The following is a 72,089-nucleotide window of genomic DNA, read 5'->3' on the forward strand; positions in this document are numbered from 1 at the left end:
TCCTGTTTTGTTAATCAGTGTGCTTTTTGTGCTGCTGTCTTGAGTTTCCTTGTTGTTTGTCTCGGTTATGGTCCTCTTCGTCCCATTGTCTCAGGGGCATCATTTTGGGGTCTCCAGAGATAGTAGCCCCTATCCCTGGCTTGTCCCTTGCAACCCCTGGCACTGTAATTGCTAGTCCAGGACTCAGTGGGCAAAGCAGTACCCTTAATAGGAAGTAAACAGTGTCCCTGTGAGATGCCCCCACTGGGAGATCACAGCTTCACTCTTCTAAACTAAATACATTCAGCACTCTAATGTGCACTCTTTAGAATACATCATTAAACGAAATAGAAAACATGCACTTTTAAATAAATTGTTGCTATGTTTCTTTATTGTGAATACAGACGTCACCTTTGTGCTGCGCGCCAGTGATAGCGCCTCTCTAGAAGACTGTAATTCAAAGTTAATGAGCAATGATAGAAAGTAAATCAAAGAAATAAGCGCGGTTTATATTCTATATCTGGTCCACATGAATTTATACGGGTGAAGGGAATCAATGTCTTTGTCAGAACCAAGAAGCCTACTTGGTGTATGTTATCCATATATATAATGGATAGGAGCCTACATTCCATGGAGGAAAATACCTTTCTAATTTCCTTTCCATAGGCGAGTTGTGACATCTCTAGGCACCAGTAGCCATGGTTAAAGGCAGGTCACAGAGCATAATTACAGCTGCAGTTTAAACAAGGAAAACAGGAATGAGCTTTTCTGTCTTCTGATGTGTTTATTGCAAATGAAAAAGTGACCAGCACAAGGGAGATATTTATAGCAATGTTTTTTTCATGGTATAGATCAGTGGTTCCCAACCTGTGGTTTGGGGGCCCCTGGGGGTCCACAAACCCTCCTCAGGGGGGCTGTGACTGATTAGAAAAGTAAATAATATTAACAGATCAGGTCGCCAACTTTCAGTAATGACTCAGTGGGGGGTCCCCAGGTTCGAGCAATGATAAAGTAGGGGTCCACAGAAGTCAAAAGTTTGGAAACCACTGGTATAGATCATTACAGGAGAATTGAAATTGAATTGGAATTGAACCCTTATTATACAAACTGTAATACAGATGGTTATTAGTACAATGCAGTTGGGTTCATACTTGAAAACAGGATTGGCATATTTTGAGGACTACCCTGAGCTGTGTGTAAGTTCAACAATAGGGGAAAAACTGGGACATAAACCTGCTAACAGAGTTGTCAGACTGTGTGGGGTACTGTTGTCATTCATATGCACATTTGAGAAGCATTTTGCAGTGTTTTTAGATAAGTGACTGTCTCCTACTGGAATTCCTTAATGTCATCCTGCAGCCCCGGGTACCCCTCATGGGCCCTGAGGCATTAAAGCAGGGGTCACCAACTTCACGTGTAATAAGAGCTACTTACGTTCAATGAAAATCATCATAAGCTACTGATATTATTAGTGATGGAATAGCGACTGTAAAAGACTAGATTACGTTAGTGTCCACATATGCTCGAATGTCAGCAGTGATCACCGCTTCCTACACCCAAGTACGAGTGCTCGACCCCAGGGAAGGCCGTGACAACAAGACAAATGTGCGATGATTGTATGGAATATATATATTCACTGAAAAAAACAGTCATGCTATAGGTAGGTGAAAATGTCATCTTACACAGAACATTTTCAACAAACAAATTCTGAAGTTCACCAGTGATACTTATTTGAAGTAAGAATAACTGGCACTCCCGTCATGCACAGTGGTGCCACCAATGATGTCATTCCAGTTGTCATCAGTGATGTCATGAATTATGTCATTTGATATGTCATCAGTGATGTCTTCAATTATATCATTTAGCATGTCAGGAATGATGTAATATGTAAGGCCATAAACAGTGCATGGGGGGGGGTGCACGTTACAGTTAGCTCAGTTAACTATAACTGGTGAATTTCAGTGTTTTTTAGTTTAAAATGTTACGTTTTAACTGATGTTTTCACCTAACTATACCATCCCTGTAACCTTTGTTGTTTTTTCAGTGAATATTCATGATGGGTGCTGTAAGGGAAGTTGGCAGGCAGCAGAGTCGGGCCTCCCCCACTTGGGCAACTGTGTTTATAGATATATATATATATTCACTTTACCACTTCTCTGCCAGGCCTTTTCCCCCTCAGGTGCCGAGCCTTTTTTTGGCTATTTGGGGTAGTTCGCGCTTATGCCCTCATAACCTTTTGTCCACATAAGCTATCCACACCAAATTTTCGTCCTTTTTTTCAAATATTCTAGGAATTCTAAAGGTACCCAGAGTTTGTGGGTTCCCTTGAAGAAGACCAAGAAATTAGCCAAAATATAGCTAAAATTTCGGTTTTTTTCCAGACAAATGAGAAAAAATGCTGCAGAAGAAAGCATGTGTTTTTTCCCCTGAAAATGGCATCAACAAAAGGTTTGCGGTGCTAAAATCATCATTTTCCCAGCTTTCGGGAACAGGCAGACATGAATCAGAAAACTACATTTTTCAACACAATTTTGGCATTTTACTGGGGCATACCCCATGTTTACTATTTTTGTGCTTTCAGCCTCCTTCCAGTTAGTGACAGAAATGGGTGTGAAACCAATGGTGGCTCTCAGACAGCTAAATATTTCTGAAAAGTAGACAAAATTCAGAATTAAGCAAGGAGTCATTTGTGTAGATCCTTCACGGTTTTTCTACAGAAAGGAACAGCTGAAATTAAAAAATATTGAAATTGAGTTGAAAAATACAGCTATTTCTGTCCACGTTTTCCAGCTATGGCAGAATTTTGAAATCCATATAGCGTTAAGTCTACTGGACTCTTCTGGTTGCGGGGATATATAGGGCTTCTAGGTCATCAAGAATTCTAGGTACCCAGAGCCAATAAATGAGCTCCACCTTGTAATGTGGTTTTCCATTGTATACCAGGTAGACAGCAATTCACCTGGTGAAATATAAAGAATGAAAAATAGGTATCAAGGAAACATTTGTATTTCTAAAATGGATATATGATAAGGTGTAGAGAAGCAGTGGTTATTTGCACCTTTCTGAAATCCGGGGTCCCCATACTATCATGTGAATTACAGGGCATTTCTCAAATAGACTTCTTTTCTACACACTGTCTTACATTTGGAAGGAACATATGTAGAGAAAGACAAGGGGCAATAACACTTGTTCATCTATTCTGTGTTCCCCCAAGTCTCCTGATAAAAATGGTATGTCACTTGTGTGGGTAGGCCAAGTGCCTGCAACAGGAAATGCCCCGAAACACAACGTGACACATCAAAACTATCTATTACAAAACTACCTGTATTTGCAAGGGGAGGGGCACCTGCGTTTTTTGGTCCTGGGCTCAGCAGCCATCTAGGGGAGCCTACCAAACCCAGACATTTCTGAAAACTAGATACCTGAGGGAGGTCCAGGGAGGTGTGACTTGTGTGGATCCCCCAGTGTTTTCTTACCCAGAATCCTCAGCAAACCTCAAATTTAGCTAAAAAATAACATTTTCCTCACCTTTCTGGGTGGGATCACTCAACCAGCACAAGTTTCCTACCACCCAACATTCCCCTTAATCTCCTAATAAAAATGATACCTCACTCGTATAGGTGGGTCAAGTGCCTGTAACAGGGAAGGGACATAAACATGTCATAATTGAGAGGGGAACCAAAGCGGGTCCAAAAGGGCAGTTTGAAAAAAAAGTTTTTTTAGGCTGACAAGTGTGGCAGAATTTTTATCGGTATAGATGTGACTATGCAGGGTGGTAGGAATTTTGTGGATTCCTGCAGATTCCGGAAGGTTCCATCACAAAAATGTAGGAAAATATGCGATTTCAAACAAAGTTGGAGGTTTGCAAGGCATTGTGGGTAAGAAAAAGGTGTAGGGTGCATGTGAAGCACACCACTCTGGAATCACCCAGATGTTTAGCTTTCAGATCTGTGTAGGTCTGGTAGATTTTTCTAGGTGGCAGCATCCCAAAGTTCAAAAAGTGCAGCTGCTCACCATTCCAAGTGGGATGATACTGAGAGTTAGCCATGCTCTCTTGGTCCAAATGTAAAATGAAAACCCAAAATAATCAGATGTCCTCTTGCCTGCCATTGGGATAAGATCCTTTAGTTTGCAGGGGGGCTGAAATACTATTACCCCCCTTCAGTTGGGTTGTGGGGACATAACCATGCCCATACTGGTTGGCATATCCCACCCCTATATATTTTTTTGAAATCCTCTGGCATTTAGTAGGCTTTCTGCCCCACCGGGTGGAAGATCAGGGGTAATTGCCCCATCTGTCCACTGGTGGGCAGAACAACTTTGTTCCCATTTATTTGGGGTGGGCGTATGGCCATACCCCCACCCTCTTTTTTAAAAACAATCTTCCCTGGTGTCAAAGGGGCTTTCTGTCCCCCTTGGGGGCAGATAGGTCTTACAAAAATAGGCCGGTCTGCCCCACAAGGGGGTCAGAAATGGCCAACAGTAATATGCACCCATGGGGAGCAACCCTTGCCCAAGTGGCTGCCCCTCAAACAAAATACACACACACAACAGTCCCTGGTGCCTAAGTGATTTCTGCCTTCCTTGGGGGCAGATGGGCCTAATAGAAATAGGCTGATCTGCCCCCAAGGGGGGCGGAAATGGCCTAGAAAAAAACTGGGCCCCCAGGGGAGCTACCCTTGCCTAAGGGGCCACTCCCCTCCTGTAAAAAAAAAATATATATATTTCCCTGGTGCCTAGAGCTTTCTGCCCCCTTGCGGGCAGATTGGCCTAATTAAAATAGGCCGATCTGCCCAAATGGCCTAGAAACAAATGTCCCCCCTTGGGGAGCGTCCAAGGGGGGGTGCTGCAGGAATGCTCGGAGAGACATGAAAAGGAAAGGAAAAGATTTATTTTCATTTTCATGCCTTTCTGACCCCTCCTTCCCCTGTCCCGAGGAGTAGCTAATCAGTTTCTCCCCGAGTTGCGCTGGAAGCTATGCTTCCAGAGCGATAGAGGCGACCTCTGATGAGGTCAGCGTGTAACTGCGCACTGACCTCATCAGATGTCACTGGGGGGTAATGGGTGGTAGGGAAAGTGCTTACCCTGCCATCCCTGCCCGGGGGCGGGGAGGGGGGGAGGCCCAAGGTGGGTGCGCTAGCGCTCCCTCAAGGGCGGGGTGCAGGTCGTAATGCTTATGCCCTTGGCAAAGCAGCGCTACAGCCAAGGACGTAACCGTTACGTCCACCCAAGGGATTAAAAAAACAAAGGTTACAGGGACTGTATTGTTAGGCTCACGTTTTAAAAGTATCAAACCAAGGAAATTCACCACTTATAGTTTAAGTTATCTCAAGTAACTATTACTCATGTCCTAAGGTAACTACACAGCCTGACATGTGCACTTTGAAGCTCTTCATAACGCGCTGTTTTAGACCACTGGGTGCGGAGCAAGCACTTGGCTTCAGGGCCTGAAAGAGCATCTAACTAACTCGCTCCATCCAATCCTGGCTCCTCTCCCATACTAGTTAATAGCATGAGAGCATTGTCTGGATTGGTTAGGGGAGCTCTACAGCAGGCTGCAGTTTCGGAACACCATGGAGGATGTGCAGCTGTTAATTTAATTTATTTTAAGTGTTAATTATTTTTATTTTTTTTCGTTTTTTGCACTTCACTCACCCCACCACTTTCAAAGGTTACTGGCCGCCCCTGGGTTTCATACAGTTAACTGCTTTCTGTAGTAGGGCATTTGTTTTGTAATTGGCATTCACTATTTCGGCTTTCTCTAAACAGTGGTATACATATTGAACACCATACCTAATCAGGGTTTCCCACATATCTAAATTGATTGTTAATGTGAACTATGCTATGTGGAAAGCCATAGAAATGTATACAGCAGTATGTGGAAAAACAAAGTTTGGACAACATCATCAGTGATGTCATCATTTACGTGATTTGAGATGTCATCAGTGATGTCATAAATGATGTCTTAGAACATGTCATGAGTGATGTCATATGTGAGATTATAACCAGTGTATGGCGAGGGCGCAATTTATAGTTAGCTCTTCTAACTACAACTGGTGCATTTCTATGTTTTTTTTGTTCAAAACATTAATGTTGACACTGACAAATTCTGTACTCTGTACTCTGTAGTTATATTTAGGATGACCAGAGATTGGGATTTTTTGGACTTGTGTCCCTTAGTAAATTTGCACCCTTTTGACGAATGTCTATGAAACTTTCCAGACCTGATGTCCATTTGTCATTGTTGAAGTACTGAAAGTTTCCCGATGTTTGTTCGAGGGTGTTACTAAACAGGCTTGAAATCAAATGCATTTTACATGGACGTCTGTATTTCAAATAGTGCTAAAATAATCAGTTGGGTTTCGCTGAAATTTGGCAGCATTAGTTATTAGGAAGCGCAGACGATTCTTTTGGGTACTGCAGGTAAGTGGTGTAAGTATTTCTTAAGTTATACGTTTTTCAACTTATTGATATCTTGTAGCACAATACTACTAAAAATAGCAAGGCAACCTAAACAATAAACTAGACTGCATATGTAAAGTTTCAGATTTATTACATGAACAACTGAAAGACCCATTTATGGTTACATGCTAATGAAAACCTATAAACATATACATAACTAATAGAATATATCTTAGTCTACATATGTTTTTGTTGCATGCTCTTTGGCTTACAAAATAAAAGTGGTCCAAAAAAAAAAAATACATGTTTCTTATGCGCACCTGTGCAACAAAATGAAAAATTGCCCTAGCAGTGAGCCACACAAACTACTATTTGGAGGACATGACAATCGGCCACTAGGAAGAAAAAAAAATGTAATTTTTATAACAATAGCAATGATTGCCTTTCATTCACTTTGGGCTATATGTATATATTTATGGTCACAAAATTATGCAAACCAATAAACACAATACATAACAAATACAATAGATAAAAAGAAAGAAATAACATTAAGGGCCTGATTACAACTTTGGAGGAGGTGTTAATCCGTCCCAAATGTGACGGATATACCACCAGCCGTACTACGAGTTCCATAGGATATAATGGACTCGTAATACGGCTGGTGGTATATCCGTCACATTTGGGACGGATTAACACCTCCTCCAAGGTTGTTATCAGGCCCCTAATCTGATTGCCACTCTGTAGTTAAAGTTAGTATTCCAAAAGATCGGAATTCCTCAGATATTAGCTCCCTAATAATTTTCCACCTGTTTGATGAATCACCACAAGGCTTTCCAGACCTTTAGCATTTTCAACATTTTGAGATTATGGGGGTCATTCCGACCCTGTCGATCAAAGACCGCCAGGGCCGCGAATGGAGGAAGCACCGGCAACAGGCTGGCGGTGCTTCCCTGCCCATTCTGACCGTGGCGGTAAAGCCACGGTCAGAAAACCGGGTCCGGATGTTTCCCGCCGGATTTCCCCCGGCTGGGCAAATTCGCCAGGGCAGCGCTGCAAGCAGCGCTGCCCAGGGGATTCTGACCCCCTTCCCGCCAGCCTGTTTCTGGCGGTTTACACCGCCAGGAAGAGGCTGGCAGGAACGGGTGTCCTGGGGCCCCCTAACAGGGCCCCCCTGCCTGCTTTTCACTGTCTGCCTAGCAGACAGTGAAAAGCGTGACGGGTGCAACTGCACCCGTCGCACACCTGCAACACTGCCGGCTCCATTCGGAGCCGGCTTCAATGTTGCAGGCCCCCTTCCCGCTGGGCCGGCGGGCGCTAACATTGTTAGCGCCCGCTGGCCCAGCGGGAAGGTCGGAATGCTGCCAGCGGTCAAATGGTGTTTCCCGCCAGGCGGGCGGCGACCGCCGCCCGCCGGGGTCAGAATGACCCCCTATGTCATTTTTCGTGGTGAATTTTTAAGGGGGTGCAAAAATTAAAGGGAGTCCCAAAACGCATTTTTCCACCAATGCATTTTCCATAGACTATTGTATAAGACGTAGCAAGAAAATAGCTGAATAGAATTACATGAAATTTGGCAGGATTATATGATATGATGCAGAGATAGTGCTTTTTGAGCACTGCAGTTAAGTACGGTAAGTATTAAGTTATAAGGCATTTAAACTTGGTGATGTCTGTCACTGCAATACTTGTGGAAAATATATTTAAAATATATAAATACATTCCCCTACCTATTACCACTTAAATAAAGTGGTAATAGGTTGGGACCTACTACTTACCTATATTTAAGGCCCTAACACTGAAAACAGCCAAAGTGTAGTAAAAACAGCATGGCTGCCTTTCCATTCTCTAAAAACAGCCATTACCCAATTATCTGCTGGCTTGTCATCACCATGTACCACAATATAGGGCAAAATGATCACAGTATACCATTGTGCAAAATATATCTAGAGCCTAACTGCATTGTTAGATCACAGTACCCTTGCGTCACTCATGGTGTTGCATGGGCAGATTTACAAGGGAAGGCAAGGCCACCATGCGTGGCCCTGTGTTGATTGCTAAATCTGGAGAAACGCAAGGCAGCGCAGTTTACTGTTTTGCATTACTCTGCATACCATAATCATCACTGCTGCTACATTTCACATACATCTGTATGACATGCCACTTTAGTCACTCCACTATATGCTATTCCATTCTATGGCATTCCACTCTACGCCTCTCCACTGTACAACACTCCACTCTACGCTATTATACTGTGCGAAACAGCACTGTACACCACTCCAGTCTATGTCACTCCACTTTACACCACTCCACTGGACGCTACTCCACTATATGCTATTTTACTCTACACCATTCTATTGTACACCACTGCACTTTTTTTCTGTATTCCACTGTATGCCACTTCACTCTACAACACTCCACTGAACACTATTCCACTGTATGTCACTCCACTGTACGCTACTCCACTATACACTATGTACATTACACAACTCCATTTTACAACATTGCGTTCTACACCACCCCACTCCCACTCTACACTATTGCACTATGCCCAACTCCACTCTACACCAGTCCACTCTACGCTATGATGCTGTATGTAACTCCACTCTATGCCTCTTCAGTGTACGCCACTCCACTGTATGCCACTCTGCTGTACGCTACTCCATTATATGCTATTGCACTCTATGCCATTCCACCGTATGATACTCCATTCTATGCTGTTCCACTCTACGCCACTCCAGTGTATGGCACGCCATTCTATGCCACTTCTTTCTATGCTATTCAATTGGACCACACTCTAATTTATACCACTCCTCTGTATGCTATTACACTTTGCCCCATGCCACTGTACGTCACTCAAGTCTACACCAATCCATTATACTCCACTCCACTGTACGCTACTCCACTACACACTAGTACACTCTACACCACTCCACTGTTCAACACTGCTCTATGCTACTCAACTCTACGCTATTACGCTTTATAAAACTCCACTCTACGTCCATCCACTCTGTGTTATTAGGTAGTGTTCTGTGTTATTACACTGTACACAACTCCACACTACGCCTCTTCAGTGTACGCCACTCCACTGTAAGCCACTCTGCTATGCACTACTCCAGTTTATGCTATTCCACTCTACCCAATTCCACTGTATGCCACTGCACTGTATGCTATTTTACTGCATGCCACTCCACTGTATGCTTCTCCACTCTGTCACTCCAGTGTATGCCACTTCACTCTACCCTACTCCATTCTACCCTACTCCATTGTATGCCACTCCCCTGTATGCTATTAGACTCTACCCCATTCCAAAGTACACCACTCCAGTCTACACTCCAGTCTATACCACTCCACTGTACACCGTTGCACTGTATGCTACTCCACTACACGCTATTTTAGTGTAAGCCACTCTACCATACATCACTCCACTCTATGCTGTTCCACTTTTTGCCACTTCACTATACGATACTCCACTCTATGCTACTCCAGTGTAAACCACTCCACTGCACTTTACGCTATTCCACTCTGTGCCACTCCATTCTGCGCTATTAAATTGTATGCAACTTCAATCTTTGCTCCTCTATTGTATGGTTTTCCACTGTACACCACTCCCTCCACTGTACCCCATACACTCCACACTCCAAATGTGCACTTAACTCTATGCCCATACACTCTATTGTACAACACTCTGTTCCGACACTGTACGACACAGCACTCCACTCTAGTGTATGAGAATCTGTTCCAATTTATAACAGTTTCCTTCACTCTAGGGTATGCCACTTCAATGTATGCCACCCCACTCTACTCTGATCCACTGTACCCTACTCCACTCTATGCCACTGTGCTTTACGCTACTCCAATCTACTCTAATCCACTCTATGCCACTCCACTCTTCTACTATGCAGTGTATGCTAGTCCACATTACAGTAAACTACTCTACGCTACTAGAGTGTACGCCACGCCACTCTATGCCGCTCTACTGTATGACACTCTCCTCCACTCTATAAAACTCCACACTAAAAAAGTCTACCACACTTCATGGCACTTTACAACATTCTGCACTTCTCTACCCCCGTACACTCCACTGTCCAAATCTATACTCCACTCTATAGCAATACACTCCAATATACAACACTTGATTCCATTATATAACACTTGTCTATACAACACAGCACTTCACTCTACTGTATGAGAGCCCACTGCAATTTATAGCAGTTTACTACCTACACTACGCCAGTACACTCCATGCCACTCTACTATACGACACATCAATACACTCTTTTGTACTTTACTCCACACTAGGCTATGCCACTCCACTCAACTCTACTCCACTGTATCAGACTTTACCTCACTCTACGCTACTTTACAACAATCCACTATATGCAGCTCCACTGTTTCATACACGACTGTGCTCTATGCAGCTCCACTCTACAATGCTCAACTACACTGTATGCCGCTCTCCAACACTTTACTTCTGTCTACACTACTGTACAACACTGTACTATACTGTATGCCAGCACTCTACTCCACTCTACTCTACAATACTCTAGTCTACTATACAACACTGTACGCAACTGTTTGTATACCACTGTACCCTACTTTACTACACTGTACTCTGGCACAGTACTCCACTATTCTCCACTATTCTCCACTGTACACCACTCCACCATATGCCACTCAATGCCATTGTACCCTATAACAATGTATGCCAGTCCACTGTACCACACTCTACAACACTGTACACCTCTCCACTCTACAAACATCAACAAGACTGTATGTCACTCTACTCTACTGTAGTTTACATCACTTTCCAATACTGTACGACACCCCACTATACTCTACTGTAGAACACAGTACTCCAGTTTATGACACTCTACTCAACAATATGCTACAGCACTCCACTCTACTGCGGTCCACACTGCTATAGTCTACAACGTGCCACTCCACTCTTACATTTTAATCCACTTTACACTACCCCACTCTAGTGCACTCCAGTCCACTATCCTCCACTTCACTACACTTTATCCCACTCTACTCCACTGTACTATACTCCGATCTGTGCCAGCCCACTGTCCGACGCTCCACTCCACTGTGTGCAACTCCACTCTATAGCACTATACTAAACTTCATGCCATTCTATGACACTCTACTCCACTCTATGCCCATCCACTCTACGTCACTGTACTACACTGTACGCCACTCGATGACACACCACTCAAATTCTGTCTATTATACACCACTACATTATATAAAACAGCACTCCACTCTGTGACCCTCTCGTTCACTGTACTCTACGACTCTCCACTTGACGACACTCCACTCTGTGACACTCTACCTTACCCTACCCCACTCTAAAACACTCTTTTCCACTCTATGACAGTCTAAGACACCCTACTCTACAGTTTGACGCGCCATTCCAGTGTACAACTCCCTGCTCTAGTCTACGATACTTGCCCCACTGTATGAGACACCATGCCACTACACTATATAACACTTTACTACACTGTACGATACGCTCTACACTCTAGTCTACTCCACTCGATTCCGATCTACAATACACCTGTTGATGACGATAGACTTTACAACATTCTTCACCTCTGTACTGTGTGACACTCCACATAACAACTCTCCACTTGTGTTACTGGACTCTACGATTTGAAACACATTTTTTTATAAAAATGTACAAAACTGTTGAAATTCAATGAAAAACACAAAGGTTAAAGCTTAGATACAGTTAGGAAAACTTATTTTAAAAATGTTATTGTTGTAGTTATAACTTTACAGTGAATGGTAGAGTGGTGAAATATAGTTAGTGTTGTCTGGTTAGTGAACTGAAAAGAGTATGTAACCAGGTCCGCTACTTATAATAATTTGAAGGTGGTGGATAAATTGTAAATGAAAGTTATAACTTAAACTTTGGAATTTTTAAAGTTTGTGTTTTCTAGCTATAAACTTTACCATTAGTTTTATATATATATATATATATATATATATATATATATATATATATATATATATATATATATATATATATATATTTATTTTTTCCACTAAAACCCAAGGTTACAGGGTTGTTATAGTTATGTTCAGACTTTACACACAAAACCATAGAAATTCAGCAGTTATAGTTATACTCATCTCAAGAAACTATAATTCATGCCTTAAGGTAACTGTAACTCATGCCCGCGCCATGCACAGTTTTTTCACCAATAATTTTACTGCAAATGTTGCAGTGATATGATCAATGATGTCATAGAAGATGTCATGACTGATGTGAGGTGTGGAGTAATTAGCAGTCTATGGTGAGGGTGTGAGTTATAGTTATCTTAGGGGACGAGTTATAGTTTCTTGACATGAGTATAAATATAACTGCAGAATTTTTGTGTAAGTAAAATCTGAACCTAACTATAACGCCCCTGTAACCTTTGGTTTTGTAGTGAATCCCTAAGGTTTTTTGTATTCTATTTCCTAACAATAACATCCCTGTAACCTTTTTTTCAGTGAATTTCTAGGTATTTTTAAAGGTGAAGTAATATTTAATTACCATATGTTAATTCAACAGACACCTGCGGCCAGGCCCTATGGCCAACTCCCTGCAAGCAGCCAACCACATTTCCTGCACAGCCTTTGGCTGTGTGTGATGGGGGTAGGACACATGGCCTGTGGCTACTCCCCCACATGTAGCCAACCCCACGCTGTGGGTCTGTGAGTGGGTGTGTGATTGGCTGTATGGGTGCCTCCATTAGTCCCATAGGGTCCGGGTTCCACTACCCTGATCTCTCCTATCGGTTTTAAGTTTTATTACCGACCCTCCCCCAGGACCGAGTGCCAATACACAAAATAGCGACTGCAACTTTCCTCTGAGATTGCGGCCAGCCAATCACAGCATTGCTTTTGGTAGGAGGATCCATGATCCGAAGTCTTTCTTCAACTTTAGCACTCTTCAGGTCACAAAATACTGCGGAGCGGTGAATATACAATGAGCTGCCTCGCTGCTTCAATAGTGAAGTGGTGAGGCAGTGACTATATTTTTTTTTATTATACTCAGCCGCAGTCCCATCTGAGGCACTGACAACCTATCTTTTAAAAAAAAAAATGCTGCTTGGGGATACCACTCTGTCACTGCCCTTCTCATTTCTTAAAATGTTTATATTTTTATTTTTAGTAGTATGTGTATATTACACAGTGGAGGGCTGTGGGGGAGATTCAAGGACCCTGCAGTCTCACTGGCTTCCCTGCCAGCGTCCATCCTTGGAGACAGCTGTACTCTTTGCTATGACCTCACATGAGCAGCTTTATTTCTACTCCTGTCGAGCACAAACAAACTTATCTTCCCTGCCCAGGAGAGCACAGGCAGAGAGTTAGGTTTGTGTTTGCTGCCCACTGTCTCAAACCCCCAGGCCCTGCCCCACCCTTGTGGGGGATGAAGATATTGAAAAGGGCTCCCTATCTTTATTTTTTATTTTTATCATGGTGCCATGGTATGGTACTATCGCAGTCCCACTGTACTGTACATCTTTCTTTTATTTTAGCCACAGCGGTGTCCCTCTGGGACCCCCCCACCCCACCCACAAGCACCAGAGGCCTTTCTATATCTTATTTTTACTCTTTTGAAGGACACAGGGACCCAGTCCTGAGTCCTAAAATGGCTGCCAATCATCTTTGTTGATGTAAGGCAGCAAATTAAATCTTATCTTGTGATCTCCCGGTTCCATGGTACTATGAAGGCCGGATATATCTGTAAATTTTGAAACTTAATGTCTCAAAAACTACTCCATGGATTTACACCAAATCACAAAATGCACTCGTTCCTGGTAAAGATCTAGCTTTCTGCCAAATTTGGTGTTATGTCCATTTCACGCCATGGACTCTACAGATCAGAAGATAAGGTGAACCATGATGTTGAGGCAGTATTTTAGGACTCAGGGACTCAGACCCCTGTCCTGTAAACAGATTAAAAAAATATATAAAGGGGTGGGGTAGGGATTTTTATTTTACCCCGGATCCACAGAATCATTTATCGGCAAAGCAAATAGATCTTGCCTATGCAAGAGCTATTGGCTTTGCCAGTGTGTGTTAACTATGTTGTACACAAGCGTGGCTGCTGTTCAGCATGGCTAAAACTTAGTGGTGTGGAGAAGAGTGGTGTGGAGTGTCATCGAGTGGAATGGCAAAGAGTGGAGTGATAGAGAGTGTTGTGCATTGGAGTGGCATATTGTGGAGTCGCATAGAGTGGCATACACTGGAGTGGCATTGAGTAGAGTGGACTGGTGTACAGCGCATTGGTGTAGAGTGTTGCAAAGTATAGTGGCGTAGAAGGCAGTGGAATTGGGTGCAGTGGCATTGAATTCAGCAGTGTACAATGCAGCATCATAGAGTGGAGTGGACAGAGTGGATTGGTGCAGAGTAGAGTGGCGCAGAGTAGAGCAGTACAGAGTAGAGCGGCACAGATTAGAGTGGCAAAGAGTGCGGTGGTGTGCAGTGTGGTGGTGTAGAGTGGAGTGGTGCAGAGGACATTGAAATAGAGTAGAGTATGGCACAGTTTAGAGTAGGTTGGCATAAAATGCGGTTGCTTAGAGTGCAGTGGCATAGAATAGGGTGGTGCAGGGTGGAGTGGCGTAGAGTTGAGTGATGCAGCGGGCAGTGGTGCAGAGTCGATTGTCATAGAGTGCAGTGGATTATAGTGCAGAGTTGAGTGGCATAGAGTGGTACAGAGTAGAGTATAATGCCATACAGTGTAGTGGCATAGAGTGCAGTTGCATAGAGTGTAGTAGCACAGAGTAGAGTGGCGTAGAGTTCAGTTGCAAAAAGTGCAATGTTGCAGAGTAGAGCGTCAGAGTGCAGTGAAGAAGAGTGGAGTAGAGTGGTGTAGACAGCAGTGGCATAGAGTACAATGATGCAAAGTAGTAGGTAGTGGCGTAGAGTGCAGTTGTGGAAAGTGCAGTGGTTAAGAGTAGAGTGGCAAAGAATGCAGGGCACAGAGTGGAATAGAAAAGAGTGGAAAAGAGTGACATAGAGTTCAGTGGCATAGAGTAGATTGTAGTGGCCTATAATGGAGTGGTGCAGAGTAGAGCATAGTTGCGTAGAGCGGCATAGAGTGCAATGGCATAGAGTAAAGTGGTGTAGAGTGCAGTGGTGCAGAGTAGATTGGAGTGGCGTACAGTGGATTGGCATAGAGTGCAGGGGCATAGAGTTGCGTGTTACAGAGTAAAGTGTATTAGCATAGAGTGTATTGGCATAGAGCGCAGTGGCATAGAGTGCAGTGTTGAAGAATATCGTACAGTGATGTAGAATGGAGTTATGCAGAGTAGACTGGTGTGGCCTTGACTGAAGTGCTGTAGAGTGCAGTGGCAAAATGTGCAGTGCTGTAGAGTGGCAAAGAGTGTACTGGCACAGAGTAGAGTGGTACAGGATAGAGTAAAGAGGCGTAGCATGTAGTGGCGTAGAGTGGAGTAGTGCAGAGTGCAGTGGCATGGAGTGGTGCAGAATAGAGTGCAGTGGTGTGGAGCGGTGCAGAGTAGAGTGGAGTGGCATAGAGTGGAGTATTCATGATGTGGTAGGACACTACCCTTAGAGACAACACATTTTCAGTTGAAATGACTGTTACATTTTCATAGACATATAGTTTTACTAATAAACCTAAACTGTGCACAGACAAAAATCTGTGGAAATTGGATCCCCTAGTTCAATAATTTGTTTTGATCATATTAAAGTATTTGTTTCCAACACACATCAGAAATAACAAAACAATGTACTTCATTTGTGCTTTCATAATTCTGACATATTCTGAAATACTTACACAGTCCGTTTAAATGTTGTCTTGTGCTAACAAGAAAGCTCTTTCTTGCCTGCGCTATCCAGCAACATTGTCACATAAGTCCTCCCACTTTGAAGTCAGAGAAAGAAAAGGAAACAAGTGCCCTCAGAAGACAGCGCCTGGCATATGACCTCGCTCACTGAATGCACAGAAAAAAAGGCCTGTTTACAGAAAGGGGGCACTCGGTAGGACAGATTCAGTAAATAAGGTTTTGGCAAGGGAAGAACCACACTCATGTTGGCCAGCCTAAACCAAATACAGCCAGCAAATGGAAAGCAACCACACGTCATTTACAAACCAGAAAGCCAATGGCAAGCAACGGGAAGAATGCATTCCTAGGTCAACTTTCTGAATGTCCCCAAGATCTCTTTAGCAAACCAGACAGCAAAACTGTCTGGTAGTCTGCAACCTAAAAAGGGTGCCCTCACACCTTCAAAACACAAGCATTGGCAAAGCCAATAGGTCTCACCCAAGGAAAACCTATTGCCTTTGCCAATATGTTTTAGCGCTGTTGTACACCAGCCTGGCTGCTGTTCAGCATGGCTAAAGGTTAGTGACATAAAGGGGAATGACGTGGAGTGGAGTGTCATAAAGTAGAGTTTTGTGGAGGAGAGTGGAGTGTTATGGAGTGGTGTAGAGTTGTGGAGGGTGCGGTGTGAAGTGGAGTAGCATGGAGTGAAGTGGAGTGGCGTACAGTGGAGTGGCATACAGTGTTGTAGAGGGAGTAGAGATGTTGTAGAGTGGAAGGTTGTAGCAGAGTGTTGAAAAGTGGAAGGGCATAGAGTGTAGTAGAGTGCCATAGAGTGGAGTGGTACAGAGTGCTGTGGAGTGGTGTAGAGCAGAGTGAAATGCCGTAGAGGGTGTTGCATAGAGTGGAGTATGTTGTAGGATTGAATGGAGTGAGTGGACTAGATTTTCATAGAGTGGAGTGGCATAGAGTGGAGTAGTGTGTTCTAGAATAGAGTGCAGTAAAGTGCACGGCATGGCATAGTGTGGGTTGCATAGAGGATCGTAGAGTGGAGCAGTGTTGTAGAGTGGCGTAGAATTTAATGGAGTAGAATGTCAGAGTGGAGTGTTGTAGAGTAGCTTAGAGTGAAGCTGCGTAAAATACAGTAGGGCAGAGTAGATTGGCATAGACTGCTGTGACGTAGAGTGCATTGGTTTTTAATTTAAGTGGTGTTGAGTGCTTTTTGTGTAGATTAGAGTGGTGCAGCATAGATTGCAGTGGTGGGGTGGCACAGGGGTGGAGTAGAGTGGCGTAGATTGCAGTGGCGTAGATTGTTTCAGAGAAGAGTGAAATGGTGCGGGGTAAGTGGTGTGGGACAGAGTGCGGAGGTGTAGAGTGGCGTAGAGTGCAGTGGCGTAGAGGATCGTAGAGTAGAGCAGTGTTGTAGAGTGACGTAGATTGCAGTGGCGTAGATTGTTTCAGAGAAGAGTGAAATGGTGCGGGGTAAGGTTAAGTGGTGCGGGATAGAGTGCGGAGGTGTGGAGTGGCGTAGAGTGCAGTGGCGTAGAGTGCAGATACGTAGAGTGCAGTGGCGTAGAGGATCGTAGAGTAGAGCAGTGTTGTAGAGTGACGTAGATTGCAGTGGCGTAGATTGTTTCAGAGAAGAGTGAAATGGTGCGAGGTAAGGTTAAGTGGTGCGGGATAGAGTGCGGAGGTGTAGAGTGGCGTAGAGTGCAGTGGCGTAGAGTGCAGATACGTAGAGTGCAGTGGCGTAGAGGATCGTAGAGTGGAGCAGTGTTGTAGAGTGGAGTTGAGTGGCGTAGATTGTTTCAGAGTAGAGTGAAATGGTGCGGGGTAAGTGGTGTGGGACAGAGTGCGGAGGTGTAGAGTGGCGTAGAGTGCAGTGGCGTAGAGGATCGTAGAGCAGAGCAGTGTTGTAGAGTGACGTAGATTGCAGTGGCGTAGATTGTTTCAGAGTAGAGTGAAATGGTGCGGGGTAAGGTTGAGTGGTGCGGGATAGAGTGCGGAGGTGTAGAGTGGCGTAGAGTGCAGTGGCGTAGAGTGCAGATACGTAGAGTGCAGTGGCGTAGAGGATCGTAGAGTGGAGCAGTGTTGTAGAGTGGAGTAGAGTGGCGTAGATTGCAGTGGCGTAGATTGTTTCAGAGTAGAGTGAAATGGTGCGGGGTAAGGTTGAGTGGTGCGGGATAGAGTGCGGAGGTGTAGAGTGGCGTAGAGTGCAGTGGCGTAGAGTGCAGATACGTAGAGTGCAGTGGCGTAGAGGATCGTAGAGTGGAGCAGTGTTGTAGAGTGGAGTTGAGTGGCGTAGATTGTTTCAGAGTAGAGTGAAATGGTGCGGGGTAAGTGGTGTGGGACAGAGTGCGGAGGTGTAGAGTGGCGTAGAGTGCAGTGGCGTAGAGGATCGTAGAGCAGAGCAGTGTTGTAGAGTGACGTAGATTGCAGTGGCGTAGATTGTTTCAGAGTAGAGTGAAATGGTGCGGGGTAAGGTTGAGTGGTGCGGGATAGAGTGCGGAGGTGTAGAGTGGCGTAGAGTGCAGTGGCGTAGAGTGCAGATACGTAGAGTGCAGTGGCGTAGAGGATCGTAGAGTGGAGCAGTGTTGTAGAGTGGAGTAGAGTGGCGTAGATTGCAGTGGCGTAGATTGTTTCAGAGTAGAGTGAAATGGTGTGGGGTAAGGTTGAGTGGTGCGGGATAGAGTGCGGAGGTGTAGAGTGGCGTAGGGTGCAGTGGCGTAGAGTGCAGATACGTAGAGTGCAGTGGCGTAGAGGATCGTAGAGTGGAGCAGTGTTGTAGAGTGGAGTAGAGTGGCGTAGATTGCAGTGGCGTAGATTGTTTCAGAGAAGAGTGAAATGGTGCGGGGTAAGGTTAAGTGGTGCGGGATAGAGTGCGGAGGTGTAGAGTGGCGTAGAGGGCAGTGGCGTAGAGTGCAGATACGTAGAGTGCAGTGGCGTAGAGGATCGTAGAGTGGAGCAGTGTTGTAGAGTGGAGTTGAGTGGCGTAGATTGTTTCAGAGTAGAGTGAAATGGTGCGGGGTAAGTGGTGTGGGACAGAGTGCGGAGGTGTAGAGTGGCGTAGAGTGCAGTGGCGTAGAGGATCGTAGAGTAGAGCAGTGTTGTAGAGTGACGTAGATTGCAGTGGCGTAGATTGTTTCAGAGTAGAGTGAAATGGTGCGGGGTAAGGTTGAGTGGTGCAGGATAGAGTGCGGAGGTGTGGAGTGGCGTAGAGTGCAGTGGCGTAGAGTGCAGATACGTAGAGTGCAGTGGCGTAGAGGATCGTAGAGTAGAGCAGTGTTGTAGAGTGACGTAGATTGCAGTGGCGTAGATTGTTTCAGAGAAGAGTGAAATGGTGCGGGGTAAGGTTAAGTGGTGCGGGATAGAGTGCGGAGGTGTAGAGTGGCGTAGAGTGCAGTGGCGTAGAGTGCAGATACGTAGAGTGCAGTGGCGTAGAGGATCGTAGAGTGGAGCAGTGTTGTAGAGTTGAGTTTAATGGGGGTAGATTGTTTCAGAGTAGAGTGAAATGGTGCGGGGTAAGTGGTGTGGGACAGAGTGCGGAGGTGTAGAGTGGCGTAGAGTGCAGTGGCGTAGAGGATCGTAGAGTAGAGCAGTGTTGTAGAGTGACGTAGATTGCTGTGGCGTAGATTGTTTCAGAGTAGAGTGAAATGGTGCGGGGTAAGGTTGAGTGGTGCGGGATAGAGTGCGGAGGTGTGGAGTGGCGTAGAGTGCAGTGGCGTAGAGTGCAGATACGTAGAGTGCAGTGGCGTAGAGGATCGTAGAGTGGAGCAGTGTTGTAGAGTGGAGTAGAGTGGCGTAGGTTGCAGTGGCGTAGATTGTTTCAGAGTAGAGTGAAATGGTGCGGGGTAAGGTTGAGTGGTGCGGGATAGAGTGCGGAGGTGTGGAGTGGCGTAGAGTGCAGTGGCGTAGAGTGCAGATACGTAGAGTGCAGTGGCGTAGAGGATCGTAGAGTGGAGCAGTGTTGTAGAGTGGAGTAGAGTGGCGTAGATTGCAGTGGCGTAGATTGTTTCAGAGTAGAGTGAAATGGTGCGGGGTAAGGTTGAGTGGTGCGGGATAGAGTGCGGAGGTGTAGAGTGGCGTAGAGTGCAGTGGCGTAGAGTGCAGATACGTAGAGTGCAGTGGCGTAGAGGATCGTAGAGTGGAGCAGTGTTGTAGAGTGGAGTAGAGTGGCGTAGATTGCAGTGGCGTAGATTGTTTCAGAGTAGAGTGAAATGGTGCGGGGTAAGGTTGAGTGGTGCGGGATAGAGTGCGGAGGTGTAGAGTGGCGTAGAGTGCAGTGGCGTAGAGTGCAGATACGTAGAGTGCAGTGGCGTAGAGGATCGTAGAGTGGAGCAGTGTTGTAGAGTGGAGTAGAGTGGCGTAGATTGCAGTGGCGTAGATTGTTTCAGAGAAGAGTGAAATGGTGCGGGGTAAGGTTAAGTGGTGCGGGATAGAGTGCGGAGGTGTAGAGTGGCGTAGAGGGCAGTGGCGTAGAGTGCAGATACGTAGAGTGCAGTGGCGTAGAGGATCGTAGAGTGGAGCAGTGTTGTAGAGTGGAGTTGAGTGGCGTAGATTGTTTCAGAGTAGAGTGAAATGGTGCGGGGTAAGTGGTGTGGGACAGAGTGCGGAGGTGTAGAGTGGCGTAGAGTGCAGTGGCGTAGAGGATCGTAGAGTAGAGCAGTGTTGTAGAGTGACGTAGATTGCAGTGGCGTAGATTGTTTCAGAGTAGAGTGAAATGGTGCGGGGTAAGGTTGAGTGGTGCGGGATAGAGTGCGGAGGTGTGGAGTGGCGTAGAGTGCAGTGGCGTAGAGTGCAGATACGTAGAGTGCAGTGGCGTAGAGGATCGTAGAGTAGAGCAGTGTTGTAGAGTGACATAGATTGCAGTGGCGTAGATTGTTTCAGAGAAGAGTGAAATGGTGCGGGGTAAGGTTAAGTGGTGCGGGATAGAGTGCGGAGGTGTAGAGTGGCGTAGAGTGCAGTGGCGTAGAGTGCAGATACGTAGAGTGCAGTGGCGTAGAGGATCGTAGAGTGGAGCAGTGTTGTAGAGTTGAGTTTAATGGGCGTAGATTGTTTCAGAGTAGAGTGAAATGGTGCGGGGTAAGTGGTGTGGGACAGAGTGCGGAGGTGTAGAGTGGCGTAGAGTGCAGTGGCGTAGAGGATCGTAGAGTAGAGCAGTGTTGTAGAGTGACGTAGATTGCAGTGGCGTAGATTGTTTCAGAGTAGAGTGAAATGGTGCGGGGTAAGGTTGAGTGGTGCGGGATAGAGTGCGGAGGTGTGGAGTGGCGTAGAGTGCAGTGGCGTAGAGTGCAGATACGTAGAGTGCAGTGGCGTAGAGGATCGTAGAGTGGAGCAGTGTTGTAGAGTGGAGTAGAGTGGCGTAGGTTGCAGTGGCGTAGATTGTTTCAGAGTAGAGTGAAATGGTGCGGGGTAAGGTTGAGTGGTGCGGGATAGAGTGCGGAGGTGTGGAGTGGCGTAGAGTGCAGTGGCGTAGAGTGCAGATACGTAGAGTGCAGTGGCGTAGAGGATCGTAGAGTGGAGCAGTGTTGTAGAGTGGAGTAGAGTGGCGTAGATTGCAGTGGCGTAGATTGTTTCAGAGTAGAGTGAAATGGTGCGGGGTAAGGTTGAGTGGTGCGGGATAGAGTGCGGAGGTGTAGAGTGGCGTAGAGTGCAGTGGCGTAGAGTGCAGATACGTAGAGTGCAGTGGCGTAGAGGATCGTAGAGTGGAGCAGTGTTGTAGAGTGGAGTAGAGTGGCGTAGATTGTTTCAGAGTAGAGTGAAATGGTGCGGGGTAAGTGGTGTGGGACAGAGTGCGGAGGTGTAGAGTGGCATAGAGTGCAGTGGCGTAGAGGATCGTAGAGCAGAGCAGTGTTGTAGAGTGACGTAGATTGCAGTGGCGTAGATTGTTTCAGAGAAGAGTGAAATGGTGCGGGGTAAGGTTGAGTGGTGTGGGATAGAGTGCGGAGGTGTAGAGTGGCGTAGAGTGCAGTGGCGTAGAGTGCAGATACGTAGAGTGCAGTGGCGTAGAGGATCGTAGAGTGGAGCAGTGTTGTAGAGTGGAGTAGAGTGGCGTAGATTGCAGTGGCGTAGATTGTTTCAGAGTAGAGTGAAATGGTGCGGGGTAAGGTTGAGTGGTGCGGGATAGAGTGCGGAGGTGTAGAGTGGCGTAGAGTGCAGTGGCGTAGAGTGCAGATACGTAGAGTGCAGTGGCGTAGAGGATCGTAGAGTGGAGCAGTGTTGTAGAGTGGAGTAGAGTGGCGTAGATTGCAGTGGCGTAGATTGTTTCAGAGTAGAGTGAAATGGTGCGGGGTAAGGTTGAGTGGTGCGGGATAGAGTGCGGAGGTGTAGAGTGGCGTAGAGTGCAGTGGCGTAGAGTGCAGATACGTAGAGTGCAGTGGCGTAGAGGATCGTAGAGTGGAGCAGTGTTGTAGAGTGGAGTAGAGTGGCGTAGATTGCAGTGGCGTAGATTGTTTCAGAGTAGAGTGAAATGGTGCGGGGTAAGGTTGAGTGGTGCGGGATAGAGTGCGGAGGTGTAGAGTGGCGTAGAGTGCAGTGGCGTAGAGTGCAGATACGTAGAGTGCAGTGGCGTAGAGGATCGTAGAGTGGAGCAGTGTTGTAGAGTGGAGTAGAGTGGCGTAGATTGCAGTGGCGTAGATTGTTTCAGAGTAGAGTGAAATGGTGCGGGGTAAGGTTGAGTGGTGCGGGATAGAGTGCGGAGGTGTAGAGTGGCGTAGAGTGCAGTGGCGTAGAGTGCAGATACGTAGAGTGCAGTGGCGTAGAGGATCGTAGAGTGGAGCAGTGTTGTAGAGTGGAGTAGAGTGGCGTTGATTGCAGTGGCGTAGATTGTTTCAGAGTAGAGTGAAATGGTGCGGGGTAAGGTTGAGTGGTGCGGGATAGAGTGCGGAGGTGTAGAGTGGCGTAGAGTGCAGTGGTGCAGAGTAGATGAGAGTAACCTATCATTTTTATAATATTCCAGACCTGGCCAGGAATGAGTTATGAAGCTTCGTGATAAACAGATGGTGCAGATTTCTGTTTTCTGTGTCATGCACCCTGGTTATGTTTTGGGTTGTGTTTTTCTAACATTTTGCAGGCACATTTTCCAGTGCATGACATTAAACACAGCAAAGCAAGCAGGTGTTTGCAATAAAGGAGCCGGCGATCTCCAGACAGACAGTATTTACATTTTTTTAAGAATACACCAAGTCAATTTACGTTAAAATCACCTGCGCTCTGCATTGGTAAAAGTAAACTACTGTTTTTTCATCGCAGTACATGTAGAGTTTCAAGGAAAGCTTTTAGTCCTTGCATGGGGTAAACCAGAAATCACTGCTGAACAAAAATATGTTTTTATTTTTTTCCCGATTATTGCCACCTCCACAATAAGCAGTGCAAATAGCTGTTCATTATTGTGTCATGTGTTAGCGTGCAGGTCGTGCTGCTGAAACCGTTGTAAAGTTGTGATACATACTTCAGCGCGTATTTACTTCCTTTCCTGGCTGGAAGGACAGACGGTTGTTGTCACCATGACTTTGCCTTCAGTGAGCGGCGGACACACAGTGTGATCTGAGACCACAGCTCGCCGGCTATACAGAGTGAGTAAAGTCAGCGCCCCTTCGGCGTGAGCGCCCACGGAGGTGGCAGGCTCCTTTTCTAGTTTGGGTGGGGTGAGGGTGGGAAGGGGGAGGATTGCCCGCTGTGGACGTAGAACAACAAAGGTTGCAGAATACATCTTTTGGAAGACGGTGTAGCCAGGGCCACTGAAATTATGCGATTGTGCGACCGCTGTGTAGTTCACATCTTTATAGATTCGCCATGTTTGCCACATAATCCATCATCTACCGCAAACCTGCAGATTTTAATAAAAAAATGCATTGTTTCTACCTCAAACTGTTCAGAAGTTACTAAACCTGCAGCGACGCGTGTTGCCGCGCGCGGAAGGCCCTTTACAGATGTTCGCTAGTTATGGATTTGTTGCTATTGCTATACTTGGGTGTTAAACTGGTTCTAATGAGGGCCAACCAATGCTCAGACACTGTTAGCGAGTTTGAATTTCGACAAAATAATGAAGTAATACTATCACAAAATGTGATGCACTATGCCGCATTTGTCGCTGTACAATATACCCAACCCTGCCGCATAGCTTGGACCGCCCCTGCCACATAATTCCAGCTGCCCTGGGTATAACTAACGAGCCAGTCACTGAGCCCGTTTCTCTTCGCTTCCTCTCATCTGAAAGTGACGACCACTCACCCGAGAACAGCCACCCTGGACCCCACCTGCCCCTCAAGGGGGCGATGGGGGTGGTAGAGGCCAGCAGCCCCAGACTGCGCCCCTTTGAAAAGATCAGTGCAGCTCATGGCTTTGTTATACTATACGCTGCATATTTAAAACACTGCCATCCCAAAGTGCTGTCTGAGGAGAGGGCACCAGACTGTGGCCCATATTTATACTTTTTTAGCGCCGCATATGCGTCATTTATTGACGCAAAAGCGGCGCAAACTTGCAGAATACAGGCCCGCATTTAGGGCCGTATTTATACTCTGGTTGCGCCGAATTTGCGTCGTTTTTTTCGACGCAAATTCGACGCTAAACTAACGCCAACTAACGCCATATTTATACTATGGCGTTAGACGCTTCGGGCGCCAAAGTGCCCGGAGTGAGCGTCATTTTTTAGCGTGAACCCCTTCCTTGCGTTAATGAGATGCAAGGGAGGCGTTCCCGTCTAAAAAAATGACTCCCAGGCCTTTACGTGGTATTTATACTCCCGGGCAAAAATGACGCCCGGGAGTGGGCGTGGCCAAAAACGGCGCATTTGCGCCGCTTTTTAACGCCTGAGTCAGGGATGGCGTTAAGGGACAAGTGGGCTCAAAATGAGCCCACAGTGCCCTCCCCTGCCCCCAGGGACCCCCCCTGCCACCCCTGCCCACCCCAGGAGGACACCCAAGGATGGAGGGACCCATCCCAGTGAAGTACAGGTAAGTTCAGGTAAGTATAATTTTTGTTATTTTTCATTTTTTTTTTGTGGCATAGGGGGGCCTTATTTGTGCCCCCCTACATGCCACTATGCCCAATGACCATGCCCAGGGGACATAAGTCCCCTGGGCATGGCCATTGGGCAAGGGGGCATGACTCCTATCTTTACAATGATAGGAGTCATGTTGATGGGGGATGGGCGTCGAAAAAAAATGGCGCAAGTCGAGTTACGACGATTTTTTCGACGTAACCTGACTTGCCCCATTTTAAGACGCCCATGCGCCATTTTCCCCCTACGCCGGCGCTGTCTGGTGTACGTGGTTTTTCTCGCGCACACCAGGCAGCGCCGGTCTGCTTGCGCCGGCTAACGCCATTCAATAAATACGGCGCCCGCATGGCGCTTCAGAATGGCGTTAGCCGGCGCAAAACTTTTTGACGCTAAACTGCGTTAGCGCAGTTTAGCGTCAAAAAGTATAAATATGGGCCTTAAACCTTCTTAGCGCCGCATTTGCGCCGCTTTTTGACGCAAAAACGGCGCAAACTAAGAAAACACAATTGTATTTTGCAAGTTTGCGCCGCTTTTGTATCAAAAAGCGGCGCAAACGTGGCGCTAAAAAGTATAAATATGGACCACAATTACATTTTGTAAGTTTGCGCCACTTTTGCATAAAAAAATGACGTAAATGCGGCACAAAAGAAGTATAAATACCGGCTTGTGTGTGCTCCACACAAGGAATCACGCAAAGCACCAGCTGACAGAATTTACATGATAGTGCCTGAAATATCTCATTTTAAACCTGCTGTTTCCGGTGTAAACTCGCACGGCCATAATCTGTCATTGTAACTCCTGTGGTAAATAGTCCATCTTTTAATACAGATGTGAGGGATAGGCTTAGATGTTCATGTTAAAAGGATAGCGACTTCTTTCGACAGGCTATGGCCCATTTTTGTACTTTTTTAGCGCCGCATTTGCGACATTTTTTTACGCAAAAGGGGCGCAAACGTACAAAACACAATTGTATTTGGTAAGTTTGCGCTGCTTTTGCGTCAAAAAGCGGCGCAAATGCGGCGCTAAAAAAGTATAAATATGGGCCTATGTTTGTAAAACCAAGCTATAGGGGCCAGTCCTTCACCCCCGTTAATCATGCATTTATAATCCGTGACCACCAGCCTGGAATTCATTAGAAAATGTCAATTTATTTTGATTGCTATACTATATGGAAAGAACGCGTGCAAAAGTAAAACAGGCAGAGACGGCGAGTCACTTATCTCTCTGTGCCTAGAAAACAACACAAGCGCTATGGAGAGAGCAGCAGGCATGGGAGTAAGAGGAAGGAAGAGGGGACCTCAATCCCCGGTGCCGCTGTCTTCTGTTTTGGGGAGGGAAGTGTGCACCCCCTCTGCCCTGACACATTGTGCGGCCTCAGGGACAGCCCCCCTCCACCCCCTTCCCCAATCCACCACCTTATGTTTTGGGGATACTGACTGTGCTGCACCCTTCCTCGAGCCATTGTACAGTCCCAGTGGCCCCATCCCCGGTGCCTCCCGTCTTGCTGTCTGGGGAGGGTCGTGCAGCCCCCTCGTGAAGCTATTGTATTGTACAGCCCCAGGGACACCATCCCCCGGGCATGCTGTCTTATATTTTGGGTAGGGGGCATGCGGCCATCCCAAGCCATTGTACTGCCCCTGGGACCCCATCCCCATGGCAGACTGGTAGTGTCCAGGAGCGGCTCGCAGGCCATGGAAGGAGCACTTCCAGGCAGACTGGGGGCCTGTGCAGGTTCTCTCCAGCCCGGCAACTCAGTGTCGAGCTGGAGTGAGCAGAGTGCACATGTGTGTGTGGCCGGCCCGAGACGGCAGGCCAAATATACATGTGCAGTGAGGGGGAGTGCTGAGCACTCCCCGCTCACACTGCTCTCACCCCCGTGACCCCACCCCTTTAAAAGAAAAGGATAATAAACAAAATGTATTATCCTTTTCTTTTAAAGGTTTTGCAGCTGCCGCTGCTGGCGGGAGCAGCGACGCTCCTCCACCCTAATGGAGAGCCGCCCCAGCTAGTGTCCAGGGACCCCATCCCCCATGGCAGATTAGTAGTGTCCCGGGGACCACATCCCCCATGGCAGATTGTTAGTGTCCCGGGGACCGCATCCCCCATTGCAGATTGGTAGTGTCCCGGGGACCGCATCCCCCATAGCAGATTGGTAGTGTCCCGGGGACCCCATCTCCTAGGACACTGTTCCCCGCCCACGAGAAGGCAGGCAGGGAAGACTTTAATGCTCCCACCCAGCGGGAGCCATTCTGCTTCTGCCGGGTGGAGCACAAATGTTTCTCCACACAGAATTGCTCCCGTTTGGCGGAAGCAGTAAGAATAACTGCTCACAGCTGGCAGGAGCAAAGCCCGCTCCCACTGCACCCGCGATGGGTGCTGCTAGGGGAGCCGGAGGGGCCAAGGAGACCACAGGCCTCACCCTGCGGTCCCTGAAGTTAGTAATGTTGTTGGGTGGCCGGGTGGGACCGCGGCTCCTAATTTAATTTTAATTGTAATACTTGTATCACGACTCTCATGACTCTCATGACTGTTAACTTGGATCCCTCTACCCTCGAGATCTTCTTTCATGTCTTCCACTCCAGACATCTTGAGGGTGGTAATGATGCTACGGCTTCCGGTGGAGCTCGGCCACCAGTTGCCATTCTTTAGTGCTAGCGCTTAGCAACTCACTTGAGTACTAGAATTTCACGGCCTAGTGCCTTTTTTAAATGTTCTCGACACCATAGTGGATCGTTTGATTCATACTGATTTTGCCCATTGTCCCCTTCCACAGGCATGTTTTTGTTTGTTTTCTGTGGCATCTTCAGGGTGAGATGGCACGTTAGACGGTCACTTTGTCTTACCACCTTCTTGGTCAGAAGCTCCAGATCGGGGCCCGTAAACTTGTGCTTCCTTTCCCTGCGGCGGTCCATGGTGGAAGAGGTTGGAAAGGTTCTGCTTGTGATGACTGGGTGCTATCAGAGGATGGCAAGGGATGCCATTTGCCTTGTTTCAAGCTGCTTTGTCCAAATGAATTGAATGCCTGTGCACTCTGACACAGGAAGGAGTTGTTGGTGTACTTTCGGGATGTACTAATGTCCTTTTGTGTGTGGTTCTGGTCGTTTGTTCTCTAGAGATTCATTTTCACACTTGAGGAACTTCCAGTGCATGAAAATGGGCACTTTCTGATGTTTTGTGCATGTGCTATTTATCGGGTGCAGTATTTACCTCTTGCGGTAAATAGCACACAAACAGCATTTAACACTTGCAGTAAATATCGATTTCACGGTACATGGTAAACACTCGTACACAATGTTATTTAAGATGTGTTATTTACTGAACCCCGCAAAATCAATATTTACCCAACGTGCAAGTCTGTTGGTTTTCGCAATGAAACTCGTAATCGAGACCCAATTGTTTTCCAGGTTTCCGAACCATAAAAACTCGTATTGAAACAGTGGAATGTTGAGAGCTTCACAGGAGACAATGCAGTAGAATCCTTTTGTGTTGCTAAAGTTGCCCTAAGTGGGAGGGGTATGCCCAGACGTGGGTCCCGTGCTCACTGCGCCACTGGATTCAAGCTAGACTGGCCGATGAAGGGTGATAACCTGAAACCGGTCCCAGGATGCTTGTTTCCAGTCCAGGGAGGACCTGGCTTGGCAGTTCGGGCTGGACTATTCCCATGGGGAACAGGGTCAAGACTGATTTGCATATGGCTGGGTCCGAACTGGGGTGGCGTGGTGGGCAAAAGAATCCTTTTGCGTTGCTATTAGCCTTATAGGCCTTCTGCCTCAGGCTATAACGGGTGTTAAATGCCCTCTCTCTCGTTACAGGCCCTGGCCTGGGGTTCAGCCTATAGCTCGGGTTCAGGGCCTTTAACAACCAGTACAGCCCTCAGCATCGGGCTATAAGGCCCTATTAGAGATGTCACAACGATGACGGACCTCAGTCTTTGACTACCACTGTAATCGTAGTCGGTCTCATCCCACCTGATCGACACTTCTTACCTTAATTAGCTGATCACCGTAAAGCGCTTTGAGGTGACTGAAAATGGCATTTCGCGCTTGACAGAATCCATACATAAGAAGTTAAGGGCCGTTAATCACCACAGTGTTACGCAGGCTGCACGGACAGCCCCCCCCATACAGACATCTGGAGGTCGTCGGCCGGGAGCGGGCCCCAGCTGGGGGTTCAAGGTGTGTGATACGGCGCCGAGGAGGAAGGCGGCTTCCGATCTGAAAAGCGCCCACATCTGGAAGCTGCTTGGGGCAGGAAGCGACTGAAGACATATTTGTTCACCGTGGCCTTCGGTTCCAGTTCGTTTGGGCGCTTGATGGACGGTGAATTATGGGTAGATGTGATGCTAAAGGGGCGCCTCTCGGTGCCAGGAGCGTGCGCAGTCCTCGTCCAGAAACAGCGCCGCAGGCACCGCTGTTTACAATCCCTCTGGGCGCTTGAAGGAACCTTTCTGCATGTTATTCGGGTAATATTATAAATCTGTTATATTTTTAACGTAAATGTGCACTGTAAAATGAAGCAATGTACACAAAAATATTTGTGTTGTGTGTTTTCAAACCACAGACATTCTTGCAAAGCTTCCTGCTGTCTTGTCTGCTAAGCGTCACCCCACATCCCTCCGCTGTGGTCCTTCCGCCTCCAACATCCCCGGCACCCCCTCCCCGCCCCCAGGGCTTGCAGCACCAGACCATGGCTGGAGGACATAAAGGAGTGGAGCCCCCTCCCCTGGGCCCCGCAGCACTGGACCGTAGATGTGAGTCACAGGTGAAAGCCCCTCCACTCTCGCCAGGTCTCGCAGCGCTGGATCATGGTGGGCTTGCAGCACTAGGCTGTTCCTGCGAGGCACAGGGAGAGAGCCCCATCCCACGGACCGCGCAGCGCTAGACTATGGTTATGAGGCTTAGAGGTGTGGGGGCCCCAGCCCCAGGTATGGTAGCTGCAGTGTAGCCCTGCGAGGCCCAGCAGAGGTGGCCCCTTGGCCTAAGCCCAATTGCATTATCCTCATGGCGCTTTACCATGACTGTGAGCATGGATCGATGTCCGAGACATACCCCGCAGGAGTGCAGCATGAGCAGTAGCACCGGAACCCAGATATTTAAGTGCCCCAATTTACCCAGACTATGGGGGTCATTCCAACCCTGGCGGTCATCGACCGCCAGGGTGGATGACCACGGAAGCACCGCCAACAGGCTGGTGGTGCTTCCCTGCCCATTCTGACCGCGGCGGTAAAGCCGCGGTCAGAAAAGGGGATCCGGCGGTTTCCTGCCGGATTTCCCCTGGCTGGGCTGAATCTCCATGGCGCCGCTGCAAGCAGCACCGCCATGGAGATTCCGACCCCCTTCCCGCCACCCTGTTTCTGGCGGTTTTTACCGCCAGGAACAGGATGGCGGGAATGTGTGTCGTGGGGCCCCTGGGGGCCCCTGCACTGCCCATGCCACTGGCATGGGCTGTGCAGGGGCCCCCTAACAGGGCCCCAGCATGATTTTCACTGTCTGCTTAGCAGACAGTGAAAATCGCGACGGGTGCAACTGCACCCGTCGCACCCCTGCAACACCGCCAGCTCCATTCGGAGCCGGCTTCTGGGTTGCAGGGCCTTTCCCGCTGGGCCGGCGGGCGGTCCCTTGGCGGGCGCCCGCCGGCCTAGCGGGAAAGCCAGAATGGCCAATTCCAATCTCGGAATGACCCCCTATGACTAAATTTTAGCGAGCAGCCTGCGGACGGGGTGGAGGTGACACTCTGCCTTTGCATCAGGACCCCTGCACCGTGGATGTACTACTTGCCTCTCATTCATGGGCCTTGCAGCCATGGGTGGCCACTCAGGGGAGAGGGTGCCCACCCACGGGCTTTGCAGCAGTGGACTGCGGCTGCGAGGCCTCTGTGAGGGGCCGCTGTGCTGGCACCACGGATCAGGGGTGTTAGGGACCCCATGCAACCAAAGTATGTCTGTGCTTTACTGTCAAGCGGCATTTGGACATGGCTCCATTACTGTGCCACTGGCCATCTCTTCCATGCGCATTGAGGCCGTGACCCAGAGCTCGGAGGCCCAGGAAAGACCCAGCCTCCCCTGAGCCTTGCAGCCATGGTCCAGTGCTGTGAGACCCAAGGGCTAGAGCCTTCTCTCCGGCCTCACAGCACTAGCTTATGGCTGTGAGGCCCAGGGGAAGGGGCTCCTCCGAGAGGAGTAGATATCACTAGTGTAGAAAGTGCAGTGACACTAGGCCCTGTGGAATTATGGGCCCAGTTCATCCAAACTGTGCTGTGCGTCACTGTCCAGTGAGTGGCCCTCACAACACAGTTGGGTGGGCCAGGGCACGAGGCGCCTCTCAGAGGATTAGCTTTTAATAGTGCAGCAGGTGCAGTGCCACAGGAGCCAAGAGGCACTAGGGGCCCAATGTGCTCAAATTATGGTTGTATTCTACTGTCTAGCCAGCGGGTGAGGGAAGAAAAAGTGATCCACGTACCTTGCTTAGCCCAGGATGCGTGCACCATTGTTACGCCACTGGCCCGGCTCTCCTGGGCCTCGCAGCGCAGGTCCAGCGCTGTGAAGTCCAGCGTAGGGTGGTAGGGTTCTGGACTGTCCCTTAGTTTTCATGTTTACCTTGCATCCTCCAGCGAGCTCCTGTAGGCCACCAAATGTCCAACCCTCTTGCTCACCAAGGCACTGGTGCAGGTAAGCAGGCTAACCAAGAGGAGATTTAAACCAAAGATGCCATCGCAGATGACTGGAGCAGCCCAGCCGAGAGGAAGTCCTAACAGGGACTCTGGAAACCACCACCGTGCCGAGGTGAGAGGGGACAACACTTGTGAACACGATAACTGGGAGGGAGGACTTGCAGCACAGTATGGAACCAACACACACTGTTTTACGAAAATGTATGTATTTAGAGGTGCTAAAAAGGAGAAAAAAGTTCAGATTGAAACATCCCAAAATGAACCGGCATGCACCCTAAAATCCTTACATTAAGATAGTGGGAAATCAGCCTATGAGATAATGGCAGATAATGGCAGATAATGAGGGAATGGCAGATAATGAGGGAATGGCAGATAATGAGGGAATGGCAGATAATGGCAGATAATGAGGGAATGGCAGATAATGAGGGAATGGCAGATAATGGCAGATAATGAGGGAATGGCAGATAATGAGGGAATGGCAGATAATGAGGGAATGGCAGATAATGGCAGATAATGAGAGAATGGCAGATAATGAGGGAATGGCAGATAATGGCAGATAATGAGGGAATGGCAGATAATGAGGGAATGGCAGATAATGGCAGATAATGAGGGAATGGCAGATAATGAGGGAATGGCAGAGGAGAACAAGAACCAACAAGCTGTCCAAGCAGGAGAGCCAAGATTGCAACACTGCTCTGCCTACTTCAAGACACAACTCTTTCACACTCCCACATGCTTCCTCTGTTAAAGATATTAGCGGCCTGATTTAAGACATGATGTAAGAGAACCCCAAGATGAACTCACCTCTAAGTTTTGGTAACCCCCATATGAACATTTTCTTGGTGAAGCGATAAGTAGCTTGTGAAGGGATAATGGAAAGTTGGCTGCAGCGCTCGCTGTAGGGCCCTAGGGACAGCGGGGGTGGGGGTGCGGCAGGACCCTCCTGTGGGCCTCGTAGCACTGGACCTTCAAGGTGAACCCCAGAGGAAGACTCTCCCACCTTTGGGCCCCAAGGACATGGCTAAGCACAGCAAGGGTCAAGAGAGGGCTATATGTAGACCTTCTAGTGCTTGACCATCAGTGCGCGGCCCACTGAAGGGCCCTTCCTCCCTTGGACCTTGCAGCCCTGGCGATGCACTGTGCAACCCAGAGAAGAGGGCCCTAGTGTTCTTTCAAGAAGGTCAAAGAATATCTTTTTTTCATTTAATTTCATATCTGAAGACTCCTCTGACCTCCTGGTCAGCGTCTGTTACCCTCTCCAGCTCCTCCTGCTGCTGCTGCCTTTGGATCGAACTGAGAGCCTGCCTGACTATCAGTTCAAGACCGTACTCCACCCGCAGGCTTCTGCCTGTGCCTCATCCCTGGTGGTCTAGTGGTAATCTGCAAGTCCGGCATTTTACTTCAGCCTCTACTTATGTTTTCACTTTTTTTATTTTTCTGTCTTTTTATTCTCTTTTACCCTCTTGACTCTTCTCCCTCCTGCGTTCTCCCCACGCTGCTGATACCCCTGTGATCCCACTCCCCAACCCACTGCAAAGCAATTTTCCCACTCTCCCAACTCCCAGCTGACCGGACCCCCCGCCTCCCTCCCATTCTTAACCCCTTCGCTGCCAGGCCTTTTCCCCCGAGCCTTTTTTGGCTATTTTGACAGGTAGCGCTTAGGCTCTCATAAATTTTTGTCCACATAAGCTACCCACGCCAAATTTGCGTCCTTTTTTTCCAATGTCCTAGGGATTCTAGAGGTACCCAGACTTTGTGGGTTCCCCTGGAGGACACCAAGAAATTAGCCAAAATACAGCTAAAATTTCGTTTTAAACAAAAAACAATGGGAAAAAAGGGCTGCAGAAGAAGGCTTGTGGTTTTTTTTCCCTGAAAATGGCATCAACAAAGGGTTTGCAGTGCTAAAACCACCAGCTTCCCAGCTTTCAAGAACAGGCAAACTTGAATCAGAAAACCACATTTTTCAACACAATTTTGGCATTTTACTGGGACATACCCCATTTTTACTATTTTTTGTTCTTTTAACCTCCTTCCAGTTAGTGACAGACACTGTTGTTAATGGCCCTTTTTGCAGGGTTATCCCCAAACATTTTGCCTTCTTCCTCCTATTTTTTGAGGTCTGTTTTTGCTAGTTTATTGTCTCTGCGCACTTTACCACTGCTAATCAGTGCTAAAGTGCAAGTGCTCCCTATAGAAATTGTACTGTTGATTGGTTTATCCATGATTGGCATATTTGATTTACTAGTAAAGTGCACTAGAGGTGCCCAGGGCCTGTAAATCAAATGCTACTAGTGGGCCTGCAGCACTGGTTGTGCCACCCACATTAGTAGCCCTGTAAACATGACTCAGACCTGCCATTGCAGTGTCTGTGTGTGCAGTTTTAAACTGCCAGTTCGACTTGGCAAGTGTACCCACTTGCCAGGCCTCAACCTTCCCTTTTTCCTACATGTAAGGCACCCCTAATTTAGGCCCTAGGTAGCCCTATGAGCAGGGTGCAGTGTATGTTTAAGGTAGGACATATACTAGTGTGTTTTATATGTCCTAACAGTGAAATACTGCCAAATTTGGTTTTCACTGTGCAAGGCCTATCTCTCTCATAGGTTAACATGGGTCTGCCTTTAAATATCCTTAAAGCGCAGATTCTCTTTGGGAGCAGATAAAAATATGGAGCTTAGGATCTCTGAGCTCACAATTTAAAAATACATCTTTTAGTGAAGTTGTTTTTTAGATTGTTAGTTTGAAAATGCCACTTTTAGAAAGTAGAAATTTTCTTGCTTAATCCGTTCTGTGACTCTGACTGTTTGTGGATTCCCCGTCTGGGTCAGTTTGACAGTTGGGTTGTTCACACCGCTCCTCTAGACAGTGACACAAAGGGGGCTGGGGTGTAGCCTGCATATCTTGATTAGCCATCTGTGCTGGAGGGGAGGAGTGGTAACTCACACCTAAAAGGTCTGTGCCTGCCCTCACACAATGCCATCTTCGACCCCCTGGTGAGTGTTTGTGGCATGGCCTGAACAAGGAAGGATCTTGCAAACACTTGAGACTTTGCTTTGAAGTTTGCCAACTTCAAAGGCAGAACTGGGTATAAGAAGAAGACCCAAAACCCCAGACCTTTAGAATCTTTCTGGAATCAAGAAGAACCTCTGCCCAGGAGAAGAGCTGAAGGAGGAGTACTGTCCCTTTGCTGTGTTGCTTTGCTGGACTGGCCTGCATTTGCTGCTTCTGCCTGAAAAGAGTGCAAAGGGTGAACTTTGCTGTGTGTCCTGCTTGAGAAAAATCTCCAAGGGCTTGGAATAGAGCTTGTCTCCTTTCGGAAGTCTCAGGGACACCAAAGACTTCAGTTTCCTCAACCTGCAGCACTGGGAACTGTGTGTTTTGTGCTGTTCAAGAGGAGAAACCACTGTGACGCCGCCAACGACGCCACTGGCCTGCATCGTGACCTGCCGACGCCACACGGAGTCGCATTGCCCCACTCCCCACCGCGGCCCTGGTCTCACCAATGCTGTCATCAGACGACTTCACTGAGCCGCTGCTCGCACCACGACCTGTGGGCCCCGCACTCCGGCATCGCATGCTCACACCGCAGTCTGGGCATCCCTGACGCCGCCGCTCCTGCTGACACCGGCGCCGCTGCCAGCACCGTGGCATGTGGACACCGCTCGTGAGGTACACGAAGCACCGTCCCATCTCGCACCGCAGCCCCAGTCCACCGACACCAGTACCATCGGCTCCAGCATCATCACCTGGCATCCTTGCCTGCACCGTGGCCTGTTGACACCGCTTGTGAGGGTCACAAAGCACCGTCCCGTCCTGCACCACTGGCTTGGCCCTACCGACGACAGCGCTTCCGCAATGACGACGCCGCTGCCTGCGCCGTGACCTGTGGACACCGCTTGTGAGGGTCACGAAGCACCGTCCCGTCCCGCACCACTGGCTTGGGCCTACCTACGACAGCGCTTCCACAACGACGACGCCGCTGTCTGCACCGTGACCTGTGGACACTGCACATTGCACCGCCCGCTTCATTCCGCAGCCCTGGTCTCACTGACGCCGCTGAACGCTGTCACCGAGCCGCTGCCTGCACCGTGACCTGTGTGCACCGAACGTCGCATCGTCCCGCTTCGCACCGCAGCCCCGACGCCATCCACGTCAGCGCACCTGATTTCATCAGCCCGGAGTTCGATCCCCGAGGTGCGTGACTTCAAGGGCCCGATGACTCCTGCACCAACTCTGGAACCGACGCCAGCGACGCCGCTTTCCGGAGCTCACTGCAAGGATCACAACGCCCTGCAAATCCAAGGTACTGTTTGCGGGTCTTCCCGACACCGTAGCTGGCCCGCAACACAGCAGCCAGCCTGAACTTTTGGTTTTGGTGTTCACGACGCCGTGATAGCCCCAGGTGGAGTTATCGACTTCAAGGAACTGTATTTTTAAGTACGTCTTGCAGCATTCATATTTTTATTACTGTTTGTTGTATTTTTTATCGTATCTGGTCTTGTTTTATATAGATAAATATTGGCTATTTTTCTAAAACTGGAGTGGTGTCCTTTTGTAGTGTTTTCACTTATTACTGTGTGTTATGTGCAAATGCTTTACACATTGCTTCTGAGATAAGCCTGACTGCTCATGCCAAGCTACCAAGGGGGTGAGCAGGGGTTATCTGAGCAGGTTTCTCCCTTATCCTGACTAGAGTGAGGGTCCCTACTTGGACAGGATGCAAACCGACTGCCATCTAGAGACCCCATTTCTAACAGAAACCAATGTTGGATCTTTGACAACTAAACATTTCTAAAAAGTAGACAAAATTCTGAATTCAGCAAGGGGTCATTTGTGTAGATCCTACAAGGTTTTCCTACAGAAAATAATAGCTGAAATAAAACAATATTGAAATTGAGGTGAAAATACCAGCCATTTTTCTCCACGTTTACTCTATAACTTTTTCCTGCAATGTCAGACTTTTGAAAGCAATATACCATTACATCTGATGGACTCTTCTGGTTGCAGGAATATATATAGGGCTTGTAGATTCATCAAGAACTCTAGGTACCAAGAGCCAATACAGGAGCTGCACCTTGCAATGGGTTTTTATTGTATATCGGGGATACAGCAATTCATTTGGTGAAATATAGAGAGTGAAAAATAGGTATCAAGGGAACCTTTGTATCTCAAAAATGGGCACAAGACAAGGTGTTGAGAAGAAGTGGTTGTTTGCACATCTCTGAATTCCAGGGTCCCCATACTAGCATGTGAATTACAGGGCATTCCAACAACAGGGGTCTTTTTTTACACACTGTTTTACATTTGGAAGGAAAAAATGTAGAGAAAAACAAGGGGCAATAACACTTGATCTTCTATTCTGTGTTCCACCAAGTCTCCCGATAAAAATGGTGCCTCACTTGCGTGGGTAGGTCTAATACCTGCAACAGGAAACCCAACATGGACACATCACATTTTTGCATTGAAATCTGAAGTGTTTTTTGGAAAGTGCCTACCTGTGGATTTTGGCCTCTAGCTCAACCAGCACCCAGGGAAACCTACCAAACCTGGACATTTCTGAAAACTAGACACCTAGGGGAACCCATGATGGGGAATCCTTAGCAAACCTCAAAGTTTAGCAAAAAAAAACACTTTTTCCTCACATTTCGGTGCTGCAAAGTTCTGAAATCTGAGGGAAGACACAAACTTCCATCTACCCAGCATTCTCTCAGGTCTCCCGATAAAAATGGTACCTCACTTGTGTGGGTAGGCCTAGTGTCCGCAGCAGGAAGTGCCCCAAAACACTACGTTTACACATCAAAATGATCAAATACAAAACTACCTGTTGTTGCAGGGGGCAGCTGCGTTTTTGGTCCTGGGCTCAGCAGCCATCTAGGGAAACCTACCAAACCCAGACATTTCTGAAAACTAGGCACCCGAAGGAGTCCAGGGAGGTGTGACTTGCGTGGATCCCCTAGTGTTTTCTAACCCAGAATCCTCAGCAAACCTCAAATTTAGCTAAAAAATTAAAATTTTCTTCCATTTCTGTGTGGGATCACCGCAATGACACAAATTTCCTTGCACCCAACGTTCCCCTCAGTCTCTCAATAGAAATGATACCTCACTTGTGGAGGTGGACCAAGTGCCTGTAACAGGGAAGAGCCAAAAACATGTCAAAAATGAGGGGGAACCAAAGCGGGTCCAAAAGGACATTTTGAAGAAAATGTTTTTAGGCTGACAAGTGGGGCAGAATTTGTATTGGTATAGCTGCGACAATGCTGGGTGGTAGGAATTTTGTGGATTCTTGCAGATTTTGGAAGGTTCCATCACAAAAATGTGGGAAAAATGTGTGATTTCCAGCCAAGTTAGAGGTTTGCAGGGCATAGTGGGCAAGAAAATGGTGCAGGGTGCATGTGAAGCACACCACCATGGACTCACCCAGATGTTTAGTTTTCAGATGTGTCTAGGTCTTGTGGATTTTTCTACATGGCAGCGTCCCAAAGTCCAAAAAGTGCAGCCCTCACCATTCCAAGTGGGACGTTTTTGAGAGTTAGACAAGCTCTCATGGCACAAATGTAAAACCAAAACCCAAAATAATCAAATTTCATCTTGCTTACCGTGGGATAAGATGTTTTAGTGTGTGGGTGGAGAGCTGAAAGACTGTTACCCCCTTCATTTGGGGTGCGGGCATAACCACGGCCATTCTGGTTGGTAGCCACCACCCCACTATTTTTTTAAATTTTTTTTTTAATTCCCTGGTATCTAGTAAGCTTTCTGCCCCTCCCCAGGGAGTGGATCAGGGGTAACTGCCCCATCTGCCCACCGGTGGGCAGAACAACTTTGTCCCCATTTATTTGGGGTGGGGGTATGGCCATACCCCGCCCTCTTTTAAAAAAAAAAAAATATTCCCTGGTCTCTGGTTGGCTTTCTGCCCCCCTTAGGGGCAGATGGGCCTTACAAAAATAGGCTGATCTGCCCTCAAGGGGGACAGAAATGGCCAATAGTAATGTGTCCCCACGGGGAGCGACCCTTGCCCAAGCGGCTGCCCCCCAAACAAAACACACACACACACCAATCCCTGGTGCCTAAGTGGTTTCTGCCCCCGGGGGCAGATCAGCCTAATAGAAATAGGCCAATCTGTCCCCAAGGGGGGGCAGAAATGGCCTAAAATAAATTTGCCCCCCCCCAGGGGAGCGATCCTTGCCTAAGAGGTCACTCCCTGTCTGTAAAAAAAAAAAAAAAAAAGTTCCTGGTGCGTAGTGGTTTCTGCCCCCCTTGGGGGCAGATCGGCCTAATACAAATAGGCCATTCTGCCCCCAAGGGGGGCAGAAATGGCCTAAAATAAACATGCCCCCCCAGGGGAGCGACCCTTGTCTACCCCTTGCGTGAAATTGGCGCAAAATCAATCCCTGGTGGTTTCTGCCCCCCTTGGGGGCAGATTGCCTAAGAAAAATAGGCCGATCTGACCCCAAGGTGGGCAGAAATGGCCTAAAATAAAATTGCCCGCTAGAGGAGCGACCCTTGCCTAAGGGGTCGCTCCCCTTCGGTGAAAGTGGCCCAAAAAAAAATTCCTTGGGGGCAGATTGGCCTAAAACAAGTAGGCTGATCTGCCCCCTTGCCTAAGGGGTTGCTCCCCACATGTAAAAACAAAACAAAAAAATGATCCCATTTGGCCTAATTAAGATAGGCCGATCTGCCCCCGGGGGGGGGAGGGGGCAGAAAGGCCTAATAACTAAATTGCCCCTCTGGGGAGCGGCCCTTGCCAAAGGGGCTGACTCCTTATGTATAAATATAACATAAACAAAACAAAACAAAAAAACTCCCTTGTGTCTAGTGGGCATTTCTGCAGCCCAATCGCTTCAGGATCGGGCTGCAGAAATGCTTACAGAGGCATGAAAGGAAAGGAAAGTCTTTTCCTTTCCTGCCTCTGCCTGCCCTCACCTTGCGGTCGGAAGAGAAATGCTTTGCATTTCTCTTTGGATTGCGCTGGAAGCTGAGCTTCCGTCACAATGAGGGGTGACCTCTGATGAGGTCAGCGCACATCATCAGACGTCACTGGGGGGGGTCGTGGGTGGAAGGGGAAGCGATTCCCCTTCCATTCCTGCCCTGGGGGAGTGGGTGGGAGGCTGAGCCGGGTGCAGGATGAGCTGGTCTCGTCCTCGGCACACAGCAACCGTGGCTGAGGATGAGACCAGCTCGTACCGGGCACCCGAGGGGTTAATGGCATCCACAGTGCCGATGTGCAGCGGACACATGCAGCCTGCGTGCCGCTGGCACTCCAAAGGTGCGCCAAAGGCAAGCCCGTCTGCGTCCGCGCCTGGACTCCACCCAGCACCACGAACCCTGGTTCTCGCCCCGTCTGCCAGTTTGACGCCAGCACTCTATGCAACTTCAACCCAGGAAGATCTTCAGCCTGCCACCAACGCGACCCCAGGAACACACATAGACCTTTTTCTTGCCGCACTTGCTCCGGCACCCTCCAAGGACCACACAATGTTTCCGCACCAAGCATGGACAGCCACCTCAAGTGCATACTCCTCAACACACGTTCCCTTGTCAAACATGCGGTAGAAGTCTGGGACCTCCTCGACTCAACAGTACCGGACGTTGCTTTCTTCACAGAGACCTGGATCACCCCCACCGCTGCCCCAGACATCGCCATGGCCATCCCGGACAACTACAAAATTATCCACAAGGACAGAGCCAACCGGCCTGGAGGAGGCATTGCCATAATCTACAAGAACAATCTCCGTCTGACTACCACCATCAAGTCGCAGTCTCAATCAATGCACAATCATCTACATTTCCAGATCCAGACCAACCCAAACACCTCCCTACAGGGCACCCTCATCTACAGACTACCCGGACCCCAACCCCAGTTCTGCGGAGACATAGCCAATCTCATCGCCCCCCAAGCACTCACCTCCTCTGACTACATCCTACTCTGTGACCTCAATTTCCACCTTCATACCCTCGATGACCCCAACACCTCAAACCTCCTGGATAACCTCACCACTCTTGGCCTCAAACAACTCGTCAACACCCCACCCACAGACCGGGACACATTCTCGACCCCATCTTCTCAGCAGGGGACAACATCACCATCTCCCACACCTCCGAACACCATTGGACTGACCACAAGTGCATCCACTTTACCCACACAAAGAACACCGCTTGCCACCACACCCCTCACCCTCCCAGCAGATGCTGAGGCAAAGTCACAGAAGCACAGCTCACAAACGCTCTCAACCACTCCCTCCCACCGGATGCAACGGACCCTAATGGAGCCGCAAGCAAACTACACCGTTGGCTCTCAAACTGCACTGACAACGTAGCCCCCCTTAGGAAATCAGCAGGGAATCGACAGAGTAAAACACCCAAGTGGTTTATGCCAGACCTACAGGAATCCAAGCGCGCCTGCAGATGATTGGAACATAAATGTAGGCTTAGCAACACCACCGAAAACCGCACAGCCTACAAAATAGCAGCCACCACGCACCACCAGAGCATCAGAACCACAAAAAAAGCCGCCTTTCAAGCACGCCTCAACACCAGCACTCACAACAGCAAAGAGCTCTTCGAAATCGTCAAAGAGTTCACGAACCCTTAGGCAGACACTTCATCCAACGACCTCACCACCTTTTTCACCATAAGATCCAGGACATCTACGAAGGCTTCAGGAACCAAAGTCCGCCACCAGTGCTCACTGCTCACCACCTTGGACCTTGCACCCCACCAGATACTGAACTCCTGGACCCCCATCACCATTGAGGACACCCAAAGACTGAAGAACTCCATCCACTCAGGAGCACCCTCGGATCCATGCCCTCATCACATCCTCAACTTGGCCAGCACCTCCATAGCACTGGAGCTCTGTCGAACCATCAACCTATCCTTCAAGACCGCCACATTCCCCTCAGACTCGAAACACGCCTAACTCAAACCACTATTTAAGATTCCCACCGCCGACTCTAGGGAGCTGAAGAACTACAGACCCATCTCTCTGCTCCCTTTCCCAGCCAGTGTAATGGAGAAAGCCGTCAACAAGCAACTCACCAAGTTCCTCAAGACACACCGTATTCTGGACCCTTACCAGTTCAGTTTCAGAAGCAACCACAGCACCGAAACCTCACACTTAGCAGCCACGGATGACATATGCAACATACTGGACCACGGAGGCACTGCTGCACTCATCCTCCTCAACCTCTCCGCTGCATTTGACACCGTCTCCCACCCTCAGCAACAGACTACGCAATGCCGGCATCCGAGACAAAGCCCTGAACAGGATCAGGTCCTTCCTCACTGGAAGAACACAGAAGGTTAGACTACCACCGTTCACATCAGAAGACGCGCTGCGGAGTGCCCCAAGGATCCTCACTCAGCCTGACGCTTTTCAACGTCTACATGGCCTGCTCGCTTAGATCACCAAACAACAAGAGCTAAACATAGTCTCCTACGCTGACGACACCCAACTGATCCGCTCCCTCTCCAAAGACTATGTGCAAGCTAAGAGGAATTTCCACAACGGGATGAGAGCAGTCCCCGCCTGGATGGAGGCCAGCTGCCTCAAGCTCAACTCAGAGAAGACAGAGATCCTCATTATCGGCTCCATCCCTTCTGCCTGGAATGACTCCTGGTGGCCCACCGCTCTGGGTAATGCCCCCGCCCCCAAGGACCATGCACGCAACCTGGGCATCATCCTGTACTCTACTCTATCGATGACCCGCCAAGTTAACGCTGTCTCCTCATCAAGTTTCCACATCCTCTGAATCCTGCAGAAGATTTTCAAATGGATTCCCCACGACACGAGGAAGATAGTCACCCACGCACTCCTCACCAGCAAACTGGACTACGGCAACACACTTTATGCCGGCATTACCAAGAAACTTCAATCAAGACTACAACAAGTCCACAATGCAGCAGCCAGACTCATCCTGGGCATCCCCCGAATCTCCTCCCACCTCAGAGACCTACACTGGCCCCCAGTCATCAAGTGCATCACATACAAACTCCTGATCCACACCTTCAAGGTACTGCACAACATAGGACCGGCATACCTCAACCACTGCCTCACCTTCTAGGTACCCAACAGACATCTCCGTTCCTCCCAGCTCGCCCTTGCAGCTGTCCCCATGATCCGGAGAAGCACAGAGGGAGAAAGACCCCTCTCCTACCTAGCAGCCCGGACATGGAACACACTTCCCCTCAAGCTCAGGCCGACCGCATCACTGAAGCAGTTCAGGAAGGACCTCAAGACCTGGCTCTTCGACTGAGCAGCACACCTACATTCAGCGTCTTGAGACCCCATGGGTGATTAGCCACGCTTTACAAATCCTTGGTTGATTGAAAACTGGTGTTGTCCCCAGATCCCATGCATGCGTGCAAAATTCCTCCAACTGTTAGTTGCACAGTGACTTATCAGATTGCACATAGCCAAGTAAGTTCAACAAGATCTGCTTTGTTTGTTTAAAGAAGTAACTGATTATTTATGTTATGCTAAAAGACAATCCACATACTTTTCCTAGAAGTGGCAAATTGAAATTGTACAATAAATACCATATTGTATAAAGCATATGGTTTGGGTTGAGTTGATGACATATACTGAACAGTGAAATAGCCAGCCTTCCAATTTCCCATTTTCTTGATATACGTAGCCTACATGGTCTTCAGTTTTACTCTTGGTTTCTCACTCTCATTTGTACAAGTGTAGAGATAAAACAGACATTATGTTGTGAGGATTTATTTGTAAAGTGCAGTTACTCTGAGCTTCTAGGCACTGCAGCTGGTAACATGAGTAACCTAAAAAGAGAGAAAGAGTAGTTAGTGGATAAAAAGCCAAGTTTTCCTTAATTTAGTTACTTAATTTAAATGTGTTATCAACAATTGGCAGCCGGGATAGAGTTCCGTAATGTGGCACCTGCAATGGAGAAGGATGTGCCCCCCTGTGTCACTGTTCTAATTCTTGGTCAATAAGATTGGGTGGGGGGGACCGTCGGATTTCCCAACAGTCATGTTGGCATATCTTGTCGAACACATATGAGAGGCACGCCGGGGGGGGGGGGGAGGGTGCGTAAGGGGCAGTGGAAAGAGAGAGGAGGGCAGATTGTCTGGGAGAACACACTTAAAACACAACATTTTGCAAACTAATCAACTTTTTTAAGGCCTTCAAAACAGAGACCTCAGAGAGTGTGTTTGTGTTTTTGTCAAAGTTGGCATGTAAAAATCCCAGATGAACTCTAACAGACACTTCATCATACCCGACTGAAAGTCCTTGTACCCAACTATTTATGGCAGAATATGTTTTTTTAGGGAGATGTAACACCCCTTCTGAAGCTACACCCCTGAGTTCTTGGCCCAGTTAGTAAGAAATGACTGGTGGAGCAAAAGGTTTTATTTGAAGGTTAGAAAGGTAGGGCAGTGGTGATGTAAGATTTTACGTACAATCATAGGGGCTTTTGAAGGCACTTTAGATCCACTGTTAGTCAGTGTAGGGTACATAGGAATGCCAATAATCTTCCATGTCTTGACATGTCAAATATGAGGCAGGCAGCATCATTTTGAGGTGTTTTTCAGGGACTGCTTAATAAATGGCCTTAGTGTGATCCAACTGAGATTGAATCAAGGCGTTGACTACTGATCTGTGCCCGTTGCTGAGGATGTAAGATAAAGGTTTCTTCAAAATCTTGAGTAGGGGTGGAACTCGCTTAATTCTGCGCAATGTAGTCACACAGAATTACCTAAGAACTACACATAATTATGAGAGAAGAGTAATTCTGACTATAGTGCTTACTTAGTGCAAAAATGCACCCTCGCATAAAATTGGGCACAAGAATACTTTCTGTGCTAAGAAATAGAGCAAAATACATCAGAACAAAAATAAATATGGTCTTGGGGTAGAATTTTCCCGCAACTTACTCCCAGCATTTGGTTCTATTTTCTTCGCGCTCGCTAAATGTGCTCTTGCATTAGGATTTTTTCCCTCAAATTACTCTTAATTATGCTGGCAGGAGTAATCACATCATAAGCAGTAATTCTGCATCAAAGAGTAACAGGAATTACCAAAATTACTCAGATTACTAGGCTTAATTGAAATACTGCCTGGGGCCTAATCTTGAGAGGGCCAAAGCATATACCGAAAACATTTGTCACTTGTGATTTGAGTGATAGATTGGTGGTGAGATGGGTGCCGAGATTGTGTATGTCCTTAGGTGGGGATGGATTAGGTTGCAAAGACTGAGCCTAGCAGGCCATTGGCCAGAAGAGGGAAGCTTTTATGCATCTCAGTTTGGTAGGATAAAGTTAGAAATTATCCAGTTGAATAAGGGAATTGGTCAAGGTTTTTCCATCATATGCAAGGTTCATAGTTAGACTCAGATTATACAGCCTAAGGGGGTCGGGGCCAGGGTTGGCGGGAGCACCGCCAACAGGCTGGCGGTGCCCCGCAGGGCATTCTGACCGCGGCGGTTTGGCCGCGGTCAGAAGTGGAAAACCGGCGGTCTCCCGCCGGTTTTCTGCTGCCCAAATGAATCCTCCATGGCGGCGCAGCTCGCTGCGCCGCCATGGGGATTCTGACACCCCATACCGCCATCCTGTTCCTGGCGGTTCTCCCGCCAGGAACAGGATGGCGGTATGGGGTGTCGTGGGGCCCCTGGGGGCCCCTGCAGTGCCCATGCCAATGGCATGGCCACTGCAGGAGCCCCCGTAAGAGGGCCCCACAAAGAATTTCAGTGTCTGCTCAGCAGACACTGAAATTCGCGACGGGTGCAACTGCACCCGTCGCACCTTCCCACTCCGCCGGCTCCATTCGGAGCCGGCGTCCTCGTGGGAAGGGTGTTTTCCACTGGGCTGGCGGGCGGCCTTTTGGCGGTCGCCCGCCAGCCCAGTGGAAAACCCAGAATCACCGCAGCAGTCTTATGACCGCGGAGCGGTGTTCTGGAGGGGGGAACTCTGGCGGGCGGCCTCCGCCGCCCGTCAGGGTTAGAATCACCCCCCAAATATGATTTGAGTGCCATCCACATCCTCTGTGTTGTAGAAGAGTAGATTAAAAAGCAGTGTGGACATGACTGACTCTTGCGAGACACCACAGGTCAATTCCTTATGTGTGGAATGAAAAGGTGGTTAGTGATCTGCTGATGGTAACATACAAATGATATCATCTGTTTGTTGACTCAGCACCCAAATCATATACCCACTTTTTTTAGTTTTTTTCAGGACGGAATGATTTATAATATTGAAGACTGCTGACAGGTCTAAAAGTACCAGTCCCCAGACACCCCCAATGTCGATCGAGTGTCAAAGATCAGCCACAACTAATAGGATCACTAGTTTGTACTGTGTCCTGTTCAAAATCCAACTTACAAGGTATCCAAAAGATTATCCTCGACAAATTGGTGGAGCTATTTAAAAAGCATTTTGTCCACAAGTTTGCAAAGGAATGGTAGAACAGAAATTGCCCAAAGTATTGAAATCGTGTAGGTCAACAGTGTTTGCTGTTTTTTTAAATGGATTTCGCATAAGCATTTTTTTCATGTGATGGGGAAAGCACCTTGTCCTAAATAACAGATAAACAAGTACAGCGATTGAGTTTTTGAAAAGAGAAAATCAGTTTCATTCACCTAGCTGTGCATAAGCCGGTCAGAGGACAGCTTGTAAGAGGTGCATCAAGACTGGCCACATTACTTGGTGTGAAAGAGTCCAAAGAAAACACAGTTTGGATGTTGTGAGTGGTCACCAAAAGGTAACCAGGTGTAGGAGGTTTTTTGGCCTGGATGCTGTCACTTATTATTTTATTCTCCATGAAGTGTAATTGAGCAAGATCATTATTTAGTTGTTTGGAGTTCTCAAGGTTCATACAGTCACAGAAGTAGCTTTTCTTGGCTTCACTGCTGGGGAGATTTTAATTTGCTGATGAGCCCAGAGTTTTTGGGTCAATATAGTTATATCCCAAGAAGTTCTTTTGAGATTTTTGCTCTGCTGAGAAAAAACAAAGAAATGGGAAGAACACTTGAATTAATTTAGACACTGATCATTACTTGGGCAGAATTCCAGTCCATGTTTTTATTCACTGTGTTACTACTATCAGGGGCCAATCATATGTAAGTCAGTCTTGGTTCTGATTAAAAAAAGAATAGTCCTGCCATGTCACCTCTTCTTGCAACAGAAACACAAGCAAGCCCAGGCGGTCTCAGTCTTGTTATGCCCTCGGCGAGGGGCAGATTGCATCCATTGGTCTAGTGAGCAATGGGGCTTGTATCTGGGAAAACAGTTTGCACTGCAGGACTTTCACTGACAACAGAAAAGTGAAGGGGGCAAAGCTTAAATTATTTCATCCCTTGTAATTATCGCATTAGACATTCCAGGCCATTGTTGTTTTGCCTACTGTGCCACGGACAAGGACCAACCATATGTAAACCAGCCTTGGTCCTCCTGTAGAAAACATAAAAAATACCAGCTTTTGATCCTTTATCCCATTTTTCTTCTGTTTAGACATGAAAATACTGGCTGTGCTGGTACAAAACTTGCCACCTGGGAGCCCTAGAGGACTGGTCTCCCATCCCTGGGCCTTGCTGCCACAGCCCAGCACTATGAGGCCGAGGGAAATGAGGCGGTTATTGAGTCAGGTTTGCAGCATCATTTAATTGCATTTGGACATTTGCTTTCCAGATATTCTCCATAACTGGGAAAAATCATTGTATGTAAGTTAAGGGATATAGCTCAAACCTGCTAATTGAATCTGTTATGATAACTTACAAAAGGAAATGCACTCTGGACCACCTCACTAAATACCAATAACTAGTTCCAGAACATTAAAGGCTGCAGAGGGTGTGGATAGGGGGACAATGCCACTAAACCCTTAACCTATATATCATTGTATTCTGGTAGTTTCTTGTATTTTACTTTGTAAGAGGGATGGTTTTATTTCAAATCAAGTCATTTCCAACTGTTTGCTTTCATATTGTTCTTACTCAAAAACCTTCTGCGTTACACACCTTAGAATCAAAATATTATTTGCCATTAGGAAGCATTTCACATCATCAGGGGCTAACTCCAACTTGATCACTGCCTCGCAGTACCTCTGCAACAATATCTCCCAATTCTTCAGCAAAAAAATCAATGCCATTACACCTACTTCGGGGACTGTAACCCTTCAGTGCCAAGCTCACAACTCTCCTGAATGTCTCCATGTAAGGAATTGCCTACTTTTGTACGGTCACCCCCAAAGTTTTTTTGCCTGGTGTTGCTGGTTTTTCAACTCTCAGAGTGCACTGAGGTCTGCTAACCAAACGTCAGTGGCAATGCCAGACTCTAAAGTTTATATCAAATTGGCTGTCCCCAATTAGAAATGGCTAACTCACCTGTGTGTCCCTAGTAAATGGCACCAGGGTACCCAAGGCATGTAAATGAAAGGGGTACCCCAGGGCTTGCAGCACTGATTCTGCCACCCTGGAGGCCCCCCATTTAAAACGAGTCCCCATGCCACCACTGCAGACTGGTAGAGCTGTCCTGCACTACTAGCCCGACTTTGCCTTTGACAGCAATGGCAAAACCACCAATTCCTCTGTACATGTGTGTGTCCCTCCTCTGGTGGGCCTACTTAGTCCTAAAGGCAGGATGCAACATATAAAATGGGGAGAACATGTACTTTACGTGGCCTGGCAGTAAAACATGCAATATTACCGTTTTTACTGTGGAAATGAATCGATGCCCAATAGGCGAGTACAAGGTTACTCGCTGATCTTTCAGCCGTGCTAACTCCTGAACAGTGCGACCAAAGTTGGCACTCCTAGGTATCAAACAACTTGTTACATTGAGTCTGACTTCATTTCAAGTTGTAATTAATGGAACTTGTTGCAGATTGCAGCTTTAGCAATGCTGATACTTTGTTGCCTTCAAAACTCCTGAGTCTTCACAGGCATACATGAAGCCTGTTCCACAAGACAGCTTTCTGCCCCCTGGAGAGACATGCCAATTACTCTCAGGAGGGGAACACTGAGAGATTGCAGGCCAGCGAGGTGTCACCGCCCTCCTCAAGGAAGCCACTTAGGTGCTGGCTCCAAGCGCAGGCTTCAAAGGCGAAGCCACCTTTGAAGGGCAGATGTGGAGCACCAGGGAGGAGGGCTGCCCCATTGTTGAGGGAGACAGGCTGGCACAGGGAGCAGAGAGAGGAAACATGTTGCTTAACCATTTTTCCAGGGACCTGGAGCCCTGAGACAGCCACACCCGAGCGGTGGCTTAGGGAAGTCTGAACACCGAGGGAGGGGTCTCGCCATCTTGGGAGTGGGCAGAATGGTGCATCCTGAGATAACCAGATGCTACACTCCACAGGAAGCAGTCACCCGGTGGGAAGGAACCTGGTAGTCCAAATGCATCCTGCCCTAAGGGCATTTTCTGAGCATAAAGAGGGGACCCCTGGCACCCAGAGCTCAGATCTCAACCCACTTGGAAGAAGGACCGAAGGAGGACTGCCCTGCTGCACTAAGGGACTGTCAAAGAGAGGCTGCACCGACGAGGACTGCACTTGCTACACTGGTGACATGGTGGCAAACAAAGAGAGGGACTGTGCATGCCATGTGCTGCTCAAGGACAAGCTGTGTCCGGAGCCCATTCAAGCCAAGAGAACTCCAGCTGAACGGCCTCCTGCTTGGTGCACAGAGACACAATAGCTGAAGCAGCGTGCCGGAGCAAGTTGGTAGCCCAAAGTCTTCAAGCTGCTACCACCCCACTGTGCAGCATCTGCAAACATACAACGGAAATCTCTGACACCATCACCGCCCTCTCACCAGTTGTTGCCTTCATCACCGAAACCTGGCTAAACCCATCCTTGAACCCCGACATTGCTACCACTAAAACACGATGGCTACAAAGTCATACACCCAGACCACACCAACAAACACGGCGGGGGCATCGCCATCATATTCAAGAACACCATCCGATGCATCGCCACCAATGACAAGACCTCACCCCTCATGGAACACCTCAATTTCCAACTACAAACTGACGCCAAAACTACCTAAAGAGGCACCCTCATATACAGACCCCTCAGGACCACACCCATCCTTCTGCAACGACATCCCCAACATCATTGCACCACTAGCCATCGACTCCATCCACTACATTCTACTCTGTGACCTAAATTCCCACATCAGTGCCTCTACAACGCCATATCCACAACCCAGAACTTGAACAACATAGATCTCACCCAACTAGTCAATGTACTCGCACCCAAAGCCGGACGCAGTCTTGCCCCAGCTCCACCTCCAGCAACAGACTCAGATTCAGCCACGTCATGGAACTCTCTTTGTCCGACCACAGCATCTTCCACTTCACATTGCCAACTCACAACACACCACCATCAGGAACCACACAGCAGACTGCCGCAACTGGAGCAGAGTAACTAAATCACAGTGGACGTAGGTCCTCAGATCATCCAAACCCAAGGACTCATCAGACCTCGACCAGGCCATCCTGAACTTTTCCTCCTGGACCACCAAATGTGCTGACTCAGTTGCACCGCTTAAACCAGCAGGAAGCAACAAAACCTCTACAAACGTCAGGTGGTATACTCCAGAGCTCAGAGCTACCAAGCACAGCTGGTCCAAACTTGAGAAACAATGATGATCCACTGGGAAGTCCTCCAAGAGAACAGCCCTCAAAGCAGGGCTCAGCAACTACTACTGATAACACAAGGAGGCCAAGAGAGCGGCCGTCATGACCCACATCGACTCAGTATCCAACCGCACAAAAGGACTTTTCAAGATAGTCAAAGAATACTCCACCCCAGCAGCCACACAGAGCACCATCGACCCCTCCCAACACCCTCTGACTACTTCCACAGCAAGATTGCTACAACAACTTCAACCCCCAACCTACACTCTCCATCCTCAGCATTCTCGACCCCCAGCGCACACCAACAGTATGATCTCCACGTGGGCACCACTCACCACTCAATCCACTCAGCCATCATGTCATCCATTCACTCCAGGGCACTCACCAACCCATGCCCCAACCACCTGTTCAACCTCAGAACCAACCCTAAAAGCATGTAACTCACCAACATCCTCAAGAGTTCCACCACCTCAGCAGTTTTTCAGGACAAATGGAAACATGCAGAAACCAAAGCCCTCCTGCAAAAAACCTCCGCCAACCCCAACGAACTCAAGAATTATTGACCCATCTCTCTACTCCCCTACGGGGCCAAAGTACTTGAGAAGGGCATCAATCAGCAGCTCACCAGCTACGTAGAAGAACACATCCTAGTGGACACCTCCAAATCAGGTTTTCATTTTAACCACAGCACCAAGACCGCGCTCCTCGCTGTCACTGATGGTATCAGAGCACTCCCCGACCGCAGGGAAACCGCTGCCCTGATCCTCAACTTATCAGTCACGTTCGACACTGTCTCCCACCACACCCATATCAACAGATTCCACAGCATCCAAATACAAAACAACACCCTTAAATGAATCGCCTCCTTCTTGATAGGATGCACTCTGAGTGTCCGACTACCCCTTTTCACTTCCACGCCCAACAGCATCATTTGCAGTGTACCCCAAGGTTCATTCCTCAGCCCCACTCTCTTTAACACCTATAAGACCCCTCTGGTTGACATGGTTAGATCCCACGGACTCAACATCATCTCCTACACAGACAATACTCATCTGATCCTCCCACTTACTGAAGACCCCTCCACCACCAGAACCAACTTCTGTAGCGCCATGATCACCGTAGCCGACTGTATGAAAAACAGCTGCCTGAAGCTCAACTCCAACAAGATTTAAGTCCTGATCTTTGGGAAAAACAACTCCATTTGGGACCATAGCTGGTGGCATGCTGAACTCGGACCCACACCTAAAGACCACGCTTGCAACCTTGGCATCATCCTCGACAGTGACTGATCATGAAGAGGAAGATGAAGGCAGTCACCTCCTCCTGCTTCCACACCCTCCACATGCTCCCCAGAATCTTCAGATGGATCCCAGATGGATCCCAGATGACACCAGGAAAACTGTCACCCAGGCCCTCGTCTCCAGCCACCTTGATACAGCAATGCTCAGTATGCTGCCATGTCCTCCCGGCTGCTAAAGAGACTCCAGACAATACAGAACACCGCCCCAGACTCCTGCTGAGCATTCACCAGGCACACCCACATCACCAGCACCTCAGATACCTCCACTGGCTCCCCGTCCAGAAGAGATGTCAATGGAGCTCCTCAGGCATACCTACAAAGCCCTACGTGATCAAGCACCGGACTACTTCAACCACTGTCTACACTTCACCAACCCACCAGGCACCTGCGCTCTTCATTTCTGACCCTCGCACACACGCACAGAATCCATCGCATGGACTGTTGATCTTTCTCCTACATCAGGCCAAGGACTGGAACGACCTACCCCTCCCCCTCCAAACTGCACCTTTACTTCAGAAAGAGACTCAAGACATGGCTCTTTGACAGAGACATTGCATCCCAGCGCCCAGATACCCCCAGGGGAGGCAGCGATGCGCTCTACAAATGACTGATTGATTGATCAAGAACCAAGACCCGATGCACATAGCTGTATCTGAGTTCACTGAGCTTGAGGGTGTTGTCGGAGAGTTGCTGGGATCTTAAGAAGATGAGTTATCTGCACAGGAAGGATTGGTCTGAGACAGCAACAGCAGGTGACTGGTAGCTCAGTGGCAACTGGACTTCGGCCAGACCAAAGAGGCCTTCGTGGGACTTTGGTCCTGCAACCAGAACCCCCTGACCATCGTCATGGACAGAGGAAATCCCTGCAGGAAGACATCGTCGACCGCGTCGCATCTATAGCATCCTTAGACCATCTTCAGTAACCTTCATCCCTTCCATCAGGACCACTCCATAGGAATCCATTATAACACAGATAAAGTGCATGGAACTGCTGAAGGACTGCTCCTCAGAAGGTAACTGTTCTTGAGGCCCTTGCTGGTCCCCCTGACTAGCTCGCTGCCAGAGTTCGTCGCCCCAACTACTTCTCACCGACCACATTGACATTCACCTAAGTTTTCCCTGAAGGAGTTTCTAAGTGCCCAATTTGTTAACTTTGCCTAGGCTTGTTAGTTGCTGAGTGAAACTTCTTTGTTTTTTTTTAATGCTTATAATATCTATATCTCTGGAACTCTCCAGTGTATCTTTTTCATTTTAGTGTCTAAATTCTTATAAAAATACAGTCTAGAAAGTGGTGTTGTATTTTTCTAGTATTGTGTTGGATTTTACTTCAATTGTTTGGAAGCTGTTTGAATGTTTTACACCGTGTAAGCCTTGCTGCTCAGAGCCACAGTTACCAAGTGATGAGCTGAGGGCTTTACAGACAAAACCTATTGGACCTAAGGGGGTTGGTAAATGTATTACATAGTGAGGTGCCACAACCACACCGTATAATATTCCCCATTTCCTCACACTCCACCTCTTCTGTGGCTGTCCAAGATGCTTGGAAGCATGCAACTGTCCTTCCATTGCTGAAGAAACTCTTTGTGGACTGGATGTAATAACCAACTAATCCAGAACAACACAAGCTCATTGTCTCCCTGACGGACAAGACCCCCAGTAGCCAGACCAGGATCAGTACCTGCATGACTATCATTTCCCACTGGATGTAGGCCAGCTGTCTAAAGGTGAACACGAACAAGAGTGAAATTGTGGTTTTCGGGAAGAAGACTTCACGGTGGGACTCCACCTGGTGGCCACCAGGGTTAGGGTGGCATCCATCCCCACCACCCATTCCAAGAACCTTGGGATAGTCATTGACAGCAATCGATATAACCACCCAAGTCAATGCCATTGCCCCCTTATGCTTTCATACCCTCGAGATGCTGAGGAAAATTTTCAAATGGCCCCCGTTAGCCGTCGGAAACCCATTGCACACACTCTGGTCACAAGCAAGCTGGGCTATGCAAACACTTTCTATGCTGGGATCAACAAAAAACTGAGCAGAAGGTTGAAGACCATTCAGAACTCAGTGGTCAGAATCACTCTCAACCTCCCACGCCACACTCACATCGCACCACACCTGAAGGAGATCCACTGGCTCCCCAAATACAAACAAGCTCAAGTCAAACTCCTCAAACGCACTTCCAGGGCACTACATAACAGTGGCCTAGCATACCTTGCATTGTTTCCACAAAGCTTTCAGACACCTCGCTCGATCTGACTCCTACTTGCAGACATCCCACGCATACTAAAACGCAGGTCTGGTCGTAGATCCTTCTCCTCCATCACTCCTAATGTGTGGAACAATATGCCCCTACACATAAGAGCCTCCTCTGCACTTTTTGAATTCCGCAGGAAGCTGAAGACTTGGCCCTTCAGGTCACCCCTAGGTTTGGTGAAACTCATACCTGCCCAGGACCAGGATACCCTCCCGGGTGATAGTGTGCTCTACAAATCTGCATCACATCACACAAGATATTAGCCGGTAACCTTTTTCCACCACCTCAGTCAAAGCTAGCCGTGAGTAGCTGCTTCTACGCAGCAAATGACATCACTGGGCACGGGTGGGTGGAAATTGGGGGTGCACATGCTGTCTACAGTGCGCCTTTCACAATGTGCCATTTTTCTGGGATTGCAATCCGCCCTTTTAGGGACGATGCTCAGTGCCAGGACAAAGTGTAAATGCAGTGCCTGGCAGACTTCCATTTCTGCATTCACAGACATTCCTTAGGATTTGTAGAATTGATGCTGCCTTATGAATATTGATGAGGTGGAATTTCTGAGACTCCTTCCCTGGGACTTCTTTGTGCTGTTCTGGATTAGTTGGTTATTACATCCAGTGATGTACAAAGATAGGCCTGATTTGCAGCCAGTGCTTAATCTGTGCTTGTTGTTTCCGGTGCAGAGCACTGGCACTTATTTTAAGGGTCGGCACTTATTTGTCTACCTGAATCATTTACTGCGAGCAAAAGACATATATGGGAAAGACGGAGGAAGAGAAAAATGAAAAACGTCACAAAGGGAGAAAGCAGAAGGCTGCAAGAGTGAGCTGAAGGGGCAGGGAGTGTCTGTAAATGGATTAAAGAGGCCCGAGATGGCTTCAGGATTGCGCTGCCTCAGTATTCCGTGCTCCCAGATTTAATTGTAGCAGGTGCGTGTTTAACAAGAGGGCTTTGGGCACCGGCACATTTTTATTTACAAATTAAGCACTGTTTGCAGCACAGATGCTGCACTAACACAGCACAGCTCTGCTTCCTGGCCTGTTAGTGCTCATAGCGCCTTTGGTGAAACAAGTTATGGGTGGCTGTGAGCACAGTGCTATATTAAGGCAACTGCAAGTCTGTACCTTACGGTGCTGTCTTAAGAGTACACAAGAGGGCAGCCGGATGCTACAAGTAGCCTCAGGATGGCTTAGACTTTTCATCCTTGGCGTGGTCTCCCTTAACTTTGTGCCTCTGTTCCCCAGGTTGCTGATGTGTGCTGGACTCTAATTTTGCTGTTTTTGTTACTCTGGACACTTTACCACTGCTAACCAGTGCTAAAGTGCAAGTGCTCCTTTACAAAATGTGTATGTAATTTGTTTATCCATGATTGGCATATTTGATTTACTAGTAAGTCCCTAGTAACGTGCACTAGAGGTGCCAGGGCCTGTAAATCAAATGCTGCTAGTGGGCCTGCAGCACTGGCTGTGCCACCCACATAAGTAGCTCTGTAATCATGTCTCAGACCTGCCACTGCAGTGTCTGTGTGTGCAGTTTTAACTGTAAATTCGACTTGACATGTGTACCCACTTGCCAGGCCTAAACCTTCCCTTTTCTTACATGTAAAGCACCCTTAAGGTAGGCCGTAGGTAGCCCCAAGGGCAGGGTGCAGTGTATGGTTAAGGTAGGACATATAGGCCGAGGTACCGCCGTGCTGAAGACCGCCAGTGCAGGCGGTTTTCCGCGCAGCGTATTATGACTGCTGGCAGCCCTCCGCCCTTTTTAGGATGGAGAGCTGCCAGCAGCCATACTGGCGGTCGGCGGGGAAGTGGAGGTGCTCCACCTCCACCGCCCATCATCAGAACACCGCCCACCGAATCACATCCCGTGATTCGGTGTGGCGGTGTTCTGGTGACGGGGAGCTGGCGGCAGAGCAGCCCCCATGGATCCCGTTCCCTCCCGGAGGATCAACGGAGAAGGTAAGTTGATCGTCCGTTAGGGGAGGGGGGTGGAGGGGTGTTGTGTGTTGTGTGCGTGCATGGGGTTGTGCGTGTGAGTATGTAGAGGAGGTGTGTGAGTGCGTGTATTCATGCAGGGGGTGTGTTGTGTGTGGGTCGGTCTGTGTGCATGTCTGTGTGTTTGCGGGTACGTGTTGTAGTGTATGTGTGCGTGTAGGGGTGTGTGTATGTGCATGTTGGGGTGGGGTGGGGAGGGGGTGTGTGTATGTGCATGCTGGGGGTGGGGGTGGGTGTGGGGAGGGGGGTCCTGCCACCTTTAGGGGGTGGCAGGGGGGTTGGGAGTGTGGGGGGAGGACTCAGGGGTGGGGAGGCGGATGGGGAGACCCCTATCAGTGCCAGGGAAGGAATTCCCTGGCACACATAGGGGGTCATTCCGACCCTGGCGGTCCATGACCGCCAGGGCCGGGGACCACAGAAGCACCGCCAACAGGCTGGCGGTGCTTCCTGGGCCATTCTGACCGCCGCGGTCAGAAAAGGGCAACCAGCGGTTTCCCGCCGGTTTACCCCTGGCCCAGGGAATCCTCCATGGCGGCGCTGCTTGCAGCACCGCCATGGGGATTCCGACCCCCTTCCCGCCATCCTGTTCCTGGCGGTAGGATGGCGGGAACGGGTGTCATGGGCCCCCTAACAGGGCCCCATAAAGATTTTCAGTGTCTGCTTTGCAGACACTGAAAATCGCGACGGGTGCCACTGCACCCGTCGCACCTCTTCAACTCCGCCGGCTTCATTCGGAGCCGGCTTCATTGTTGAAGGGGGTTTCCCGCTGGGCCGGCGGGCGGCCTTCTGGCGGTCGCCCGCCGGCCCAGCGGGAAAGCCAGAATGGCCGCTGCGGTCTTTTGACCGCGGTGAGGTCATTTGGCGGTTCCCTCCAGGCGGGCGGCTCCTGCCGCCCGCCGGGGTCAGAATGACCCCCATAGTGCCTACCTCCATGGATTTTGTGGCGGTTCATTACCACCCGAAATCCATGGCAGTATGCAGGGTCCTGATACCGGCGGCAGTCTGGTGACAGCCGCCGGGCTGGAGACCGAAGCCTCCAGCCCAGCGGTCGTCACCGCCCTGGCGGTTGGAGTGGAGAAGTGGCGGATGACCATGGTGGTAACCGCCATGGTCATAATTCCAGTTTTTTTTCCGCAAGCCTGTTGGCGGTATTACTGCCACTTCTCCCCCGTCTGCCAGGGTTGTAATGAGGACCATAGTAATTTGTTTTATATTTCCTAACAGTGAAATATTGCTAAATTCGTTTTTCACTGTTGCAAGGCCTGTCCCTTTCATAAGTTAACATGGGGGCTACCTTTAAATCTGATTAAAGTGTAGATTCCCTTTCAGAGCGGATGGACATGTGGAGTTTGGGGTCTCTGAGCTCACAATTTAAAAATACATATTTTAGTAAAGTTGATTTTAAGATTGTGGGTTTGAAAATGACACTTTAGAAAGTGAGCATTTTCTTGTTTATACCATTTCTGTGACTCTGCCTGTTTGTGGATTCCCTGTCTGGGTCAGTTTGACAGTTGGGCTGGTTGCACCTCACACTAGACAGTGACACAAAGGGAGCTGGGGTGTAGCCTGCATATCCTGATGAGCCATCTGTGCTAGGAGAGAGGGGAGGAATGGTCACTCACACCTGAAAGGGCTGTGCCTGCCCTCACACAATGCAGTCTCCAACCCCCTGGTGAGTGTCTGGTGCCTGACCTGGGCAAGGCAGGATTTCACATTCAAGAGAGACTTTGCTTTGAAGTAGGCCTAGTTCAAAGGAGAAATTGTGTATAAGAAGGGCACCCAAAACCACAGACTTTAGAACACTTCTGGAAACCAAGAGGAACCTCTGCCTGGAGAAGAGCTGAAGAGCTGAGGAAAAAGAGCTGTCCTGCCTGTGACTGTGCTTTGTGGAGCTATCCTGCAGTTGCTGCTTCTGCCTGTGCAAGAGGACAAGGACAGGACTTTGTGTGCCTTCCTTCTTGTGAAGATCTCTAAGGGCTTGATTTAGAGCTTGCGTCCTGTTGTTTGAAGTCTCAGGGACAGCAAAGACTTCTCTGGAGAGACTCCTACTCTTCCAAGTGGTGCCCATCCAATTCCTGGGACCCTGAAAGAAGAAGCTGGCAGCCTAAGAGGCAGAAATCCACGCACAGAACGCCATGAGGGTAAAAGATCGACGCAACTCGAATCTGCGGTTGGAAAATAAACGCGCCGCCGGCTTCGCGGCTTCGCGGCTGAAAATCGACGCTCACCTGCAACACGACTGAAGAATCGACGCACGGAGCTGGAGAAATGACGCGCAGCATCGCTGACGGAGGCTGGTGAGATCGCAACCCGCGCTGCGTGGTTTTCGGATCATTGTGCGGCTGGATTTCTGATGCAAGTACCGCTGGGCGTGTAAAAACAACGCAAGGCTGGCCTGGACCCGAGAGTGCTGACCAGATCGACCCATCGCTCTCCTGCGGAGAGAAGAAACGACGCTTCCCGACCCGACGAAAGGAGGAATGAGCAAGGTCTCGCTCGTGAGTGAAATCGACGCATCGCAAGCCCTTTTTGATGCACACTCGCCCGTGCAGGTTATTTTTGATGCACCCAAGGTACATTTTCACGCTAACAGTGTTAGTGTGTGTTTAAAATTACATGGAGACTCTTTTTTACATTTTTAGTGATAACTTGACTTGTGTATTGTGGATTTTTGTCGTTTTGATCTTGTTTTATTTAGAGAAATATTCTCTATTTTTCAAAACCAGTCTTGTGTCATTTTGTAGTGTTTTCATTAAGTTCCTATGTGTGTTGGTACAAATACTTTACACCTAGCACTCTGAAGTTAAGCCTACTGCTCTGCCAAGCTACCAAGGGGGTAAGCAGGGGTTAGCTGAGCGTGATTCTCTTTTACCCTGACTAGAGTGAGGGTCCTTGCTTGGACAGGGAGTAACCTGACTGCCAACCAAAGACCCCATTTCTAACAATGGCCTTTTGCTAGGTTAGGAGCTGTACAAAACTTGTCATTGTGCTGAAGGTCTAAAAGTGGTTGCACTGAAGCTGCTGAAGGGGCATTTCTGCAGGGTAGGGGCTGGTTTCACCAGGGACAGAAGTATATACATTCAGAAGCTCAGAGTATAATATGTCATGTTTTAGCATTGGTGGGTTCGCCTCTCAGGTGCTAGAGCCCCTCCCCGCACTCCACAAGGGTGATAAATAGTTTATTACACCCTGCTCATCTGCGTCTATCCTTCCAGGCCCTCAAAGCCAAGGCCTCCCAGCTGTACCGCCTTCTCTGCTTCAGGCTGGAGGGCCTGTTATCTACTCCTGGGCTGAGGGCTGAGGGGTGAAGGGTGAGGATGGTTAGATGCCCCACCCCAGCTGCTGGTATACTGAGGTCACCTAACTACTGCTGGCATTCTACCCTCCCCTGCGCTGTAGGAGAGACCCCTCCTCCCCTTATCAACACATTCTAAATCAAAAATACCTTTCCTTTCAAGAAACGAGGTACAGGAATGACCTCTGCCCTGAGGGTGCCTCACCTTTTCCATCCACACCTCCATCCCAGACTCTTCTTTCTCCACCAAGCTGCGCCTGCAGCCCTCCCGTGAGAAGCGCCTTGAGGTGTGCTTTGGAGGCGTTTCACTTCTGGGAGCTGGCCCTGTGTCTGTACCCATCAAGGGCTTAACTTGGACGATGACAGCCCTCTGGCGCCCCTGGACTCCTCAGAATGTGCATACCTCATTCTTTTCCACTTCCCCAGCTTTCAGGGCCTTTACTTTCCCTCCAGAGCTGCCGCGCTGTCCTCTCTCTCTCTCTCTGTCTCCCTTCACGTCCAAAACAAACACCCCAGCCCTGCCCGCCCGTGACATCCACCCCACTCCCCCTCGCCTCCTCGCTTTCATTACATCCTTTTGGGCACAGGCTGAGTGGCTTCAGTCACTGTAACTCCTTCCACCTGTTTCCTCCCCAGCCTCTCCTGGGCCCAGTTACTTTCAGATTACTTTTAGTGATGGACAACCTTCCTGCGAGGCGCCGGGGCCGGCACCAAGCCCCGCCCCCGGGTACTTCAAGGTCTCTATGTTTTATTTACAGAGGTTCACTCGGCTTGCACCTCAGTCACCCTAAAAAGGATCCCTGGCCTCACATCACAGAACCCCCATATTTTATAGCACTTCCCCGTCCTCACTTGCTCCCCTGATTTATTGAGCTTCGCCGGCTTTACATTCCACCCGCGCCCCTTTCATTAAAGGGACACACTGGCGTGACGTCACAACCAGCCCCACTGAGATAAAGAAATCCACTGACCTCCATCAGATCCTCCCTCCTTAATTATAACGACCTACCAGCTCACTTCACAGCACAGCCCCCTTTAATTAAAGAGATGTTCTGGATTCACATCACCCCCCCACTTCAATTAAAGCGAGCTCGGGGTTCACATCACCCCCCCTTTAATTAAAGAGATGATCTTGGTTCACACCACAGCCCCCCTTCAATTAAAGAGATTCTCTGGGTTCACATCACCCCCCCCTTCAATTAAAGCGAGCTCGGGGTTCACATCGCCCCCCCCTCACCCCCCTTTTAATTAACGGGATTTTTAGCGCCCACTGGCGCCACAGCCCTGGTCACCACCCTTGTTTCTAGAGCCACAATAGTATCTGGTCCCCACACTATTTAAAGGGGTCCACTGGCTTTCCATCACCCCCTTACTTTATAGAACTCCAGTAACTTCACGCCCCTACTTGAGGGAGGTCCACTGTCCGCACCCGTGAATGTATAGAGCTTCACAGGCCATCGCTTCAATTCACAACCAGAACCTCCACTGCCCCCCCTCCCTCCCAGGTAAAGGTCTCTGCTGGCTTCTACCCCCCCCCCTTATTTATGCATCTGTGCACAAATGCTCCTCCCCTTATTTGTTGAGCACCTCTGCCTTCACCCATCCCTCCTTCTGTACAGATGTCTTCAGGCCTTGGATCTTCCTCTTCTAAAGGTTTTACTGGCTCCACCCACCTTATTTACAGCATTTCAGTGGCTTCACATCAGAATACCCCCTTATTTTATAGAACTCTGACCCTACCCCCCACAAAATGTATGCAGCTCCACTGGTTCCCCTCTATTTATGGAGGCCTTCTGGTTTCAGTGAACACACACTTAGACACACACAGACTCATTGTTTATAGACCTTCACTGGATTCACCCCACACATTATTTATAGAGCTCCATCCCTCCATAGAGCTGCACTTCCCTCGACCCTCCCTTTATATATTAAGCTCCTCTGACTTTAAATTCCCACCCCTGTTTTATAAACAGCCCCACTGGTTTCACCTAATCCCCAGGATTTATAGAGCTCCACCTGCTTTCCACCCCTTATCTTGTCTGCTGCCATCTCATCCCAGCTCCCCTGTATTACATCGCAGCCTACCAGGCAGCGCAGCTGTCTGGTTTGCTAAAGACATCTTGGGGACGCTCAGTAGACCTAGGAATGCAGTTTGGCTGTTGCTTGCCAGTAGCTTTGTGGTTTGTAACTCACATTTTCTTGCTTTCCATTTGGTGGCTTTATGTTTTTTTCGGATGTCAAGCTGGAGTTCAGTCCTTCCCTTACCAAAACCTTATTTACAGTATCCTTCCGACTGCTCCTTTTCTGTAAACAGGCCTGTAAATCTTGTTCTTATCTCGTCACATTTGCTGTGCATTCAAAGACCGAAGTCAGTGTCAGGCACTGTCTTCTAGGGTGCTTGTTAACTTTTCTTTCTCTGACTTCAAAGTGAGAGGATTTATGTGACAATCTTGCTGTATACTGGAAGTAGGAAAGGTTTTTGTCTAGCACACAACACCATTTAAATGAACTGTGTAAGAATATATCAGAATTAGGAGCACAATGAAGCACATCTTTAGTTATTTCTGAAGAGTGTTGGAAACAAATACTTTAATATGATCAAAACAAATCACTACCCTAGGTCATGCAATTTCCATACATTTTCGTCTGTGCAATGTATAGATTTATTGGTAAAACTGTGTGTGTGTGTGCAAATGAAATGGCATTTCCAATTGAAAATGTGATGTGTGTAATGGCAGTGCGCTACCACACAATGAAAACTCAACTCTTTGCTACTCGACTCTACTCTGCACCACTCCACACCACCCCACTGCACTCTACTCTGCACCACTCCACTTTACACCACTCCACGCCACTGCACTCTACACCACTACATGCTACGCCTCTCTACTCTATCCTGTACCACTCTACTCTATGCCAAATGCATCCTTCCCCACTCTACCCTAACCCACTGCACTCTACACCACTCCAGTCTAGGCCACACCAATCTACTCTGCACAACTCCACTCTACACTGCTGTACTCTACAACACTCTGCAACACTGCTCTCTATGCCAATACACTCTATGCAAATGCACTTTACTTTGTAAAGCTCAATTCTATGTCCCTACACTCTACCGCAATCCAATGTATGCCACTATAATCTACTCTGCACCACTGCACTCTATGCCACTGCACTCTATGCCAATACACTGTACGCCACTCTAATCTATTCTGCACCACTGCACTCTATGCCCATACACTGTACGCCAATGCACTTTACTTTGTAACACTCAATTCTATGCCCCTGTACTCTACACCGATCCACTGTACGCCACTCTAATCTACTCTGCACCACTGCACTCTATGCCACTGCACTCTACACCACTGTACTCTATACCATTATACTCTATGCTACTCTACCCAACTGAATTCTACCCTGCACCACTCCAGACCACTTAATTCTACTCTGACACAATCAACTCTATGCCACTGCACTCACTCTAAGCCACTCTACCCCATTCTACTCTTAACCACTGCACTCTACACAAATGCCCTATCCACAACTGCACTCTATGCCACCGCACTCTACTCTGTACTCTGCATCACTGTACTCTATGCCACTGATCTCTACACCATCCTTCTCCACTCTTCTCCACTGCACTTTGACACTCTACTCTGCACCACTGCTCTCGCCACGACTGAACTCTACTATGCACTACTACACTCTACACCACTGCACTCCATGCCACTGCACTGTATGGCACTATACTCTGCACCACTCTATGCTACTCTACTCTGCTCTACTCCACACTACTGCACTCTATGCTACTCAACTCTATTTTTATGTCGGCACCACTGCACTCCATGCCACTCTAAGCAACTCCACACTATGCCACTCCAATACACAACACTCGGCCACTCCACACTACAACACTGTACTCCACTCTCCGCTATTCCACTCTATGGCACTCCACGCTACTCTCATCTTCGCTTCTAACTTTTAGCCAAGCCACACTGGTGCACAACATGGCCAAGACACATTGGCAAAGCCAATATGCCTTGCATAGCTGAGACCTATTGGCTTTGCCAATGCTTGTTTATAAAGCTGCCCTGGCTTCACATCTCCCCCTTTTCTGGAAGACAATTATACCGTTGATCCTTTGGACCCCAATGACCTTCCACCAAGAGGGAGGGGGAGTAAAGAGAGGGGTTTGCAACACTGAAATGGCGACCAAGAGTGTTACTGAACAGGCACTCGATAACTCTCTTCCTCAGATACACAGGGCTTGTTGAGGGCAGCTGCGTCACCCCATAGCGGCACTCTAGGAAGCAGACTCCTCACCTGTGCTAAAAGTACCCAGAGTACCAGGTACTCATACATCTTCCTGGAAGTAGTTCTTTCAGACAGAGACCATCAAGAGACATAGTGAGAGAACTCCCCCCCCCTTGCGTCCCTGTTCATCTGCGTCACTGGGCTCACTGCACACTAGGAGTGCGACTGAGGGGAAATCCATATGCAGCACTGGCACAAATTGGTAACAAAGATTACATTTAAACTGGCACGCACTGGGCACAAGCCAATCTATTCTAACAAACAGAATATCTTCATTCAGCCATCAAATTATCTGGTATATTCAAAAATCAAAATAGTGTGCAGAATAAAAGCAAGAAAGTAACCACACAAAGGGCTGCAACCCAAGCCTTCTCAAGTGCAGCACCCGCTAAACATAGGGGCATATTTACAAGCCCCTTGTAAACATGGGTCTAAGGCAAGCGATAGTGCTAAGGACAGGAAAATCAACTCATCAGTCGGGTGGAGCAAACAACTCGCTCAGAATGTACACTAGACTCCTCTCAATTTATTTATTTTTTATTAGCTTGTTATAGTTTACAAATTCATACCCATGACACGAATACAGTTGATCTCAACCTCAGTCACTATCAAAAACACTGCTCTCCAGGCAGAGACACATTAATTCCAAAGATAGTCTCTAGACATAAACCAATGGATAGCTGTACTACCCAGGAGAGAATAGGGACCACACAGTGTCCCTTCACACATCTGTACAGGAAGTGACATCACTGGATTTCCCATCATCTATCTGCACAGGAAGTGACATCCCCAGATTTTCATGGATGGAGCATTCACATGCACTTCCTGCAAGTTCTTATGCACTCTCCCACACCCTAAACCCACAACTCCCTCACTAGCAGCACCCAGCACCCCATTTGCTCATACACACCAGCCCCGCTCCCAGAGACCAGCCACCACCCACACACATGCATCATACTCACATGCATGCCCCTTAGTACCCATTCGCTCACCAATCATGCCACAGAGATATAGGACCAATTGCACAACCATGCTCTGAACTTGCTCTTCCTCACGGAAACATGGCTGAACCTAACCTCTACACCAGACATTGTTAAAGCAATTCCCACCGGCTACAACATAGCCAAGAAAGACCATCAGCAGAACCCCAAAAGTGAAGTTGCCATCATATTCAAAGATACCATTAGCTGTACCACCTAACAGCTCCATCGAACACCTCATATCCAAGATATGCATCACAGTCAACTTCTCCCTGGATGGAACCCTAGTATACAGACCACCAGGATACTACATACATTTCATCATTGACATCACATTCTATACCGTACCCCTCATCATCAACACTAACACATGCATACTCTTTGTCAATCTTAACTTTCATCTTGAAGATCACACTGACCCAAACTCTATGGCCCTTCTACAAATCATAGGAAACCTCGGCCTCACCCAGCACATTACAGAACCATCCCCCAATTCTGGACACCTATTACACCCAAATTTCTTCTCAATCAGCAACATCGCAGTCAACAAGCCAGCAACCATGCCCCCAACAGAACTCACCCTCGTGAGTGTCAGCATACCCATCCCATTCCACCACAGAATTACCAAACCCGACCCGCTGCAGTTGAAAAAGCATCACAGAAGATGAATACGCTCCAGTGCACCAGCCCAAGCACACCAACAAATTGCCAAAATCCATCAAGAACCTCAACAGCTGGATCACCACATGTGCCAACACCCTGGTTCCCCTCAAGCGCAACCCAACGGCAAAAGTCCAAACACAGGCCAGCTGAAACACAGAGTAACTCAGGCTGACAAACCACCACTGCAGGCAACTAGAGCACAAATGGAGAACAGGTCAAGACACCACAGATAAAGACATCATCAAATCCACCTCTAAGACGCTTCCACCAGCGGATACAGAACACTAAGCACACAGCTCTTGCAGATCACATCAACACCAGCGCTAACTGCAGCAAGGAAGTCGTAGCCACCATCAAAGATTTCCCCACGCTTCCTGCTACCTCAGCAACATCACCCCCTTGCAAGACCATAGCAACTCGGAATTATTCTGTAACAAAATCACCTCCATTTATGGCAACTTCCTCACACAGATCCCATCACTGTTGCAACTCAACTTCCCATGACAGCCAAAGAACGAACTCTGACCCTTGTGACCCACTATCAACACAATTGAAACCACTGCTAATTTTAAGGGGCACCCCACCTGATCCTTGCCCCATCATATCTTCACCAAAGGGCTCCTACCTTTCAAGGAAACACTAATGTCCCTCCTCAACACCTCCATCGACTAAGCCACATTCCTGAAAGCCTGGAAACATGCCACCGTCACCTCCCTGATCAAGAAACCATCAACTGGCCCAGCCACGTTTTCCAACTACAGACACATCTCCCTCCTACCTGGCAAAGGTCTTACAGAAACTAATCAACCAACATCTCACTGACAACTTTCACTACCAGCTTCTCCGTGCTATGCAGTCAGGGTTAAGGTCCAACTACAGTACAGAAATAGCACTCATCACTGCCACAGGCGACATTCACATGATACTTGAGAGAGGAGATAGGGCAGCGCTCATGCTTTTGGACCTCTCTGCGGTGTTTGACAGGGTCTGACACTCCATCTTCAACAGGCACCTGCAACCAAGGAGCCTCCCCCTGCTGGATTTGCTCCTTCTCAACAGATAGAATTTGAGTTGTCAGCATGGCTCCTTTCACCTATAGAGCCTTCAAACTCATTTGCGGAGCCCATCGTTCAACCCCACTCTCTTCAATGCATACATGATCCCTCTGGTGAACATCATCTGCACACACATCAACATCCTCTCCTATGCTGACGACATGCAACTCCTACTCTCCCTCTTGGACAAGACCCCAAAACAAGAAACAAGTTCACTCCCTGCAGGGCCAAAGTCTCTAACTGGATGAATGCCAACAGTCTCAAGCTGAATACCAACAAGGCAGAAATAGTGATTTTCAGCAAGAACACATCACCATGGTACTCCAGTTGGTGGCCGGCCAAACTCGGACCTACACTCAGCACCCATGCCAAGAACCTCGGAATCATCAGCAGCAAAGTGGGCATGACCACACAAGTCAACGCTGTCACTGCATGCTGCTTCACACTTTGAAGATGCTGAGAAAGATCTTCAAATGACTTCTAAGCAACACCAGAAAAAATGTCAGTCAAGCCGTAGTCACCAGCAAACTGAACTTCGGTAACACCCACTGTGCTGGGATCACCAAGCAACTCAGCAGAAGGCCACAAACCATCCAGAACTCAGCAGCCAACCTCATTGTCAACCACCCATGCAGAACTCACATCACCCCTCGGGGAGCGCCGCACACAAACATCCGCTTTTCAAACTCCTTGCACACACTTTCAAGGCACTACACAACTTAGGCCCCAACTACCTGAACAGTGGCATCACCTTCCACCAACCACCCTTGCACCTCCACTCTGCAGAACTCCTACTCGCAAAAGAACCAAATGAGGAAGAAGGGTGTTTTCTTACATCACTTCTAAATCATGGAAACATCTCCCACTCCACATCAGAGCCTCTTCCTCTCTTCTTCAATTAGGAAAGAAGCTGAAGACCTGGCTTTTCTTTAACCAACCTACCATCGGCAGGGCTACGCACACACCCCCTCAGTGGCAGGATACCCTGGAGGGTGATGGTGCACTTTACTAATACACATAGCATAACTTCGCACTGTCTCTGTGTGAAGGCCAGGCAGTAAGCCAGTGAACTGCAAGCGGTCCTGAACTTCCAACAAACTGTTCGCCACTAGGTATTCTCTTTAAGATTCATCATTGAAGAACTTAGTCAGGCGAGCTGTTGTAACTTCCTCACCCTGTTGCAAAATAGAGATTATTCATCACCATCTTCTTCACCAGCCGGGCGCTCTCATTTTATGGCTCTGCAACCTACTCTGATGCTGTTTCAAAAGGATGACATGTTCTCAGTAACAAAGGATCTTTGTCCACAAAGGTTGTGTCTGATTTTCACATTAATACTTCAGTGAGATGTTTTCTTTACCTTCATTCTTCCAGAATGAAAGAGAATAGAGTCTTGTAGAACCCCTGAGGATCACCTCTCTTCTACATTTACAGATCCAGGACATTAAGGCTGCTGGGTAACGTTTCAACAGGAAGTGACCCTAAAAGGAAATATATTTGCAAAATATCAATGTGCAGCCAAGCACCTGGTCTGCACTGTGACAGTATATAAGCAGGGATAATGATTGTGTGGCCTTTTCTTTCAGTCTTGGGCAGTAAATGGTTACTGGGCAGTATCCTTGGTGGGGACCAGGGTTGTAGCTACCATTGGTGCAGCAGGTGCAGTCGCACCAGGGTCCAGACCTGGATAGTTGCTGTATTTTAATACCTCAACAACGGTCAAAGGGGACATTTCCCTTGCCTGTTCCGGGGCCCAGGATGTCCATGCTTCGCTGTTGGTCGGGGTTGCCATTTATTGCCGGAGTCCCAAGTCTTCAGATCCTACTTAGCTTGGGTTACTCTCCTTGTACGCTTGACTCTCCAAAGGTAGTAAGTAGAGCAGTCCAGCACATGAGACTAACTCCTTAGGTAGCAGAGAGTTTACTGAGCAGATGCTGTATGTAAAAAATAATCGCACTCGTTTCACCCCATGAATGTTTATAACACACAAGGGGCCTCATTTACAAACATTTAGCATAGGGCAGCGCCGCAAGCCTTTTAGCTGCGCTGCCCTAGCCCTAATCAAAATGGCAGGAATGCGCCATATTTATGTGATACATGCATTCTTGTCCTTTCAGCCGGCGCAGAAACTGCTGCCAAGCGCCAACGCAGGTACCCTTGTACCATGGTGCAAGGGTGTCTGTGTTGTTGGAACGATTGTTTTTTTGCAGGAAGGGACACCTTCCTACACAAAAGCAATCAATGTGCACCTTCCTACGCAAAAGCAATCAATGGACATCCTCCTACACAAAAGCAATCAATGGACACCCTCCTACACAAAAGCAATCAATGGACACCCTCCTATGCAAAAGCAATCAATGGACACCTTCCTATGCAAAAACAATCAATGGACACCTTCCTACACAAAAGCAATCAATGAACACCTTCCTACACAAAAACAATCAATGGACACCTTCCTACACAAAAACAATCAATGGACACCTTCCTACACAAAAACAATCAATGGACACCCTCCTACACAAAAACAATCAATGGACACCCTCCTACACAAAAGCAATCAATGGACACCTTCCTACACAAAAGCAATCAATGGAGGCAGTTTCCTCATTCTATGTGTGCTGCAGAATGCAGCACACATAAAGGGGAAAAAAAAAAAAATACAGTGATTTTTTCCTCATTACGCCTTGACACATTCCTAGGTTTACAGATTGTGGTAAATCTGGGAATGTGTCAAAACCCATGGGTGTTGCATGGGAAAACCCATTGCAACACCCATGCAGCGCCTCCTTGATGTAGAGTGAGGCATCACATATCTTTGCGCTGCCTTACTCCATATCTAGGAGGCCATGCACAGCCACGCAGGGTGGCTTTGTGTCTCCTCATAGGTATGATTGGGAAGCCTGCGCTACTGGTGCATCATAAAAAGTGACCCTCCGCTGGCGCAGGCCTCTTGTAAATGAGGCCCAAGGTCTTTATAACGTACCAGCTGATACCTCTTCCTGTGCTTAACATTATGAGCCGGAAGAGATCCCTGAGCTATCACAGTAGATGCATGCTGCGGGGGCAGTTAATCTATGGATAAACACTAAACAGAGTGGCCTTGCACACTTTGGAACTGGGATACAAGGCTACACAACTACCCCGATGGACCTATTTTAGTCTCCAACTCTGGATAAAATCCCCCTGGTAGTTCCTCATTGTAGCAACACAAAAGGATGATGGACGGAGTGCTGAACAATGCAAACACTCACCCTCAGTCACAGATCTGGGTTAAATCTAATGTTCTTTTGCTCACCATGCCACCCCAGTTTGGACCCAGCCATATGCAAATCAGTCTTGACCCTGTTCCTCATGGGAACAGTCCAGCCCGAACTACCAAGCCAGGTCCTCCATGGAGCGGAAACAGGCATCCTGGGACCAGTTTCAGGGTATCACCCTTCATCAGCCAGGCTAGCTTGAATCCAGTGGCACAGTGAGCACGGGACCCACGTCTGGGCCTACCCTTCCCACTTAGGGCAACTTTAGCAACACAAAAGGATGATGGACGGAGTGCTGAACAATGCAAACACTCACCCCCAGTCACAGATCTGGGTTTAATCCATCGTTCTTTTGCTCACCATGCCACCCCAGTTTGGACCCAGCCATATGCAAATCAGTCTTGACCCTATTCCTCATGGGAACAGTCCAGCCCGAACTGCCAGGCCAGGTCCTCCCTAGACCGGAAACAGGTTCCTCATTGTACCCAGGACCTTCACCTTGAGGTTTCGGCTGCTAATGGTGGACGTCGATAGATTGCAATGTCTCACTTCCAGGTCCCATTGAATTAAGTGGCTGCTGGAAACGAAGGCCTCTGTGTCCAGTTAGCAGGATGATGGGAGGACTTAGAAACCAGCTAGAGGCCAGCTAGTCTCCAGTGGTGGACGGGGGCTAAACTGGGACTAACGCATTCAAGGCGCTTAATTTAAATGGACGGTTTCTCAAAACTTGTTGGTCGAGGCCAGTGTTTTTAGTGGGGACTTGTCAACAATCAAATTACCTGGAATTGTAAGTGCTGAGATAAAATAAAGGTAAAGCTCCCTTAAAGTCATGGATGTGACAGGAGGGGTGGGTAATGCAGCCTCACCACCCTTGCAGTCCACAGCCTTTGGTCACACAGATAAATATTGAAATTATCGGACTGAGGAGGACCAAATGAATGTGCCTGGGTTAAGAGAATTATGCGGCAAGGAACTGTGGCACAGCTTGTGCCAGTATTACATCATAATTGTTTCCTTTTTACGGGTGTTAATACTATCTGGGCAAAGGTTTCGCCTCATGAACATCAGTGCAATCAGCAACTGAAAGTTGACCTGCCTTTGCCCTACAAAAAGCTTACCTCTCTGCAGCAACCGCGTGGCAGCATTTTAGTAACCTTTGATACACTCCAGCTATAAACCACATTTTGTTTAAATGTTCTAGTTATGCAGCAGATGAATCACATGGGCAAGTGTGGGAAATCCATAATTATGTGGAAAATGCTGCAGCCACATAATTGCATAGTTCCAGTAGCCCTGATCGTGGGTTGTTTACCTGGGCAACTGTAGGAGTAAAAGTCATTCATCAAAATCTTAGCCATGGAATTCTGCCAATTGTTTTTGTTTACTAGCGACTGAAATGCGTTACAGCCGACACTTGTTTCTGCCTGAAAAATCAGGATAAGGTGTTGTCAAGGCTTTTAAAAGACTATGGGGCAGATTTAAGGAAAGTGGCGGCGCACCCAATGCAGCGCCTTAGCGCCCCCTACTGCCACCATCTAAGATACGGTGCACCATGGCGCAGGGAAGGGGGCAATATCCTCATTTTTACTGACGCTATTGATGTACTCTGCAGGAGTAGCGCCAAAATATTGGAGCTGCTCTGATCAGGCGTTAAAAGTGCCGTAAAAAATGACTCAAGGAAATCTGTTAGATTTTCTAGTGCCATTCTTGTGCGGGAATTTTAGCCATCCAACAAAACATTAGGGTAAAAAAATGAGCCTAATGTGTTGGTAGATGGTGCTAGGGGCTCTTAAATATGCGCCTATGGGCCTGATTTAAGGTTCGGCAGATGGGGTCACTACGTCACGAACGTGACCATACCCCGTTCGCCGTATTACGATTCCATTATTCCCTGTGGACATTGTAATACGGCAAACGGGAAATCCAACACGTTTGTGATGAAGTAACTCGTCTGCCAAACCCTAAATAAGGTCCAAAGTCATGTTCAGATTGTCACAAGGTCTCATCAGCACCTTATAAATAAGACAGATCCGCAGACTGGGCCCGGGTTCTTTGTGCTTCTTGAATTGGTCCTGACCCGCTGGGATGGCAGGTCCTAGTACTTCTGAGGCCGCTTTCCCCATCGAGAGGCCCAAAAAGCTAATGCTGGCCTGGCTTTTCATCCTTATGGGGAAGGGACTGTTCCCCTCCGGACGGGGCGTGCAGCCGCCTTTCTTCTGAGGGTTTCTGTAGACTGGGCCTAGCAGTGGTCCAAGCGGATCCTGTTCCTGGCAGAGCTCTCTGTGGGCTGGTGGTGCATGGAGTCTTCCTGAAGCCCAGGCCAAGTGTAGGTCTACGGCCATCCTGGTCATGCTGCCCTAAGGCGATGGCGAAAAGCCGAGCCAATCGATGTGCAGCTTTCTTCAGTGTCCCTGGGGCTACAGGCTGTTGAGGAGGGTCTGAATATAAGAGGCTTCATTAGTTACCCTGAGCCAGGGCATCCTGCAGCCCAAAAATTAATCCCTGACCCTAGGGAGTAGCCAGGAAATTAAAATATCCTCCACTTTCAACGA

The sequence above is a fragment of the Pleurodeles waltl genome, chromosome 2_2 (genome assembly GCF_031143425.1).
Source record: "Pleurodeles waltl isolate 20211129_DDA chromosome 2_2, aPleWal1.hap1.20221129, whole genome shotgun sequence".
NCBI lineage: Eukaryota > Metazoa > Chordata > Amphibia > Caudata > Salamandridae > Pleurodeles > Pleurodeles waltl.